Here is a 72,089-nt window from a genome sequence, read left to right on the forward strand (position 1 = left end):
TGAAATATAGCGTACTAAAACCCGATATAGTATTATCTCGTGTATTTAGATGGTGGCGTGTCAGTGAAAATTGCCTCCCAGAAACCCATTAATAGGCACACTGTACGCTGTAGATGGAAGGGCTTTAAATAAACACCCTCCCACAGAATGACCTTTGCAGCTACGCTTCCCACAGAATCTCCCCCTTAATACTCTTAACACGTATGTACGTACATACTTACATGATGCAGAATATAAAACACTTTAAATAAACTAACCGTATAGGTAGTTTAACTAGCAAAATAGCAATAAACCTTTTTGGAGTTTATCAATCAAGTGTTTGCTAAACAAATATAATTTATTTACTACATTGTAATTTTAATAAGGTCACCATTAGCAGACCAAAAAATTAAATTAAAGACATACTTTTTTCGTTAGTTTTGCTATGATTCGCCTTAAATGCTTCATTAAGGTTACCAATATAATCTAATATCTATCATATTCACTGCGAGTAAACTAACTAAGTAGATTAGTCTTCGATCGGTGTAAAAGTTTATATGATGACATAAAAGATAATTTATATGACGACATAAATAAATAAATAAAAATAGTCGTAGGTATGACAAATGTCAGAAGTATGTAAAATAACTGTGAAAGGACTTTGTACCACTATTTCGTGAGGGCTCTGTCTAAACTTGAGTAGGAGTAGTTCCGCGCGTCATCAACTCACATCGCGTGGGAACAGGGGGTCTACTTTAGCTCGAAGAACGAAGTTTCGCTATAAGCAATTTAATGTAGCAATATAGAGTCGTGGTTAGCGCAGCAGCAGTAACCGCCCCAAAGCGTGGGTAGTACACAACGGCTGGTATACCCGAGTTGTAATTGAAGACAAACACCAATCTATTTTAAGTTGAGCTACCGAAATATTTCTATGCTCTCTCGGCTTTGTGACTGACTTCTTCGAACCATTCATTCATTTGTGTCTTCTCTGTCTACAGCAGACGTTTACTGGTTAATTGATTGAAACAATACCTTTACGATATTGACATTCCTAATAGGACTTGAAATTTTGAATGCAAACCATTTTTTCTAAATACCTATACATACCTACCTACGTGTTATTTTATGAAGTATCTTGAGGAGTTGTCAATTGTTTTATTTAAGTGTCTTTTATTTTTACAATTTTTGTCTTTACAATATTAATAACAAAGACAAATACGAACAAATAAACAAAGTTAGTCTAAAGAGTCAATTAAGAGTTATTTTAATAAATTTACACCGTATGATTACTGAATGAACTAATTATGAGTGAAGTATAGTTAGGTTATATTGAGTTATTAAAGATACCTTATATATGGATATGTAAAAAAATTGTAGTTTTATTGGATAAAAACACGTTGCCCTGGTAGGGTTCAAATATCAAATATAAATTCATTCATTAAAGAAATTCAAACACCGTTCATAAACCTAATTTCAGAAGTTTTTAATTAATATTCACTGATTTCTTTAGCAGTACCACCTACTTTCCTATTTTGTAAGTTTTCTCACTTCAGCACTTTATATTAATGTAATAACTTATTTTGATGACAGTTTTATGTTAGGTACCCATGCACTGACGGTTTATGTTAGGTAATAAAAATATATTCTATGAACTAACCAGGTGAACTATAAGAATCCTTTTCATAGATGCATGAAATACCTGACAGGAACATAGGATAGAACCTTGATAGAACATACCTTTCAAATATTTCAGTTGCTGGAAGGAAAAATCATGAGAACTCATTTTGCAAATCAGACGTACATACCCACAGCACACCTAGTACATGCGAGTAGAAATACATACATTATGTTTCCATACATTATGCATGGAAGGTCTCACTCCCGCTTTACGAATGCAATGTGAAATCTTAAGCTGCAGACCGGCCAAACGAACGCCAACGAACGGGTTTCGTTGACCTTCGTTGCTGCAATCTGCCCTGTATTATGTATGATAAATATCCATCGTTGGGCGTTCGTTGGCCCGGTCTGTACGCAGCTTTAGGATAATTATTTTCAGTTTGTTTATGTAAAGCGTCTGACGCATTTCCGACTGTCGTCTAACCTTTCACTACGGTGATGAACCCTAGACCAGCTCTATAAAGTGTTGCAAAAAGGGTATACTAAGCCGAAACCTACATGTGCAGCATGTTATATCTAAGCCCGAAAATTAAATCCGAATTTCAAAATTCGCATAGAAACTTTATTGATCGCTTGACTTTTAACTAAAATGTTTGTCACTGACACGATGTGTGCTACTTATAACACCAATTAGTTTGGTAGGCGGTCCAAAACTCTGAAACGTAAGAACGTAACGTTCTCTTGTTGGCAGAAACATTCTGCATCTATTCGAGACATTTATTCTTATGCTAGTTCCTGAACTGAGAATTCCACTAAGGGCCTCAGTTATTTTTATATTTAAGTGCCTCACTTTAATATTGCATAAGAACTTAGGAAGGTACTTACCTACTTAATAATATATAAATTAAAAAAACATTTACTCACAAGCATATATCACGCCATGCTATTGAAATCTATAAAATTTAGCAGACTTTGGGCAAGTCGGTTACATGTGAAATGAAACAGATACTAAACTTGCCGTTAGACTACACAAATCAATGTTTAGTCTTTTCATTTCAAGAATTTGTATGTGTCTTTGTTGGTTTTCAAATAAACGAATTTTTATTTATTATTTATTTTATTTTCTTCTTAGCAGTATAATATCGACCCAGCATGTTGCAAGGCACACCCTATCTCGGCCTAGAGTTTTTAGATCACGTCTACGTTGAGATCCCGACACACATAGTTGCACGTATGTATGTATGTATGTACGCCGCACACATTCACTCACACATATCTAAGATGCACTCTGAATTCCCCTTTTTAAATAGAACTTTATTCTGAGCCACGTTTTACAACCTTCACAGTTCACGCCTGTTTTATCCAAGTAGATACAGTGTAGCAGTAGCATTTCAACCCATAAATCCGTACAGTCATATATAGCAACACTCACTCATAATAGTGTTCCTTTATCTTTAAATAATTTGATTTTGATTTGTGTGCAAAAAATTACACTTATGATTATTGTAGGGTCTAGCTGTTCCCGTGAGCTTCGCTTCGCCTTAAAAAAAACCCGTGGGAATTCCGGGATAAAAAGTAGCCTATGTTCTTTCCCATATGTATACCGAATTTCATTCAAATCTGTCCAGTAGTTTTGGCGTGAAAGAGTAACAGACAGACAGACACACAAACACAGTTACTTTCGCATTTATAATATTAGTTAGGATTCCATTCATATTAGGTATTCCATCGAATACAAGATACAGAATAATATCGAAACGTTTTCGAAATCAATTGAAGGTAACGATATTGTTATTCAAGTCCACGATCTGATTAATGGCGGTCGATTACGATAAATACTTGAACGTTTTTCACAACAATACGACGGACCGCGGTGTAACAACCTAAATTGAATGGAAAATCAACTTGTGTTATTTATATTCGTCTACAGTCTATAATGGGGCGTCTTAATTTGGATACCTTATAATTTATTTTCAATTTATTGATTTTGTTTTGTTTGAAGAAAACTATTTGGGTTATTTGAGTTCAATACTTTAAAATTCAAGAGGATGCTTTGAAATATTTATTTTTATATTTGTTTACAGTACCTACTTACTCAACTCATAGTTTTTGAATATGTATTATGCACTTAGGGTACACATCCTCTTATTCATAGAAAAATCATAGGACGTTTTATTTATTGAACTGTTTTTTGCCTCTCTGTCAAAGAACAATTTGCTCTGAGTTAGAGTTCAATCAAGAGAAAACAGTTCAATAGCTAAAATGTCCTATAACTTTTCTATGAATAAGGGGGCTAGAATTTATGCCGATTACATGAACTATGACTTATGACCGCTGAATGAACATCACGGTAGATCAATGATCACAGAAGTTAGGTCGCAACGTGTTTTATTTTTACTTTTGTTTCACTAAAATGAAGAACTGCTGATATCCCAAGGTGTGGAAACCGAAGAGCGAAGCGTCAGTTATCATAATTACTCACCCTTAATGCTCTCATCTTGTGAATTTCTTTGGCGCCAATAATTACCAAAATGATACAGATGTGCCGAGGAAAATATAATTAAAGAAACTTTTCGTGCGGGAAATGAGACCAACGGCGATTGTATTTGTGGAAGAATCGGGCGCCAGGATATTAATTAATTTCCCGCCTTCAACGGTATTATTTTGTTGTATGTTGCAATTAAATTTTTTTACACATACAAAGGAAGTAGGTTATATAATTGGAAACTTAAAATCATCGCTCTAATTGTCCTAGTGAGCGAAAATTTATTATTATTATTATTATTTAATTCTTTATTGCACAAATATAAAATAAATGCACAAATGGTGGGCTTAATGCTAAGAGCATTTTCTACCAGCCAACCTACAGGAGGTACAGGAAAACTGGTACAAAGATTTACTGTAAGATATACTGGTCATGGAAAACATTGCGATAAGTTTTTTCTTCCATTTAGTTATAGTTTGTTAACCAAATATAAAAAAAAACATCACTGCCGTGTTTAAAGACGACAGTTATCATAATTTTATATTTTAAAAGGCAATTTAGTGCCACATGTGGGAAGTATTTTGTCTGTAAAGTTCTGTTTTCCCTGCTAAATCAAAAATTGCAATCGAACAAAAGCAAAACAATGCTAATAGGTTTAAATTTACATTAAGAAAACGTTTTTCTATTCTCACTTTCATAAATTTACTCTTCATTATACAGTTTGTTTATAATGTACCGCTTCCATGCTTTTAGCATAAACACAAGCAATGCAAATAACATTTAAATTTAAAATGATGGAATTGAATCTCGGCTGCCATTAGCAGTAAAATGAACTGTAACCCACAGGAAGAAAGGTTAATTTTACTACTCTTTTACGACAAATAAATTGAATTGAAAATAAAATTACAACAGTGTTTTAACAGTTCTTTAACAATAACATGTCAAAAGTATGCCGTGGGGAAATTATTTATTTAATCCTGGTCTAATAATAACACTTAGGTCTGAATTTTCAATATTCAGATAAATGTTATCTGTCGAATAAAATTGTTGCTGTCACTGTCTAATACAAACATTCAGTCGCGACAGTATCAAAATTATTCCCCAGATAAATTTTTATCTGGCTATTGAAAAATAAGCCCTTATATAATAAAAGTATCTAAGCAATGTTTGGATGTTTTGTACATGTTTTGAACAATTTTACCCAAAATTTGATTCACTTGTCATTCTGCCTGCCACTATCATTGTGATATTAATTGAGTATCGTTAAATAGTATAGGGTTTGAATGAATTTGATTGTCTTGGTTTTATCAGCATGATTTACCAGCCAATAATCGGTCCCTTTGGGACTATATTGACACTGTTGTTTAAGAAACATATGAATGAATCTTTAGAGCTATTTCTCTATCTTTGTTTATACAATACGGACTGACCAGAAACCTTGAACCACAAGAGTTTTCTAATTTTCCGCTCGGACTCTTAAAAAGTAATAACGGACCGACGACGGCTGGCTGACAGATGATCAAAGAAAAACTTACAAGCTCTTTAATCTTGGACAGAAGCGGTCATTCCCAAAATATAAAAAGATGGACCTCGTCATAATTATAATAAACAAGAATATAATAAGTAATTTCACAATTTAGAACAGTACAACGCAACACATTTCATCGTACTTTTGATCTTGCGAAATCCTAAATTGTACTTTAAATTAGTTTTATCTTGAAGTCGCATTTTCTCTTCAATTTAGAGATTTAGATTAAAAAATAATATCTTTGTAGTTTAAAGTATACTTTCACACATAGATTGCCGCTGTCTACAATATAGTGTACTTATTAATTATAAAGAAAATACGAACAGTATCATGTCAACACAGAAACGAAAAGCACAAAAGCAGCAGACATACTGACATTGTGTATAACTTTAAACTTTATGTCAACCAGTGGACCCGACGCCGACGTGCGCAGGTAAATGTTAACTCTTTATGATAACAAGGGTTAGTTTTAGTAAGTAAGCGGTAAATCGTGATTGGCGGGTGTAGCCGACCGTAGTGACCCGGCGTCTCTTCCTGTGAAACTGAAGAGACCTGACTTCAACCCTTTACCCACCTGTGAAGGGTTAAGTACAGGACTGAATCAATTTGACAGGTCCATTTCTGGTTTATATTTCATAGTAAGCTTATAGTAAGTATATTTTTTTAAAGGTGCTGTTTTTTATCGTTTATTAAATAACAATGTTATGTGTAAATAAAAATTTACTATCCAAGTTGTTGCAAAGCGGTATAGTAAAACTAAGCTTGTAATTCTAAAACACAAGTTGTGTTCTATGACTTAAAAAAAACGTTTTTAAATATTATAACTAGGTACTTACTTGTTTCCAAACCAACAATGTTTCTATGCACAAGGTTTTGTTTACGAATTTTTAAGTCATATAATTACTAGGTTTATCTACCATTCTCAGCACGCTGTATATTTGAAAAAAGAAGCGATTCCGCTATGAACCATAAAAACTTAAACTAATGACTTGTTTATTAGTTTCGCAATCACTTCTAATTGCTTGCAAGAAATTTCCAGCCCCCACCTAACTAAATGTTTGAGCAAATTAATTAATAGTTTCAGAGCCATTATGATTAACCAATCAACACAGAACAGCGTTACTTAATTATTTCAATATACTCAAGGTCTGGGTGAAAGCTAAATAATTGTATAGGTTACTGAAACCGGTAACTTACCAATTCGGGGAACCTTCACAAATAGCCACGAGAAAGGTTTTCTGAACATTGATTAATTTATACTCCCAAAAAATATTTGTGGGACATTTACAATTTCATTGAAATAGCTTAGTGGAGGAAAATTTATCACAATTAGGAAAGTTTAGTTGTGAGGTTATAGTATTTAACTTTAAAACCGTACTTACCTACTATTATTGCGTTTCTTTCACAACCGGTAATAGTAGTAGTTATACTAAACAAGTTCATGATATATTTGCTGCTTAATTACCTAACTGAAACTATATTGTTATAATTGGAGCTTTAAGTAATTACCTAATAACAGTGCTTCAATTTATTAAAACTGAACCATAAAGTAATACTTAGTGGTTATAAAAAATAAAGTGAGGAACAAATGTTTGAAACGCTTTTTGCTATTATAATATATAAAGCTGGATTACCACTGATCTATTCATTGACATGATTGTTCTCCCAGAAGGAGCCATTTTTTGATATAACAATGTTTAAGGGAAATGTACAGGGTGCTCGGGTGAGTAGAGAAAAAATCCGACTTTTTAAAAAAAGTTGTAAAAAAAAAAAATTTTTTTTGCTCCTCTTTTTTGGTGACCATACATTTTTTTATATTTCGAGGGTGTATTTAGAATGTTTGACAGATTATAAAAAAAATATAAAAAAATAAAAAAACAAAATGGCGGCCGAGTTGCAGTGAAGCAAAGTTTAGGGCGTGTCAGACCCGACTTGAGGTGAATTGATCTCCCGGAAGGGGGGGAGGTGGGGGGATGGTGTTTTTTGTAAACGGTGGGGCACATGATGAAATTTAAAGGAAAATTCCAAAAAATGATTTTTTTTTAATTGCGGGGGGAGGGGAGATTTTTTTATATAAACGTGGTTTTTCGGGGATTTTCAAAGCATTTTTTTATTGTGTTTGAGGCATTTGACAGGTTTGACTTGTATAGAGCGGTTGTGTAGTTTGACGAGTAGAGTTGCCATGTGAAAGAATTTTCCCCATTTTTAGGGTAAATTTGGAGATTTTCCCCAAAAACATGAAAAGTAGAAATGGCCACTTTTGATTTTAAAATTTGATGCAGTTTTGTTGGCAGGACCCGTACTAATGACATTTGACCATTTTTATTACTTTCGACTGGCAACCCTGGGCGATAGGCGAGATTATATTTTTTCGGATTTTTTTACGTCGACCCAACTTGAGGTGAATTGATCTCCCAGAAGGGAGGCAGGTGGGGTGATGATTTTTTTTGTACACGGTCTGAAGTATGGTGCAGTTTATGGGAAAATTCCAAAAAGTTGAAAAAACAAAATGGCGGACTGCTTTGGCGGCCATTTTGTAAAAGTGACTTTTTTTCACGATTTTTGATTAGTTTTTTCACATGCTTAGAGTGGTTGGGGAGATTTGTCTTGTATGGCGCATTTGTGTAGTTTGTTGAGTAGACTATACCTACTAAATAAAATTTCCCCATTTTTAGGGAAAATTTTGAGATTTTCCCCAAAAACATAAAAAATAGAAATAAGCGTTTAGGATTTTAAAAAATTATGCAGTTTAGTCAGAAAGGCTCATACTAATGACATTTGACTATTTTTATTACTTTCGGCTGGCAACCCTGAGAAATACGGGAGATTATATTATTGAAAAAGTTCGACGTCGATTCAAGTTGAGGTGAATTGATCTCCCAGAAGGGGGGGAGGTGGGGTGATGTTTTTCTTTTAACATGGTTGGATATATGGTGAAATTCATGGGAAAATTCCGAAAACTGCAAAAATCAAAATGGCGGATGAAGTGGCAGCCATTTTGTAAAAGAGAAATTTTACATGTTTTTAAGGCTATTTCACCTGTATTGAGTGGTCTGACAATTTTGACTTGTAGAGCGCGTTTGTGTAAGTGGATGCATTTAGTTTGCTTATGAAATAAAAACTCCCCATTTTTAGGGAAAAAACCAAAATTTCCCTAAAAACATGAGAAATTTTACATATAATATATGCAATTTTATCGTTTTCTGATGGTCTGAGGAGATTCGAATGTATGGCGCGTTTGTGTAGTTAAATGCATAGATTTTTAATTAATAATAAAAACTCCCAACTTATAGGGAAAAAAAACAAAATTTCCCTAAAAACATGGGAAAATTTATATAAATATGCAATTTTATCACTTTGAGATGGTCCGAGGGGTTTCGAATGTATAGCGTGTTTGTGTAGTTAAATGCATACAATTTTAATTTCAAATAAAAACTCCCCACTTATGGGGAAAAAAATCAAAATTTCCCTAAAAACGTATAAAAAATTACCAACATTAGCAATTTTCCCCCTTGAAGTGGTCAGACAGATTTATGGTATATGGCGCATTTGTGTAGATAAATACAAACAATAATTATTAAAAATAAAAACTCCCCACTTGTAGGGAAAAAATCAAAATTTTCCTAAAAACGTAGAAAAAATTACAAACATTAGCAATTTCACCGCTTTGAAGTGGTCAGACAGATTTGTGGTATATGGCGCATTTGTGTAGATTAGTACAAACAATAATTATTTAAAATAAAAACTCCCCACTTCTAGGGAAAAAATCATAATTTCCCTAAAAACGTACAAAAAATTACCAACATTAGCAATTTCACCCCGTTGAAGTGGTCAGACAGATTTATGGTATATGGCGCATTTGTGTAGATAAATACAAACAATAATTATTTAAAATAAAAACTCCCCACTTCTAGGGAAAAATCAAAATTTCCCTAAAAACGTAGAAAAAATTACCAAGATTAGCAATTTCACCCCTTTGAAGTGGTCTGACAGATTTGTGGTACATGGCACATTTGTGTAGATAAATACAAAGAATTATTTTTTTTAATAAAAACTCCCCACTTTTACAGGAGAAAATATTTTCCCTAAAAATATACAAAATGTAAATCAACTTTACCACAGTTTAAGTGCCGAGCGCAGCGAGGCCATAGTCCTTCTACAAGCTATATCAAAATAAAACCAGCCGAGCGCAGCGAGGCATCCGACAAGTAACCATGCCATAAAGGAAAGAAATCCGAGCGAAGCGAGGCATTACCTATCATAATTATTAATATCAATAAAGAAAAACTACGGGAAAGTCCCGTTTAAGAAGTGGAAAGCCGAGCGAAGCGAGGCAAAACAACCTAAACCATCAATCCAAAACCTAGAGAGCCGAGCGGAGCGAGGCAAAACTACTGAAACCAACATCCGAAAACCCGAAGAGCCGAGCGAAGCGAGGCAAAACAACCGAAACTATCATTCCGAGACTGGAGAGGAGCCGAGCGAAGCGAAGCTATACTACTTTAATCACCAACTGCCTGTTTAACTGGAGAGCCGAGCGCAGCGAGGCAAAACATTTCAAAACATCATACCACAACCACTGAAGAGCCGAGCGAAGCGAGGCAATACAGCTTAAGTATAACCTAACCGATAAAGAGGAGCCGAGCGAAGCGAGGCAAATCAATGCGAACCACCATACTGCAAACCCTGGAGAGCCGAGCGAAGCGAGTCAACACTACTCAAACCCTCGTCAACACAACTATATAACCTGAGAGCCGATTGTGGCTAAGAAATAACTTCAATGAATAAAAATGAAAGACAAAAGTGTAAGTTTGGCCGCGTTTATAGTTCCATACGTGTGCAACGAAAAACGTGAAAAGCATAGTTCTATAATGTTAAAAAACGCACTTTATCCTACTTACTTTGTCTTAAAAACAGCAGACCCACATAAGAAAATAATGAATAAAAAAGCCTGTAAATTTCGTTTCTATGAAAAAGTTTCTTTTCAGGACAGAGTAAACTAATAATCGACACGCTAGAAAAACGCGCGAATGGAGGTGACTCAGATTTATGAGGTGTTAAAGAACCCAATATTTGTACACAAAACGATGTCGGCTCGCTACTAGGTAAAGTTTACGAAACCGAAAAATGACCATATACAGGGTGTTGCAAAATTGGTATACTAAGCCGAAACCTACATGTGCAGCATCTAAGCCCGAATCTGAAATCAGAATTTGGAAATTCGCGAAAAAAATATTTATTTTCCCATAGTAAAAAGTCACGTGACCAACAAAGTTTCTTTGGATAATAAAAAAAAAAAATAGCGAATTTTAAAATTCTGATTTAAGTTTCAGGCTTAGATATACCATGCTGCACATGTAGGTTTCGGCTTAGTATACCCTTTTTGCAACACCCTGTAGATCAGTTTCTCTACCGTATTTGTGTGAGACAATCCGTAATTCATAATGAAAATAGTTTTCACGGCAAATATTAACATTCCTGTGGAGTTTTTTTTTATGTAAAGCTAAATTCAAGAAATATCCGGGCAATGAATAAGTTCCACTCACAAAATGCCGACCCCATACGACCCCAATTTTTACAAAGATTTAATTTAAAATTGGAACCAAATATTACCGTTTTTAGTTGGTAATATCCTGACGCTCTGTTAAATGTACGTGAATGTTGCAGAAGACGGCACTAAGCTAGATTTTTCCGTTTAGCTTTTCTCAGTAGAACCTTTTCATTGCCCGGGAGTGTACAACGGATATTTCTTGAATTTGTAAGTTGTGAGTCTATTATGGCAAAGTCAATACCCATCTGTTACCAAATTTCATACTGAAATTGGATTTCAAGGGACAAATGGACCCCATAAAATATTCGATACGTTATAGTCAAGTGAATAACCGTATCTGACCAAAATTCATACTGAAAACCGTATCCCACCTAAAACAAAATCATCAGTACCCCTGTTATAAAGAAATTCATAGTGAACACAGTTTTTAAGGCATAACAAAACGCAAGAAGTATTTTCTACGCTGAAACCGAAATTTATATTGAAAACTGTTTCCCCCCCTGAAACAAAATCATCAGTACCCCTTTTTATAACGAAATTCATACTGAAAACAGCTTTTAATCCAAAACAAAACACAACAAAGACTTGCTACGTTTTGTTCAAGTCAATACCCTGCTGAAACCGAAATTCATACTGAAAACTAATCCCACCTGAAATAAAAATCATCAGTATTTAATAAAGACATTCATAGTGAAAACAGTTTTTAAGGCGTAACAAAATGCAAGAAAGATTTGCTACGATATGTTCAAGTCATTACCCTGCTGAAACCGAACCAAAGGCATCAAAGACCCGCGCGGCTGCTTGCAGCCCGCGCCACAACGCGACCTCTAGTTTATAGTATATAGTCGGTATATCGCTAGATTCGCTAGTAGAGATTAATAATTAGAAAAAAACAACTGGCTACGATCTGCGGGCTACGAGGAAAGGCGTCTTCACTCGCTACGCGCTACGATGCCTTCGCCGCGCCGTAGCTATAGCCGTAGCCGCTCGTAGCACGCCGCATCGGACCGTAGTAATTGTAACGTGAAAAAAAAAGTTGATGATCAAACGAAGACAACCGTTTTTTTACGATATAATAATAGTAGATGCGGTATTTTTCTCTTAGAATCGAAAGAACTCGTGCCAATCAAATTATCCATTAGTACATTTCACTGGATTCAAATCGGGATCTCGTTTGTAAGAAATAGCTTCATTCGTATAACTAACTAGGTACTACCACTGAGGTAATGTGAAAATTTTCTATTTTTATTTTAAGGGTTTTTATAGACGTTAAAATTATATCACATATTATTTTCCAACTTATAAGTATCAAGTTCAAGTTCATAAGTATTCACAACGTTCACTTATGTGCTGTAATCCCCGTGGAATATGTTATGTTTTCCAATAAAATTTTGCTCCGTATGCTATCGATTAAGCGTCTCGCATGAACTTTAAATTACTCTCAAAGTTAGGAGAAGCAGCATCTGATAAATTTCTAGATTGTCACATAAAGTTATTACATAAATTAATGGCAGACTTTTTGTTTTAGTTGTTATATCGAAATAAATAGTTACGTAACATTTAAATCGTGGTGGAGTAACAGATACTATAAGGTCACGGATCTCTTTTGGGAGGTCCGTGGGTTTAATTCCTGCAGTAAAGTATTCTATATTTCAAAATGTATGTAAAACTAATTAACTACAAATTAACGCTGCATGTGGCTGCATTCACATGCACACTGTCACCATGATTCTAAGCTGCCAACAATTCAAATTCGAAAAAAAGAAAACACAAAACATTCCATATTCAAAAAATTAAAAAGAATAAATAAGGCCAGTCATGCACGTCGCGTCGTGAGCAGGTCGGAACCGGCCGCCTCCACTCGCCGCCGTGCAGTCGGAAGTGTTGCTGTGAGCTTCGCTTGATATTAATTTCCTGACAATGTCCCGTCGTGTCAGAACGTCACCGCATTACGGCTCGATTTTGTTCGCGCACTTTGACTTTCTATGCGGCTTTAAAATGCCACGTTTGTTGATGGGTGTTTTCTGCTGACAATGCAATGAGGAATGGACTTGCTTACCTACATCCCTCTCTGTGGTTGTTAATTTAATAAGCCATATTTTTACAGGCGTCAAATGCATACACGTTGTCCACTTTGTCCTCTTCACTGGTATTTAAAATGTCGTGGTTCCGCCTAAAGAATAGCAAAACAAAACACTGGTACAAAGGACGTGTAGCTATTTATATCTGCAAGGGAATAAATACAAGGATTGAGTGTTTATTAAATTCATTAAATTAAATTCATATATTCAAGTAACAAGACTCAGATATTGTTTATGTTTTGTTGGCTGAGTGTTGATGATGCTTCGATGCTGCTTGGCCAACCCCCTTCCGCATCAATGAAGACCTTTCAAGATCAACAATCTTGAACAGTTTGAAAATACTCTCAACGTCACGCGTAATAAAAATGCTTAGTGATTGACTCATAATTTTATTACTATTATTTTTAAGAAAGTAGCTAGTAATGCAAATTCAGTAAGTAAACTAATAGAATATTCATACCTACTTTGTAATGAAACTAGTCTGCACGAGGTTCCACAATGGAAACCAAATGCTAGTACATACCTGGATACTGAATCCACAATTACAAATTCTCGCAGAAAAGAAAATGTATTTCGTGGGAAATCGGAGCTGGAGTTTTAATAAGATCTTTACCTGCCAATGAAACGCTTGCGGCAATGGAATAAATCAATTCGACCTTTTTGCTTTCCGCAAATTAAAAAAAAAACAAAGACAGTTTCGCGACGCCGGCGGCGGAGTCGGTACATTTATTGCGGATTCTCGTCAAAAAGCTCTTTCCCTCAGCCTTTTAACGCGGCCAATAATACGCGCCCAAGCCGCCATGTTCCCTTCCATTTGCTGTTTTCATTATTTTCCCGCCTCCGGCTAAGCGCAAACAATAAAACTGCGATTACAACGTTAATGCCAGAGATATTTCCAGCAGCTTGGAGTCAGTCAAAGGTGAAATACTTGAAGCATTCTTCATCCGGCGGCAGGTGTCTTTCGGCATCGTCCGTGTTGCTGAGAGTCACTACGGTTTGAATAGGCGTCGGAACTAGTCAATAATATGTCGAAATGTGGATCCTTATCGGAATATTTTGGATCTTTTTAGGATGCAGCTAGATATTCTGACAGATACCTAGATGGCGGCGGAAGAAAGTTTTGTAAAGTTTTTCTCAGCATTTTTAGATGGTATACCATTATATTTCTGTTTTTTTTTATGATGAAGTTTAATTCTGTTGTGAATTCAATACATTCAACATGAAATTGTAAATTGAATGAAATATAAATATGTTTCGTAACTCATTGGGTGTACCTACCCAAAATAAATCGTCGACCTCAATTACTTTGAGCCAGAAAGGCCAAAGTGGCTCTCACTTTCTTCTGAATTTTGTGGCTACAAGTGACGTTATTAACATGAAAACGACCTACCTACAAAATGTATTTAAAGTTATTATTCTGAGAGTTCCCTTGCCTTATTGTAGCTGTATCAAGTGGCAAATAAATGTGGTACCTACATATTCATAAAATTGCAATAACATATAGATCACATTTTTTAGTTTTCATTTTGAAATGCATATTTTAGGTGTGATGTAGGGAAATAATGATGGCTTTACCTTTTGGTTTACCACGGTTATTTGTACCAGGGCAAGTAAATGTTTAAATTAATGAAGGTATCCAGAGACCGATGTGTTGGGTTTACACGAACTCATTTGTTTAGTGAATGGTGGAAGAATATAAGGAAATCATTTGTCTACGTTCCGCATTGTTGTAATAATAATGTCCTCCTAGCCGAATTTCGACTACGGCGGCCAATCTCAATTGAGATCAGACATCTACGCAGGAGTAGATTATAGTGCCCAAGTGTGTGCGCAGTACACAGGAGCACTCTCTGTTCCATCACTCTCATAGCCCAATGGGACGGATTGACCGACACGACTGGAGAGAGCTAGGCGCAGGACCGACTGCTTTACATGCCCATCCGACAGCATGGATCGTTTCACTGTTTCGGACATCAGGTGATCAGCCTTCTATGTCCTAACCAAACTTAGAACCACAATTTAGAAACACAAATTGATGGTCCCACCCGGGAATCGAACCTGGGACCCCTGGGTCATAGCTTCTACCACTAGACCACAGAGGCAGCAGGCAGGCAGGCAGCATAAAGGATGTAAACGTGATGCTCTCTTGGTCAAACTTTACAACTTCTTTTTGCATCTCGTTTTTTTTTGTAGCGAAAAAAAAGTTTATTCCAGGCGGTTATTTTTTGGGGGAAACTTGTTTAGTTTGACCATTATCTTGTGGATTATATTATTATATTTCAGGGTAATTTTATTTGCACCCTGTATGTATAGGTGAAATAAAATCAGACCGAGGTGATTATGTGCAATGGCCGCGGCTCACACTCGGCTAATGCGCAACAATTAATTCCGTTGAGCTTCAAACACATATTACAGAAGTTAAGGTGACTTTAATTAAATTAAAACAGCGAGGTTTTATATATTAGGTATTTATGTTATTCTTCTTCTTGGTGACGAAAACGAAAACCTGGTCTCTCAATAAAATTAGTTGACTTAATGATTATTTTTAGTTTGTTGATGTGTAAGTAATGAAAATAATATATACCTATATTTTATTATTGCTATTTTTTTCTTTTGCACACGAATAAATCGCCAAAGATGTAAAGTATAACATTAACAACACCTATGACGAATTAAATATAACCACTCTATAAACATCTTTTACGTCATTTAACTTTGAATTGTCATCAACACAAAGCGGTAACGTAATGAAATATGTCCAAGGAGCAGCTTTAACCATTAACGAAGTGAAACAGTGGAAATTGTTGGCTTTAATGGGTTGTACCTCCGCTATGTCAACTTTGACATCAAAGCCCCTGGAGTTAATTAGTTTTATAACCAGCTGCGTACCTTCGTTCTACTGGAGCACTCTCAATATGCCTGTAATTTAACTAACGAATTCAATTTTGCGTTAAAAAGCGGGAGATTGGTATCGTTTTTTTTTGTAGTTTAGTACTACGACTTTTACAAAAAATTTCAACGTTTCTATAGTTTACTACGTAGCTCGAATGAAAAGTATTTTTTTATCTAATTTTGATCTACGAACTTTGGAAATTCTTAAAAAAAAATCAACATACAACTTTGTTTTACACGTACGAGTCGCACGACTCACGTGACATTTTAGCATGAGTACAAGATTCGTAGAGCAAAAGTTGTTGACTTTCGGCTTACTATACCACTTCTGCAAAACCCTTTATAGTTTTCCGCCCGAGCATGGAGTATCCGGTGACGCTAGTCGATATAGTGCATTCCCATAAGAGTCCAAAAGAATGCTATTAAAGCCACAGGAGGCGAGGCGGTGCGGGGTGGGTGCCGGGTGGCTCTAATGAGCTGTGACCTTATGATGCTTAATGATGTCGAATTAATACAAAAGTGTTTTGCAAATAAATCGTTGTTGCGGAAACGATTAATTTCTTTATCATCAACAGGCTTCGTAAGTAAAAGCAAACAAAAATAACGGTCGAAATGACGGACAGGGTAGAGAATCTCAAACAGCAAGCTCTTGCGTCGAGGGCCCTCCAGACCTTCAGCCAACAAAATGGGACCGAAAACTCCGAACAGTGATAAATGAAACATCAAGCCCGCTGGCTGTACAAAGCAATCACTTTAAAAGTCTGTTTGAGTGTTTAACATTAGGCCTTTCAGTGAGCTTTTTAATATGGGAGCATAAAATATAAGCTCGATTTCAAAATCGGCGGGAAATAATTTCACCATTCATTAAAATTTAAACAATATTCATCTATGGGCATAATAATTGTTATTATTTTCCTCTAAAAAAATACTTTTATTTTCTTCATAAATTATGAAAATGGGACTGATGAAAAAGTTCCAGTTACTAGCATCTTAAGGTGGGTGGAACTTTTTCATTTCTCATAAGTGTACTGGTTTTAATTTAATATTCCGTAAACTTGCACCTTCATACTAATATATACGAGTAGCTTACGTTGAATAATATATATCTGGGCTCTTAATTTATTTACTGATATGTGTTGTTTTTTTCTTTTCAGTGCTGTTCTTCAGAGACAATAATCTTCTCGTAATACTAAAATTCAAAGTTGGTTTTTATGTAATTTTACCGTGAAAGTTTTAAAGCAAATAAAATTGATGTCAAAATGTCGTGATATTTAGAGTTCGTGATTTTAGCTCTGTGTTGTAAGTGTTTAAATAAAAAGTGAAATGTGTGTAAATAAAAGTGTGTAAGTGTGTAAATGTAAGTTCGTGGCCATGCTGCTCGACAGTGCGTGCGCGTGCGCGTGGCGCGCGTGGATTCTTCCTATGGTGCTTCTTATTGGCCAGGGTAAGTGAAGGAATACTCTCGCTCGACGAAATACGAAGTTTTGGAGAGCTGCCATGCAATCGGTATGTTTGATGCAACGAGATTAAGGGCGTCTTGCACAACAAAGTTAAATAAAATTAAATATTTTGTCTCTTGCTCTGACGTCATAGCAAGAGGTCATAGATTTAATTTTATTTAAATTTGTTGTGCAAGACGCCCTAAGTCGTGGTAGAGCGCAGTAACTCTCCTAAACTTCTTAGTCAATCATTAGTAGATCCTCTAGTAAATGTTATACTTTTATAAAATAATACATGGTATAGGATGATAATAATATAATAATAGGTATATGTAAATAGTCGAATTTATTATGGTAATTTTTCGACGGAAGGAAATATTGTAAAACTTAAGAAAAAAACTATGAAATCGCAAAAAAAAATATTTTTCATCGTATGAAATCTAATTTCTTAATCAATCCTACTTCTAAAACTCCATTACCTAATATATTTTTTGATACAATACTTACATAGTAATATAAGGTAAGATGTAGGCCGACGATTCAAAGGGTAAATTTTAGCTGAGTCGGTTTCTTCGAAATCACGAGGTCCCTCGTAAACTGAGTTTACTATCTGCAAGTACTGTGTACAGAACCGAGTCCACCCACACATGTGGAGCGTTACTTACTATAAACTTGCCGTATAAGTAGTTTTCTGTTTCTAATTTAATGCTTCAATGTTTACGTTCAACAGATGTTTACTGCTTTCACCTTCACGTCTGCCAAATATCGTAGGGATACCGTAATGACCGTTTACCGTAAATAAGGCCCTGAATAACGCATATTACCAGGGCGTCTAGTATGAGTTTCATAGTTTGTCAAAAACTAAAAAAGTTTACGCTTTGTCGCATACAAAGTGGCGCCTCTAGTGGAAACTTTCAAGAAGCTTTAGACAGATGTATGCAGATGACAGAGGAAAAGTAAACTTTTTTTCGTTTACGTCAATTGCAAAACCTGTACTAGAGGCCCAGGCAGCGTAGATAGAGTTTTATATAGTTTCGGAAATAGTATGAAACAGACAGATCGACGCAGGTAACCAGATTTAGCCTGCTTTCTTTCTAGGTATATAAATAGGGCCTTATAGCCTATTCAAATCGCAGAGTTACCCGCTACCGCTAGCGGTAACGGTATACGTCAATCCCGCTATCGTAAGTAAGATAACTCTGTGCTTTGAGTTACGTAGGCCTATAAACGGTATTTGTCAGACGTGCTAAAGGTTAAACATTAAAGATATCTTAATGTAAACATTGAATATACGTGTATTTTGAAGCATTAAATTAGAATAAGTTGAGATATATGGTAAAAGAAAAAAAAGAGAGAGAGCTTTTGAACAATTTCTAAGTGGCACATATTATTATTATCTACAACGTTCAAGGACATCATTGCCAACTTTACGTAGTAGTTATATGACCACTCCGGGGAAGCCCCGTACAATTTACCAACCCTCTTAATTTTATTGCTTTCATAACAATCCGACAAATTAATTACATTCAATCCCAGGAGAGAATTTAACGTGCCATTCCAGGAAACCTCAACGAAATATTGCAAACGGGAACGTAATGTCGGCTTGGTGCTGCCATCTAATAAAAAAATAATGGATTTTTAAATTATTTTTATTACATACAAATTAACCTTTCCGATTACGATCAATTTTATCAATGTAATTTATGTTTGAATGTATTTTACATGTTTGAATGTATTTTACATTCAAACATAAATTGACTCTTCTGCTTGCGACATATTTTGTTTTGTTTGGGTTTGTGATGATAATACAATCCCATCAAAAACATAAATGTAAAATAAGAGCCAAGTTCAATATTATGATAAATGCCTTGGTTGTTGACTTCAACGACAAAAGAAGTGAGATCTAAATGGGTGCCAAGTTCTATGGTCAGTCCTGAAATTTATTTATAAGTAACAGTATAACATATCATATATTATCTTCTTATAACATAAAACAATGTATTGTAAGCCCAATGTCTGGTTTGGCTAGTTTTTATACACCTACCAACGAATTATTATGTTCGATCGCTAGTTTCTACCAACAATACAAATTTTCGGAATTATAAAATAAGAATTCTTGTACAAGTGCATATATGAAAACAAGCCAAGACAGACCTTAGGCTACAATACATTGTTTTATGTTATAAGAAGATAATATGTGATATGTTATACAGTTACTTATAAATAAATTTCAGAACTGACCATTGAACTTGGCACCCATTTAGATCTCACTTCTTTTGTCGTTGAAGTCAACAACCAAGGCATTTATCATAATATTGAACTTGGCTCTTATTTTACATTTATGTTTTTGATGGGATATCATTACTTTTTGTAGGCGGGTTGGACATTGACCAGCATATGTAATATATTCTAAAAGGGAATAAAAAAATCTACAACTTCTTTCCTCTTCATTTTTTTCGTTTATGAATTGGTTAAGACAATATGATGCAATGTTTATAATTTTTTTGACATGAATACTTTTTCTTGTAAATTTCAACTTTTTCCAAGGGTAATAGCTCGAAAACGGTTAGGAATTAGAAAAAAACACATGATATAAAAGTTTTAGATAATTTTAAGAACTTTATTTCATTAGTTGAAAATATTTCTCTCCGATGCACCGTTTTCGAGATATAAGCTAAAAACCAAAAATTCGTACCTTTATCCCCCCCTCCTCCCCCCGCTCATCACCTAGGAGTCAGGACTTTTGGTATGTTAACAACCTAAGCCCCCTGAACAAGTTTCTGAAGGAATCGCTGAGTTACCTGCTCACGCACTCTACACCTCATTCCTTGACTGGACTAATAATATACCTACCTAGTATTATGTTTTTTTTTTTTTTTTTTTTTTTAATAAATTATTATCACTCCACAGACTTTATGTCCGTGCCTTTTGAAGAGTGGTAATTTTTATGAGATAGTTTTTAATTCTTTTATCTACTTTCTACTCGGTAAGGAAGTTTCATTTATATATATTCTATCTTTTATATATATATTGTTCTTTTTTTTCTTTTTCTTTTTTCTCTTTTTTTTTTTTCACTGCTGGGGGAAAATCCACATGGACACCTGGGAAGAGGACCCAGGTAGTGTCGGGCGTTAACCGACTAAAAACCCCCAGCCGTGTATCTCATTATACAAGAAAACTTTTTTTTTTTTTTTTTTTCCTTTTTTTTTTTTTTAATTAATGGTTTTCAGAGTCACTCTTACATTAGTAATGGCAACAGACTTAACAAGGACAGGGCCAATGCCAGCTGTCTTCGGAGAACTTGGCACCTGGACACCTGGCAATGGCTCGGCCCCTCAGTCGTTATAGGTCATGTTTTGCCTGATGTTAGTGTGTGACTCTGTTCTTAAAGATAACTTATTTTAATTGTTAGTTATGATATAATAATCAATAGGTTAGTTATACAAATTATTTTCCCAATTTGGCCTATATTTTGCGCTCTTAAGCAAAATTATATTTTATGTTTTATTCCGCCCCGTTTTGCCTTCTTAACATTTCCCCAGAAAGTGCAATGACCTCTTCGTCTCGATTCTTAACTGCCATTTTTAGAATTGTACTCGAGGATGCGTTTCTTTGGCGCTGTTATTGCCGTTTTAGCGAGGTTGCCGATAGCGTCCTCGGTGTCATCCGCATAGTAGGTGCAGGCGGTGGTGTGCCTCGACAGCGCCACTACTGCGTGAGGTATGCTATCGTGCAACTTTATTTTATCTTTTGTTCTTATGATAATTACGGATTCGTACGTCAATCCCTGTGCTTCGTGTATGGTTAGGACGCGTGAGCCCATTCCTTCACCATACCCTTGGCTGGTCAAGGTCTCTTTTTCTTCCTGTGTATGCACCAGGAACAGAGTGTTGGTTTGGGATTTGGGAATTACTGCGTCAGTTAACCTTTTCAGCTGCAGGGATGGGATGCGCGCTGTTGCCGCGTATATGCCTGAGTATACTTCCTTTAGGGCGTATGCAACATCCATGGGGTTTCTGTATGAGCACGTAGTATTATGTTATAAGCCAATGCTCCATTGTTTTTATTTTTATTATTGAATTTATATACGAAATGTTATATGGTGGTCAAGAAACACAACCATACCGCGATGTAGAAAGTTTTACAGCTGCGCCATCCAGCGTCATCTAGTTAGAATCATAGTAAAACAAGTTTAAGAGGTTTGTACTATAGGATAGGCAAGTCAGTCAATGATAAAAATGAGGTTTTTTGGACATTAATATCTAAATAACCGTTTGAGGTACGCTTATGAAATTTAGAACACATATGTATCTCGCATGTCTCAATATATGAGCCAAATTTCATACGTTTATATTAAATAGTTTTTGATTTATGAAGGGGTCAAAAGTAGCTCGAAATGGTTCGTGTAATATTACACACGGTGCGGCTCGCCAGTTCTGTTTCTCGAACTTGGCTTGACACGCTACCGCGTGTCTAGATGTTTATGTGGTGCTTTGTTGGGCTTGTGCACACTACTTACCAGTTTCGACCAGAACTGATAAATATGGGCCGTACTCTCTCTAAATTAACTAAATATTTTTTGTTTACTTACTGGTTAAAAATGTATGTAGAATATCCCGAGCCTCAATTCAGTGTGCCATCCACAACAACACAACCTGGTGAATCCGAACCAAAGATAATCAGGTCTTATTGAGCTAAGTCCATAAATAGACTCGAAACCAGACTACAAAATTACAGATAAGAGCCCGCATTGTACGAGTATTCTACGACATCACCGTGATATACGAATTCGGACCTAATGTCTGTTTCCTACGGTCTATAGGCGTGTGAGCAGGTAGTACGCTTCTCTTTTCCATTATGGCTACGGCGATCGTATCGTTAAGGATGTTTATACTTTGACGAACACGGTTATAACAACAAATGCTCATGTCGGGGCGATACGGAGCCGGCCTCTTAAACGATTTCCGATGTTGATGTGCCTCACCGCGCGGCGTGTACCACAATTTTATTAAAATACGTACCGACCTCCATCTTGGAAGATGCCTGTATTCCTCGGGTATTCGGGTGTTCTGGTTTTCAAGTAGATTGGCTATAATTTTTTGACGTTAACCCTTATTACCCGGACCGGATAAGCGGATTAGATAAGTTTATTATCTATTTATAAAACATACGTTTACAGTTTAACCACGCCAATTATAGGTAGTATACATACCTAGAATGAACTATACCTTATAGTTTCAGCTAGGAATTGAATTCTGATATTTATTTTAAGATACTAGCCCAATTTAAAAAAAAAACGGTGTAGGCTTTTTGGCTGCAAGGGATGCTGTTAACACGAGCTGAAAATATATCTACTAGTCTCCGTTTTGGATATTTCCGCACATCTCCGCCGTGTAGTGTGGGCCATATTAGTTGTCCTGTTCCACAAAAGTAAGAATAAATGGTAGCTAATGTTATAAGTGTCACTGACACTAGCAGTGTATCGGACAAGCCCAGGCCCATTATTATTCACAGCATCCTGATTCGTTTTTGTTTTATTTCTTCACCCAAAGCTCAAATATTAGCGCCTGATATCGACCAATCGTTAAAAATATTGGATAAAGTCAGGCTGCGGTAACTAGCTAACTACTATTTCTAAACTAACGATATCTGTATGAATATTTGTCAGGTGAGCCTTCTATTTGTGATTTAGATTTTGAATGAATTTACTGCATCCAAGTAATAATTTAATTTCCTTTCAAATTGGATTTAATTTTTTTAATTTAAATAGAATTCATGGTAGTTATTAGACATAGCTTATGTCTAATAACTACCATGAATTCTATGGCACATGACTAAAGTGACAAGTACGGATTCTTCTAAATATCGAAGCAAGGACGCATCCGTTTACAATTTCACCAGTTATTCACTGACGCAGTGAATTTTAGATAAAAATACTTATTGAAATGAAGGCCTACAGGGTGCTGAATCAGGAAGACTTACAATAGAAACGTATCGGAAGTAGCATTGATCATTTCCGTAACATTAGGCGATGAAAGCCTCCCCGCCTATAAGCCAGTCCTTTGTTCTGATTGTGATAGTTTATTTATTAGCTGATTTCATTTGTCCTATACTTTTATGGGCATTTGGTCTTGAAGTATAGAATTTTCCCTGATATTACTTATATATTACTGATATAACTTAGATATTACGTACATTGAAAAACAAAAATCAGTCTTAACAAAATCTTTATTAAGTTTATTTTATTGCCATTTCTGTGTCCATTCAATTTGATCTGTAGTCGGTGTTTGTCATTCTAGTGGCCTTCGTCAATGGTCATCACACTGACAGAGGCATCGGGTACGTAGGCATGGTCGATAAATCTGTCCTTAATGATTCTCTTGTAGACGAAAGCCGAATGTTTTGGGGTCCTCGGTCGGTTGGGATCTTCGAAGTCTACTGCATACAGACCAAACCGGGAACTGAAAAATACAAAAAGATATACCATATTACCGCAAAAACCAACTTTAAGAGGACTTGTTTACATTTGCACACTACGATAACAGATATCGTAGTAAAGCCGTTTTTTTAGTATTCATGAAAGGCAATGTCTGTAAATGTTTTATTTTATCTCAACTCGCACAGAAAAAGATGCATTTTTTCGCATTAATCTATATTAAAACGAGTAACTTCTTACGTGTAACCCTGCATCCACTCAAAATTGTCCATGAGACTCCATGCCATGTATCCTTTTAGTTTAATACCATCGTCGATAGCATCGAGACAGTTCTCTAGAGCGGCCTTGTAGTACAGGCCTCGGGCTGTGTCGTCCACTCCAGGAGCACTGGACATACCATTTTCCGTAATGTAGAAGTCCCAGTCTCCGTATAATTCTTTCAGTAGCAACATAACGTTGCTTAGTTTAACCACTGGCTGTAAATAATAATCATTCTTAATGAATTATGTAAATAATAACTTTTTGTAAGTTATAACTGATGCCGATGCGGTAAATGTATATTATCAGCAATTGCACTAGCCTTATTGTAACGTCAATACATTTATAATCACAACCAAAATTAAAATTATAATTTGTGCAGTGCAATGCTTCTGCTTTTTTATTTTTTTAAATTTTGTGATCTCATGTGAACATTACTGGAAATAAGAGATATCAAAAAATACTTACTCCAGAAGTGGATTCAGCCCTTTTGGATTCGAAAATGAGATCAACTCCAACATCATCATTCAAAGACGGGACGGCTGGGTTGAAAGGGTATGTTGTAGCAGATACCCGTGCATTGAAGTAGTGGTTGATTCCGAAGAAGTCAGACGTTCCACGAATGTACTCCCGTTCTTCGTCCGTGAACTCGGGCAAGCGGGATCGCGGGAACCCTTGCTGAGCGCTTTTCTCCGCTATTCTTTCAGCTAGCTCTTTTGGGAAGCCACCTTCTAAGCCAAATATGGGCTCAGAAAATATGCCCCACTGTAAAAGTAAAGTTTATAAGTTACATAATATATTGGGTTATCATAATTATATCACATTAGGTTTGGACATAAGAATAGAATTGATAAATACCGATCCTTGCCGGAACCAGATAGCCGCTAATTTGTCATCCTCTGAATCGGTTTCAGCTTCAAACCAGTTGACACTGATAGTGATACCAACTTTACCGCCCTGGCTTGCTCTGAACTCATTGTTGTAAAGGTGGTACGCCTTAGCATGGGCAGTAACAAGATGTTTAGCACAAAGATATTCACCAATACCAGTAGCATTCACTACTGGCGCAAAACCTGTACCACCGTAACCTTCATTACAGATCTCTCGTGGTTCATTAAATGTGATGAAAAACTTCACTCGGTCACCGAAATTGGTGTACACTACGCGTGCGTAATCTTCAAACCATTGTCCAAAGAGAGGGCTCGCGAATCCTCCCAAGTCTTGCAGCGGCTGCGGCAGGTCCCAGTGGTATAAAGTCACCAATGGTTGGATGTTGTACTTAAGCATCTCGTTAATTAATCTGTTGTAGTAGTCCACACCGGCTGGGTTAATCTGGTTTGAAAATCCGGTGGGAAGGATTCGAGACCAAGACAGCGAGAATCTGTATGCGTCCAACCCTAGCTCTCTCATCATCTCTACATCTCTCTCAACTTTGTGGTAGGAGTCGGCGGCGATGTCTCCACTGCTCTGGTCCTTGATGGGAGACGGCACTTGATGGGTTAAACGGTCCCAGATGTTTTCACCCTTTCCTGGAACATACCATAAACAGTTATTAGGTCTGGTGTAATAGATAGTAATTATATATTTTAATTGCACACAACAACACGTCAACAATTACATGTGAGATTCTCAAGTTACATTACCATCTTCATTATAAGCCCCTTCAATTTGGTAAGAGGCGGTCGCAGTTCCGAATAGGAAATCCTTCGGGAACGACCTCCCAGACTGCTTCACGACGGCTGCATGGCCGCATAATAGGACAGCGCTGAAATAAATAAAACAAATTTTAAGGCAAATGGTATTGAGCAATGCCAAATCAATAAAGTTTTAAATTTAGTGAAACCAAAATCAAATTATAGTAAAAATACGTAATCGCTTAGTAGTTTTAATTTAATTTTGCAACGGGATAAAATATTTTGACACTCTTTTATAAAACGATTTTTAAATAAATATTAAATTAAATTATATATTTTATGCAGCAACAAGTGGCAGATCAAGAACCATACATACCACAGAATTACGATGAACCTTTTCATTGTTGCCAACAAACTAAACGCGAAACACTTGTTTGGCTTTTATATACGCGATGGGAAATATAAGAATAAACTCCCGAGTGCTTATCAATACCTATAGATTCATGGGAGTTAAAAGATTATTCTTATTATAAACATCTTAGTGATAATTCTTATCAATACCTATAGATTCATGGGAGTTAAAAGATTATTCTTATTATAAACATCTTAGTGATAATTCTGATAATAAAGACGTGAGAAGTGACATGTAGGTTCGTCAACTGGCAATTCTTGTAAGGTATTCAAAATAATTTGGGACAAGATTATTATTATTCCTTATTATTATTCAGGTGATGTTAAACGGTAGGTATTGTTTTGCTTTCCAGATTTAATGACACTCCTATTGTTATATTTGGTCCATATATTCGAGAGCCAAAGACACTATAAAATAGGAAGACTACCGCACCAGTAAATAGGTATAGGTACGTTCAGTTTGTTAGAGCTCGATCCTGAACTGTTAACCGGCAAATGCTGACTTAAAGACGACAGACTTTGATCATCGCGTCTAGTCCCTAATGCCTTACGGACCGTAACGTGGACCCTCGTGGTTGGAAAATGCTCCACAAACTAAAAGCCACACAGCAAGCTATGCAAATAGAGCCACAAGGTCTACTTTAGCTGGACTAAATACGAAATTTCGGTGAGCTATCGTCCAAAGTAGCATCTTAAGCAGTTCAGTGATGATCTGAGTATTTTGTAAAAATATAGGTGTGAAAACTTTATTGGCTTGTGTGTAAACCTTATGTTAATTTATTATATGTAATAGTATAAGCTGTTTGTTTTCCAAATAAAGAAAAAAAAGTCTAAGTCAAATATTTTTATTCTTCGTATAAATATATTTTTTTCTGAAAAACGTAAATTTTTCTGTCTTAGGAGAAGAACGGAGGCAAGAAACTTCTGAGGCATCTTTTAAAAAATACGTGACAGAGTCGTGGTTACCGAGGCAGTGGCACGAAATATTTGTTTTCGTTAAGATAGAGTGACCCTTCTGCAGCAGTCTCTCTCAAGGATTGAAATTGTAATGAGGTGATTCAGAATAGACCGCGGGTTATCTGTAGAGCTCATAGAGTGGGTAAGCAGACGTGGCAGTGGGACGCCCACCACTTTTTTTAGCTTCTTTAACTTTATATAAACAAAAAACCGGGCGTTTCTGAATTTGTTCTTTAACAAGTGACAAAAATATATATAATTATATAGATTCTAGACTTAGATATACCTACTTAGAAATATTGGTATTAAATTATAATAATATATTTTATTGCTGGTTGGTATGTGGTTATCTACACGAGTTTTTTTTATTATTGTTTGGTCTTGTACTCTGTTTAAGTAGGTACTGTTTTATTCGTTTGTCAGCTAGGTTACAAGCAGATACCCAAGTCGCTTTTATCTCTGAATGGAGTATTTAGGTATCCTCCATTGATAAATATGGATATAATATAAAAGAAATGATATAATAGTTAGATTACCTAATGTTAGATTATCTGGAACATGTCAGCAAATCATCAAAGAGATAATTCAAAAGATAAGGTTATTTGTACTTGATGTGCACTGTTGACGCAATGGACAACATTTCATTTTCTTTACCCTATATTTTTATTAGTTATTCGGAAAGGTTATAAAAAATTAGAGGACCCGTATTTTTTTATTTTGTATATACATTAATTTTTGCATGTTATTTTTAACTTTAAAGTTAATTATTTTAAAACCGGAAGTGACATCACATATTAGGCTCAATTTTTATTTTTGTCTATTGCCTTAGTCTCGAAAAAAAACATAAATGACACTGACAAGTGACATTTAAACTTTGTTTACATGCCAACCAACAAATGGGTCATTTTCAAATGACATTGATTCAATATTGCTGATGATACAAAGTAGGTACTTATCATGTAAAAAAATAAGCAGAAGCATTTTTTCAGCTGTGTAGGCGGTGGCATGCTCTGGGACGTATTAAATAGAGGTCATCTCTTAATAAGTACTAACCATTTTATATGATAAATTAAAAAAATAGTCAGAAAGTGTCAGAACATTGATTTTATGAAAATGACCCAAATAAACAACAACGACTCGATAAAACGTCAACGTCAATCAAAAATGAAAGTGACAGTTACTTTGTTTTTAAATCTATAGGCTTTGATCATCAAAATGCATCGCACCTGATGCATGACGTCATCAGCACTTTTTTACTATTTTATGATTTTCTCGAAAACGATACATCCAAAAAATACAAAAACATTTTTTTTGTGGCCTTGAGAGCTAAATCTCGAAATGGTTTTCGATTTATAGCAGCTTTAGTTTTTTGAAATGTTGTCCATTGCAGCCCCTGTAACATTCATTTTCAACAGCACGTTATTGACTTACAATCTCTCACAAGGAGTGCTAAAACACTTTGGGCTTTACCACTAGAACTTAGACAGTATTACATTGCAAATGTTTAGCTCTGTCAAACACCTTTTTAAATCGTCGTTATATTTCGTTTTGAACACATATTAAACAATTTTTAAAGTTATTTGTGGTAAAAACAGTAAGTCTTCGATCTCCTTCATCAAACCACTACCAGTCACATGTTTGTGGTTATCGGTTTAGCCTGCTGGAGGGTGTCCCACGCTACGCTTGTCTTTTTTTGGCATCCACTCAAGAACTCGATAATCCCACTGGTCCTGATTTTTCTTCGCCATATATGGCCCACTGTCACTTCAGCTTGCAGATTCTAAGAGCTATATTGATTACTAGAGTAACTGCGTTACCAAATTTTTGTCAATGCGTCCCAGCCCTCCAACAGTTCCAGCATGCTGGACCAAGCCAGCCAAGGAAAGCCCTTTTTCCAGCAGTGGACGATAACAAATACTTGACAGCTTTTTACTTGAGTAGAAATTATTTGATTTGGACCAATACACAGTTACAGGAACCGAACACTATACATATAATTAGGCTGAACAGCAAATGCAATTGACGTAAAGACATCAGTTTGATCAGTATCCTACACAGCAAAAAACTGATTTCTTCAACTAAAAGCCACAAAGTTAGCAAAGAACACTATGAAACGTGAGAGAAAAGCAATGTTCGTTTCTGGTGACTTTAGGGTGACTTAGCTAAGATTTAACTGGGTGAAGTGACAGTCTAATATTGACGTCTAATTACAAAAAGTAGATCTAGAAAATACCTGTATTGTTCTTGTCGTGTCGTGTACCTAACCTTTGAAAAGTGGTTGGAATATGGGTGACATAATCTTCTGGAAGTGATTAATGTCCACCAAGTACCTACCACTGTCTCTCAACGACTACTTTTCTACCATGGCAGGACACTATTTGCAATGTATGTGATTGTGATGTAATGTAATGTATCACAAAGATAACTAATAATAATTTCAAGTGTTAGAGGTGAAACATATTATGTTCTTTTAAATATTATAATTATTGAGAACCTGATATCAATTTCAGGACCTTTTTTATAATGATGGTGTAAAAAATTTCAAATGAGTCATAATTTAGTATACTAATATTACTAAGATTTTCAATCAGGGATTATTTATATTAGCTTAAATAGCCAAAATTATACTAGTAAATATTTGTTTTAATACACATTCATAAACATACTTAATAATTGCATTTTTAAAAGTAAATAAGTATGCATAATGTACCAGGAAATAAGAATGCATGTATTCGAATAAATAATTACTTTATTTCCTTATTCCATAAAATGCTATTTTATGATTATTACTAGCCTAGTGACCTTCATCAATAGTCATGACATTGTCTGCTGGAACGTAGTCGTGGTCGATGGTTCTGTCCTTAATAATTTTCTTGTACACAAAAGCTGATTGCCTCGGGGTCCTCTTCCGGTCTGGGTCTTCAAAGTCCACCTCGTATAGGCCGAAACGCTCACTGAAATATAAGATAAGAGATCCGTTTAGGAATTTATAATTGTAAGTACATCTTTTCAGGGGGTAAAATTAGAATTTCCTATACTCGTAAATCGCAATTATCACAATAGGCCAGCATAGCACAGTATTAACTGGACATATTTCCCAAAGAGCGCCACAAAAGTGTCCTACGACTTTCCTCATCCAGCCACCAGTCTTCAAGGTTGGCTCCTTCTATCAGGTAAACACCTGTTCATGTTAACAACTTTAGTTTTACACTAAAATAATGATATATGTCTTACATGTATCCTTCCATCCACTCAAAGTTGTCCATAAGACTCCAGGCCATGTATCCTTTGATGTTGACTCCAGCGTCCATAGCGTCGAGAACGCTCTCCAATGCTGTTCTGTAGTACAGAGTGCGTCCGTCGTCGTCCAGGCCACCTTCAGTGGACCAGCCATTCTCAGTGATGTAGAATTCCCAATCACCAAATCTATTCTTCAAGTAAGTGAAAGTCTTGTAAATGCTGTCTGGTGATAGCTGGAAAATATTAGATTTTATAAATTTTTGTGATTCTATAATGTTTTAAAGATAAAACAAACTCTTACTTATCATACACAAAGTTACCAAAGTAATTAGCTTATAATATTTATGTTTTACTATTATAAAATTTCAAAATACCTTGAGCCACACAGATGCGGACGGTGCCCACTCCGCCGGCGTGGAGGAACCGACATTTATATCATCCAACATAGACGGAACGGGGTGCTGTCCAAGATTCTCAGTCGCAGAAATGTCTGAACCAGTGTAGTGGTTTACTCCAAAGAAGTCTGACGCTCCTCGAACATACTCTCTCTCTTCGTCTGTGAACTCAGGCATGCGGGACCGTGGGAACCCTTGCTGAGCACTTTTCTCCCCAACCCTTTGAACCAATTCTTTCGGGAAGCCTCCTTCTGAGCTGAAAATAGGCTCAGCATACAGACCCCACTGTAAACAGAGAAACAATTTGTTTTATCAAAACTTCACGATAAATCAATCAAGATTTAAGATTAGCGTCTATATATTTATCGGAAAAAGCCAGATTACAAACCTCAGCTTGACGTTTTAGCTCGGCCGCGGCTTCATCTTCTGCCGAATCAGTTTTAGCACCAAACCAGTTGATACTGATTGTGATACCGACTTGCCCGCCCTGGCTCGCCTTGAACTCATTGTTGTACAGGTAGTAAGCGTTAGCGTGAGCCGTCACCAGATTCTTAGCGCAAATATATTCTGCGATACCAGTAGCATTGATTGCCGGTGCCTTGGTAGTGGAGCCGTATCCTTCAAAGCAGATCTCTCTTGGTTCGTTGAAAGTGATGAAGCGCTTGACCCTATCACCGAAGTGGTGGTAAACCACGCGAGCGTAATCCTCGAACCATTGGCCGATGAGGGGGTTTGCGAATCCACCCAAGTCTTGCAGCGGCTGTGGCAGGTCCCAGTGGTACAAAGTCACCAATGGCTCGATGTTGTACTTGAGCATCTCATTAATTAACCTGTTGTAGTAGTCCACACCGGCTGGGTTAATCTGGTCTGAAAATCCGGTTGGGAGGATTCGAGACCAAGACAGGGAGAACCTGTATGCGTCCAATCCTAGCTCCCTCATCATTTCCACGTCTCTTTCAACCTTGTGATAGGAGTCCGCGGCGATATCTCCATTGCTATGATCTCTGATGGGAGACGGATCTTGATGGGTTAAACGGTCCCATATATTTTCGCCTTTTCCTGGAAAAAATTAAAACATTAAATTGAGTTTCTGGTACAAAATTCATAATTTCGCTTTTCAAACGAGAAACGTTGAAACTGTTCTAATTACCATCTTCATTATAAGCCCCTTCAATTTGGTAAGAGGCGGTCGCCGTCCCGAATAGGAAATCCTTTGGGAACGACCTTCCCGACTGCTTCACGACGGCTGCATGGCCGCACAATAGCACTGCGCTGGAATGATAATATAGGTATTTAGGTATAATTGCTTTCAATTTGTAAGTCAAAGATGGACTAGATCGCGCTTTATCCGTAAAAACTTAGGAAACCATTAGAAACTATAGATCATTGTACACAGTCAACTAAGAAGAAACACAATTTTAATATAGTGTAAGTTTCTTCGTCTCCCTTATTCTCATTATGAAACAATTCTGTCCTATGAAGTATCGTTAAATAGCAAAGTAGTAACCTCTGTATTTAGATGAAAAAGGAAGAGCGTTACATACCCGAGTGTAGCAACGAACAGCTTCATTGTTCTTAACTAACTAAATTGAACGCAGTTGTTTCTACCTTATATATTACACCTACAAAGTGTTTATCATTGCCAAGAGCAGTCCCATACGCTCAGCGTGATAACGGGTGTCCTAATAAAATTGGTGTTTTAATTTTTTAAATAACTTAGCTTTGAAATGAAAAAAATATGGTTATTGTTTTGTATTTAAGCTATAGGTGTCGTGATCGAGAGTTTCCTTAGTTATATTCCACGAAAAATATTGAAATGTTATGAATCAGATTGATAGGTAGGTAGTTTTTTTCATAATTTATGAAACTTTCTGTCTGGTTAACTAGATCAGATAAATTTTATGAATGATCCCTACCCGACGTGACCTGGTACCAAACTAGATGTTTAAATTTTAAACTAATAAACAAATATTAATTAGAATGAATCCATCAAAGATAAATAAAGTACAAAAACAGTGAACTCTTTTTGAAACATCCTATAGTATACTTGATTTTCATTGATTATCCCGATATTGTGACAAGTATGACGCAGATTTTGTTATTGTATAGAGATCAAGGCCGTTTATGTTCCCTACTATATACCTACATAAATCCACACATACATAACCCTTAGTTATCCTCACGGAAGTAATAAGTACTTGGTTGTACGAAGTACTTATTACTTCCATGGTTATCCTTTTCATTATATAAAAATATTATAGCCTAGACACAATCCTAAGCAGGAGTAATATATGTTCCTAAAGTGAGGCTGTTATTATTCTAAACTGGTATAATTAATTAATTATTGTTGTTGTTATGTTTAATGAATGTAAAAACAACATTAAATTGATAATTTACTCTCATCTGCTGTGGCAATAAATGCACGGTACAGAAGTACTTCAAGAATATGTAGTAAGGTACTTATCAACTTTTGGCAGGTTACTGATAAGGAAGGAATATTATGTAATTTATCAAAACTTAGATACTCGTATTAATAGAATTTACCACACGGACAAATCATATATCATATGATTTGGCATACTCTTGAGATAATCTTCCATCTATCATTTATCATGTTGTTGTTATTGTTTTAAGTGTCTCAATGGAAAGATTAAATATCTTACTCGTTGATCCATTTTTTAAAGTAGATAAACTAAACTTAGTTTTTCAGATAAGAAATAAACAATTTTTTTTTTCATTAAAATACACAGTAATCATCTACTTGACCATATTCGTTTAAATATTATTCAACTAAAAGTCGCAATAAAAAATAACGTACCTATTAAGAGATATATAATATAACGATCGACCAAGTAGTTGAATTTCCTTCCTCAATTCATTAAAATTAATATAATCGTCAATTTTCAATTTCGCGGAAGTTGGATTGAATCGCGGTTGCACGCTTACAATTGGGAGGCATCCAATATCCACTTAACGGTCTTAACGGGAGACTTTACTTGGTTTCCATAACATTTTGCCCAACTAAGTACCTACATAGAACCCACGTAGATATAAATATATCTACGTGGGTTTATTTTAAACGGATCAACGCCAACACAATCCTAACTAATATTATAAATCCGAAAGTAACTGTGTCTGTCTGTCTGTCTGTCTGTCTGTCTGTTACTCTTTCACGCCAAAACTACTGAACGGATTTGAATGAAATTTGGTATACATATGGTCTAGACCTCGAGAAAGAACATAGGCTACTTTTTATCCCGGAATTCCCACAGGAAAACTTTTTAAGGCGAAGCTCGCGGGAACAGCTAGTGGAAATATGTAGCTTAAAAACACAATCAAAGTTACTTAATTTTTACTTTGCTCTTTGAAACTTTGCACAAACTTACTTGCCTACATAATTAAAAGTAACCAAAATTCTGTAGTATTTTTAAAAGATTTAAGTTTTCTCTTAATATGACCTTTTTATTAGGGTTCCGTAGCCAAAATGGCAAAAACGGAACCCTTATAGTTTCGTCATGTCCGTCTGTCCGTCTGTCCGTCTGTCCGTCTGTCACAGCCGATTTACTCGGAAACTATAAGTACTACAGTGATGAAATTTGATGGGAATATGTGTTGTATGAACCGCTACAAAAATATGACACTAAATAGTAAAAAAAAGAATTGGGGGTGGGGCCCCCCATACATGTAACTGAGGGATGAAATTTTTTTTTTCGATGTACATACCCGTGTGGGGTATCAATGGAAAGGTCTTTTAAAATGATATAAAGTTTTCTAAAAAACATTTTTCTTAAAGTGAACGGTTTTTGAGATATCAGCTCTCAAAGTCGTAAAAAGTATGTCCCCCCCCCCTCTATTTTTATAACTACGGGGTATAAAATTCTAAAAAAAATAGAGGTGATGCATGCTAATTAACTCTTTCAACGATTTTTGGTTTGATCAAAGTATCTCTTATAGTTTTTGAGATAGGTTGATTTAACTGTAATGACATAATAAGTTTATTATATTTGCTGCTACGGAACCCTTTGTGCGCGAGCCCGACTCGCACTTGGCCGGTTTATTCTACTAGGCCTACGCCTAACTAGTTGGGATGGTAAAATTAAACTGATAGTTATTTGCGACACGTTGCGCGCTTGTTATCTATTGATTGGATGTTGCTAAAACGTTGTAAGCGTTGGGTGTTTTCTAAATATTATATTTATTACAGTCATAATTGATATGAATTTATATTAAGTGTTTTTCCATAAAAAAATAAATCAATAATGAAAGTGCTTAATATTTCTTGTGCCTTCCTATACTAGTTTTTGAAGATAGTACACTACCGGGCAATGAAAAAGTTCCACTCACAAAATTCCGACAACAAATGACCCTAATTTTTTCAAAGATTCAATTTTAAATTTGAACAAAATATTACCGATTTTAGTTGGTAATATCCTAATGCTCTGATAAATGTACTTTAATGTTGCAGAAGACGGCATTAAGCTAGCCTTTTCCGTTTAGAAGTAATATAGTGCTTTTCTTAGTGGAACCGTTTCATTGCCCGTGAGTGTATCTTCTTTGGTTAATGAAAACAAATTTTGATTATGACTTATTTTTATCCGGGATTTCTTACAGGAAATCATTAACACGACAATTGCTGTAATTATTTTGTCTAGAAGTGCATCTGAGTCAACTATTCAGTATATAATAAAGCTGCCATAAGTCTCTTTCTATACACTGAAGTATTTTTCATTGCAGTCATAAGGAAGCCGAGGCGTGTTTTGAAACTATACAAGGCCAGAACGCACCCATAGTGTACTAGCACTGTATAGTTTCAAGTGAAAAAAAATATTATTTGACTTGAAAATATACACGATTTGTGCGTACTAATCGCGTATACTTTCAAGTTGGGAATTACTGAATCGTTCTTGAAAATATACATTGCTATTACGCACATTGCTTTATTCGCGTACTTGTCGCATATAATTTGTACCTACATGCTGATTCTGATTTGCTTAACTATTTCGGTAAATGTACATGACTACAATTTACTTTATCTGCCTGTCATACTTATAGAATGTTAATAAATAAAGATGAACAAGCTCTAATTTGATTGATAAATTGATATTTATAGCAATCATACTTGCAAGTTACTTACTTATATCTTATTATTTATATGAATTAATAGTAATACACTCACGAGCAATGAAAAAGTTCCAGTGACAATAGCTCGTCGGTAATATTAAAATACATTTAACAGCGCATCAAAATATTATTATAACCAACTAAAAACGTACATTTTGATCAAATTCTAAATTAAATGTTTAAAAAAATTGGGGTAATTTGGTGTTGACTTTTTGCTACTTGGACTTATTTATTGCTCGTGATTGTAGTAGGTATTACCCTATTACAAACCTATTTTTATCAAGTTTTGAATTCACCGTAATTGTCTTTTATGAATTGTTCTACACCCTCTTCTCTTTTAATATTTACAACAGTTCTACAGTTTAATTTAAATCAATTTACTTCTTAACTGTACGATGTAAACAAAAAACGCGTTAAGAAAACAATGCCAAGTGCGGAATAATGATGCAATGTTTAGAAAGCAATAGACTAATTACTATTTCGCATGAAAGAAAGAGAGAGCAACAATTCAAAAGGGCTACCTGGTAACTAATCATGTATAGTTTCAAGTGCTCGCATTGCCGCTTGGCACTTGAAAATATACACGATTAGTACGCAGTGGTAACTGCTACAGTATATTTTCAAGCCATAATTTTGGCCCAACTTACTTGAAAATATACGCGATTAGTGCGTAATGGCCTTGTATACTTTGAAAATATACGCGAGCAGTCCCAACCTCTGCGTTCTGGCCTTGTATAGTTTCAAAACACGCGAAGCCGAGCTATGAAATATAAGCCTTATATTGCGATGGCAAGCTCCCGCGCTTCTGCAATTTTTCAGTTTAATAGCTTTTGTTTGTTTTAAACGTTTATTTAAATAATTACCTGTTATTTGTGAAGGCGGAAATAATTTCCTGTTTTATGATGATATTATTATATCATTATGTATTTGGAGTATTCAGTTACTGATATTTTTCATAACTACATTCAGGAGCAATGAAAATGTTGCACTTACAAAATGTTGATACCAAATAGCCAAATTTTTTTAAAACATTTAATAATAATTTAAACATTTAATAACTGCAAAATTATGCTTAAACTTGAACATTTAATTAAAAAAAATAAAAAAAACACGCACTCACGCCTTGTACTAATGTACTCCCTTACGGGGTAGGCAGAGGTGCATTGCTGCACCCACTTTTCGCCAGAGTGTTATGTTAGTTCCAATGTAATAGGGGGCGGGCCTATTGCCATTTTACGGGCACATCCAAGACCCGAGAACAAATATCTGTGTTTAAACAAATATCTGCCCCAGCCGGGAATCGAACCCGGGACCATCGTCCAACATTTAATAATAAAATAATTATTATTTACGTTTATAGTTGGTAATATTCGGATGCCCTTGAAAAATTCAATATTGCAAACAGCGTCATTCAGCTAGCCTTTTTCGTTTCGGTGAAATTCGGTGCTTTTCTCATTGGACCTTGTTCATTTCTCGCGTGTGTATTCAGGAACAATTACAATATTTTTTTACCTTGCTACAAGCGACCGAGAGCAGACAAGGTGCAACGGAAGAGCCAATAAGAACCGAACAGAGATCGCTTCCGATCTGCCGAGCGCTTCCTACGAGTAGCACCGTGTTGTCATAGTTCCTGGAAACTTATTTGTTTATGAAACTGTGGTGTTCTGAGGTAGTCCCTCAGAACAGAAGAGTGTAGGTTTCTCTAAGCCGATCGAACAGTGAAAATCGACGTAAGTTTCGCGCGCGTATCTAGTGCAGCGCAAGTACCTATACTTAATTATTTATAAAATCCTTTGTCCTGAATGACTGACCAAGAATCAACGGACAGCCCAAAAACTACTCGTACTGCTCTTTGTAATAATAGTGTACATTTAGATGACTGGGTCTTCATCTAATACTGTATGGTATAAGGAGATCTCCAGATATAATAACATTCTAATACTGCATACTTATAGTATAGCATTCTACTACTTATAGTATAGTAAGTAATCTATAGATCACAGTGAACAACTTACCCGTACTCGAGTTTTTGTTAGTTTTTACTCAATCACTGTTGAAATGCAGCACTGTAAAGGTACCTAAGTACCTGCGGAGATAAATCACGCTGAAACTCGCTGCAAAACGCTCGGCCACCTCGCCTGTGTTCCAGTAATCTACATAAACAGGTTTACGAGTGGAGTTTTCAAAATAGTATTTTATGTGCCCACATAGCAATTTTTGCAGTGAAATGCTACATGACGTATTTTATGAATAATGCGTTGCAGTAAAGTATATTTAATGTAACGTTTTTCCTGGTTTATCGGATTACATAGAAAAATTATCGTTAGTTACCATCGTTACCTATTACCCAGTGTGATGTATGCGGTGTATCCCGTCATTGAATGTATGGTACGTCAATCGAGGATGCTCCTTTCGTGCATCCCTAAAATTTCAGATGTAACATAGTTGGCTGTGTGATTTCAACCTTACTTCCTTACTCACTTGGTTTCTCCTACATTTGAATTCGTTGTGATCAGTTAAAATCTTTAATTTTACATTCATATCACGTTCGATTTTACACTATTTCTCGAAAGTTCTTAAATATTCTGCTAGGAGCGACAAATCGACATTCTAAACAGACAATGCGGACTTTATGCGGACAGTCGTAGTCGTATCGTTAAAATAAATGTATACTGTGTCGCGAGCATAGGATTCGATACTATTTTCGAATCTACACGAAGGGTCACTTTTACCAAACGCTAAACGTATTTAAATCAAATTTTAAATACATTTTGTACTAACTGACAGACGTATCACAGGCTACTAAATACGTTTAGCGTATGGTGAAATTCCACCTAACATATGGAAAAAACAAATGTCACTTTTGGAACTAACTTTGCCTTACATTTTGAGAGTTACAGTTGACGATACGCAACGTGACGGAGGATCGAAACTTGTGCTCACGACTCTGAAGTGTTTCGTTTTTGTTTATGTCACCAGAATCGCATAATTTGTTTGGTGTTTGGGTCATATGAGTACCATACCCATACTTGATAAACAATGTGTAAGAAATTAATAAGTATATATTCATAATATGAAATGCCAATTAGGTGTCCCACAATCTGCTCCAGCCTCCAGCGGCAGATAAGGCTGTAGCAGGCATCGACATTGTGAGTCCAATTAACAAAGAGCCAGTAAATCTTGATAGTCGAGTATCTTGTTGGAAATCTATCCAGGCTAGCTAACAAAGCCACCTATGCAATATATTGTGCATGTGCCATAAGCCTCAATAATCAGTAATGTATACTATACTGTACTGTGAGTTACTGATATTTTTCAAAATTACCTAACAGGTACAATTGCAAAAATATATATATATATATATTTGCAATTGTATATATATATATATATATATATACTCACAAGCAATGAAAAAGTTTCAATGACGTATACGGCAGGTGGAACTTTTTGTTGCTCGTCAGTGTAATAATTGATTCATTTTTTAATTCACCTACTCTAGTATAATTTAATCAAATATCTGCCTAATTCAAACCAACCAGAATAAAAGTTTTGTAAGTATGGATGTTTGTGACTCGTTCACCGAAAACAATCTTATGCACTTCATTTAGTACGTAGGTGCCTGACTTCCTTCCTCAACACAAGCACAGGTTCCTTTTCCTCCCGTCTCATCAATTCCTCTCATCGCTCATCACACTCGTCTGTCCCCAGGGCACGGGCACTCGACAGAGATGGAGGTGCGTCTCACGGCGCCCAGCTGGGTGGCGCGCGGGGGCTCGGCCACCCTGCGCTGCTTGCACCAGGTGCCTCCCCAGCTGCTCTATAAGGTAACAACTACACTCACGAGCAATGAAAAACTTCCACTCTGAAAAGCACCAAATTATACTCCTAAACGGAAAAGGCTAGCTTAATGACGCCTTCTGCAATATTAAAGTACATTTGACAGAGCATCAGGACAATACCAACTAAAAACGGTAATATTTTGTTAAAAATTTAATTAAATGTTTTAAAAAATTGGGGTTGTTTGGTGTCGTTTCGGCATTTTGTCAGTGGAACTTTTCCTTTTAGTGCCCGTGAGTGTATTAAACCGTAGCATATACTATCTATACATGAGCATTCGATCTAGTACAGTAAGGGGCAGATAAACCTGACCCCCCTCAGAAGCATTGTTAGTATGAGAGGGGGGTCAGGTTTCTCTGCACGTGACCGTACATAAACTTATTTTTAGGTAGGTAGGTTACTATGTAAATGTAAAAAAATCTTTTTTTTTTCACCAATCACTGGAAGAAAACTATCCTCTGAAATGAAATACAGAGTTTTCTAGTTCAGAGGACAATGCTCATGAAACTTTGTACATTTGTAATTGGTTTTTATAAATTAATGTTTAAATGTTAAAAAAACAGGTGGAGTTCATGCGGACGGGCGCCAAGCTGCTGCAGTACGTGCGGGAGAGGAAGCCTCCGTTCACCAGCTACAGCTTCGCTGGGGGGACTATTAATGTGAGTGTTGTTCAAAATAGAGACCGTGGTATGGTTTCTTTACTAGACTAGATAAACTAGTTTAAATCAACTGCAGCTGCTGTCGAGGCACACCTCCGCCTGCACCTACTATGCGGATGACACCGAGGACGCTATCGGCAACCTCGCTAGAACGGCAATAACAGCACCGAAGAAACGGATCCTCGAGTACAACCTAAAGATGGCAATAAAAAATCGGGACAAAGAGGTCGTTGCCCAGCAATCAAGGCTTTTGGCAACGCAAAATGGAGCGGAATAGGAGAATTTTGATTTTAATTTTATATTGACGGCCAAACCGTATTGCATGTATTTTATAGTTTTGTTATGTATAGTATATAGCATGTATTGTATAGTTTTGATATGTAGGTATTGTATAGTATATCATGAATTAATATTATCTGTATAAGAACTAACCAATAAAATTAAGATAGTTTTAAGAACACTGTCACACATTAACACCAGGCAAAACAACAGCGATGACAAAAGGAGTGTGTGGCCACTGACAGGCGTCTGTTAAGTTCTCTGAAGACAGCTGACACTGGCCCTACCCTTCAAATGTTTGTTGCCATTATAATTGTAAGTGTGACTGTGTGAAACAAAGAAAAAAAAAAAAACAAGAAATGCACAACTGGGGGTTTTTAGTCGGTTAAAGGCCGACACTACCTGGGTCCCCTTCCCAGGTGTCTGTGTAGATTTTCCTCCAGGAGTGCAAAAAAAAAATTTAAAAAAAAAAATATTAATAATATATAGGTATATATATATAAAAGATAAAATATATATATTATAAGCTTCCACATTGAGTAGTGAATAGTTAAAAGATGAAGACAAAAAACAACCAAACTCTCACAATATATTGATCTCTCAAAAAGGCACGGACATAAAGTCTGTGGAGTGATAATAAAATCTAAAAAAAAAAAAAAAAAAAAAAAAAAACTGCAGCTTTGCTGGAGGAACTATTAATGTAAGTGTTGTTAAAAATAGAGCCCACGGTGTGGCTTCTTTATTTAGGCGGATAAACTTGTTTAATGTAAGTTATAAAAATTACATTACCATGTTATGGCATATGTACCTATTGTTATTATAGCGCGTAATAAGGAAGTACCTACTACAGTTAAAAGATGGGAAATTATATATATATAATAATATACAATATATAATAATGAAATATACATTTTGGAGTGAACGACTAAGAAACTCATATTAACTGAAACTATACAATATACATTGTACAATGACGTAATTACTAAATTGCATCCAAGCCTTGAAGTCTACAACAAACAAGGCATGTTTGTGGATAGATTCCGACAACGCTAACATAGAACAGTTAAAAGATGGGTAGTCACAATTAAGTACTAATATAATTTTATTTTTTGTCAGTATCGGAAATTAAATAGAATGAGGCCTACTGACTGCTCACGCGTCTTTTGACATATATTATATGTATCGTATACATAATATTATAGCTGAACACAAAAGAGTAGAGATTAATGTTTTTGGAACTAAACAGATTTAAACCTGGCAATAAAAAAAAACTTGTGATTTGTGGTCTGTTTCTATGGTTTGAATGTCAAACTCGCCCTGTTCCTGTATAAACAAATCGAATTTTGCTTAATTTTGGAGTTTTGTGGATTGTTGAGTTTGTTCACGAAGTGAAAATGAATAAAACCATTCGCAGCGAAGCTAGACAGATGATTTACAGCGTTTACCTACGATGTTTGGCGGAGAATGAGGCTGGAGAAGTATTAGTTAATATATACGATGTTTATGAAAGAGCAGCGTTTTATACTGGTGAGTAGGTACTTAATTTCTAACCATTAACATACATTGCTTATATTTCTTGTAAAAAAGTACTATTTTGATGTAATAGAATGCCTTTCAATGTGTATTTGTTATTCTTATAGAGGTTAGAAAATACTAGTGTCAAACGTTATGATGATGTCCTCCTCATCGTGATCCGATGACGGCGACCTCAGGGGCTAGTAGGACTTCTGCGGCGGTGGGCGCGAATGTGACTCGCGAAACCCAGCTTCGTGGCAAAGGTCCGGTTACAAGGATTGCAGAATAGTTCGCCACGGCCGTTGTAGGTGTAGTTGTAAGTGGGCTTCGGACGAGTCTTGCGCTGCAGGCGGTTGGAGTCAAGAGTTTCTAGTCGGGCTTTTTCGAACTCATTTACTCTGGAGTGGACTGTGGAGCGCCATTCGTTGCGATTGTGTGCCTATTGTAAAAATATGTGTAAGAATATGGAGTCGGTATAAATTCCCCAGACATAATAATTTGCAAGTCACTGCTTTTCTGACCAATTAAATAATTTTTTGCAGGAAAATCGGTAAACACAGTTTTAGAAGAATTGCCGGGGCACATTTGAACTTTTTCTTGAGCAAGAAAAAAAATGTAATAAAAATATCGATGTGTGATACTATCACTTTTCTCCTATAGTAATTACATAATGGGATAACCAACACGTGTTTCAGTGCAAAAAAACATTATGAAATACACAATAAAATAAAAGTTACAGTTGATTTGATTTAATGAAATTCATTCAAGACTGCCCCCCTCTCCCCTACTAATTTCTTCTCTTAACATAAACCTCCCCAAAAAGTGGCATTTTATAATGTTTTACTAATTCACTATGGATGTTATATCTGAAAATAAATGTTTAGTAATAATAAAAAATAATAATAATAATAATTAGTAAATATTTGAGACATTTCTCGTTTTGATTTTTTCTGCTAAAGTATCGTGATACTTTTGTCCGTTTTCTATACTATAATAGTGTGGCCACTTTCTTAGATTGCCACGCCCTCAATTATTCTCTACTCTCTACTATGTTCAGCTATATATGTGTTTTGTATACGTAAAATGTCAAAAGATAGGTGTATTTTGTTTGCATCTAAATCATACCTACTTCATGCATTAGTCAGTCACGTTAAAAAACGTCTCAGTTTTCAACTCTATAAGTAAACCTAATTGTTTCTTCGCAAGATGCAAGCATTCGTCTTGAAGTCGTCGATTGAAAAAAGTTAGCGTTTGGTGTGTGTTTACGTGGACAACTGGCTTAATTATGGCGCTAATATAGTATTTTTGGTGTTAACACTTGTTTCTCTCGCAACATTAGCGTAGTAGGACTATACCTAGGTGTAGTTTATTAGATCAGATGCAAACTGTGTCCAAACTACTACGAGGTGTCAGGCAACGGAACCCAGCGTTCATGATTTATAGTTCCTTGCTGTAGTTGTTAATAATAATAAATAATAGTTACACACTGCTTGTAACGGATACTGTAACGGGCTACAATTATTATTGTGTTAACCGTCGTGATGCAATGCAATGCAAGTACATAGAGGCAAGAAACTCTATCTTCGGGAGGATGAGAAAGTTATATTATGTTTGCAAATTTCTGATTTTATTTATAGATTCACTGATATAATTCACAGTTGTAAACATGTAATATTTTTTTTAAACTTAATTTAAATAGTCGCAGGATTTTTAAGGTTTTATACATTCACTGTTTTATTTGCTGTCTCACAATTTCTTGTTGTATAGCAAGTTTATAGACAACTATTAATATTTAGGGCGCAATACCAACTGGATATTTTTTTTAACTAGCTATATTAGTGTCTCGCTGCTGGGCAAAGGCCTTATATACTCGTACATATACTGGATACTTACTGCCACAAAACCAGCGTTCTAATGTTGAAGTTTTCTCGTCCAGTAATTGCGAGCAGCCACTACGTGCTATCAGTTTCCTAACTAATAAAACCCATAAACTGCAACTGTTCCCGAACCGAAATCCAACTCGGTGTGAAACTTCAGTTATTACCGTTCATTCACAGGTCTTTCTTGCCCAACTGCTGCACGTGGAATTACTCCTATTAAGTATGCCAATGTGTTAATGTGCACATATATGTGCTTTTTCAACATTTACCGTGCCTTAATGTAAATCCTAAGATTTACCAAGTGAATAGTGGTAAAAGTGCGAATCGCAAAATCTTTCGGACTTTTACCATTAAGAGTTGGTAAATCTTAGGTTTTACGCGTAAATCTTAGGATTTACCGTTGTTCGGGCTTTTACAGTAACATATATACGATACGGTGTATATTATTCAGATGTAAATTATATCCGGAATAAAAATTAAGTTAGGCATTCATATTTCAGAACTTGTCAATTAAGTATCTGAGATATTATTATGATCCAAATTTAGAAAAAGATGATACATCCATAACATCCAAGACTTAATTAATAGTAACTGCCTAATAGGTTATGTCTATTTCAAATTTAACAGCGTTGTAAGAGTTAATTTAATAATATCTCACGTTATAAAGTTACCAACTAACCGAACTTGGAGTAGAATTTGATATTCTCAATTAGTTAGCTCTTCCATGACTTCACGGAGTACGCCCGCCGCCACGGCACGCATCATGGTTATATGACGCTTGACGCTATTCTATTCTATTCTATTCTCATAGGGGGTGAAGTTCCTGTACGTGGCTCTCTCGAGTGGAACCTTTGTACATATCCCCTTGATTTCAGCTCAGCCAGCCTAGCTCCCGAGTAAACTGGAGTAGCAGGCCTGGGTGTTGTAATAGCTGAGGTAGGCGCTCTGTTGGTCCAAGAATAGATAATCTTGTTTCTGTAGTAGGTGGACAAGCTAACAAAATATGTTCAACCGTCTCACGCTAATATATGATAACAACTTCACATTATTATACTGAGCCGCGAGCACAGGATTCGAAACTATTTTCGAATCTACACAAACATATGGAAAAAATAAATGCCACTTTTGAAACTAACAAATGACAATGGGCGTTTGTGGGACCTATGTCCAATAAAGATGAGTCATACATCGTTGGATAGCTCTTTTCAAATGAGCAAAAAAATATTATGACGACAAATCCGTATGAGTTGTCCATTTTGAAATATATTTGTCGGAAGGAAGTATTTTTTTTCTATGGCATTGCACTCTCTCTCCTGATGACAGTTAGGGCGTAATACACGTAAACACGTATTATTAAAATGGGAGAAATTATTTTCAACTGGTTTTATTTACTGAGATACCTAGTTAACAAATATAATATTATAATTAATGATGATAATTTGGTTATAAAAATTAAAAATGAATGTGAAAAAATTACAAAAACATTAAAATTACTGAAATAAAATATAAAAACTTACAAGGTACGATTATTCAAATTGGACAGTAAATCAGTACTAGCGCTTCCGTTATTCATATTCTGCAAAAAAGTACCTTTTCAACGACGTATCACTCATTTCCATTGGTGATGGTCCCAGCTTCCATATATTTGTGCCCATCATCATTTGCCTTACATTTTGACAGTGACATTTGACGATACGCAACGTAAACGGAGGTTTCGAATCCTGTGCTCGCGGCTCTGGTAATGGTAACTAACTAATACTGAGTTGCAGAAAGGAATTTTAAGCTAATGTTGGCATTAAAACTATGTCTGTCTGAATTGTTTCATAGCAAGTTAGCAATACGTTTAATGTCGACATAAGATTAATTTCTGTAATTCAGCGTTAGTTATATAAGATACCTACATAAATACTTATAATTTGAAGTCATAAAAATTTGTCTTTCAGGCGGAGCACGAAAATCTGCCAGTTTATATAGGGTGGCTTGTAGGTTAGTCAAGATTCAAACAGTACAGTATAATAAAACGCATGAATCGTTTTCAGAAATGCATCTCTGTACATGTAACAGTATGCCCCGTTACCTACTTCCAGCGATTTTTTAAGTATATTTTTTGCAATTCTCAAAATGTCCCGTTTGTTACCCACAAAATTTGCACATAACTTACAGGGTACATAACTCACCCTGTATACGTCAGGCACACACTGCAGTCAGCAACTGGCCAGTCCAGCTCTAGTGTTTTCCACCATTTCGCAAAGAAAAAGAAGGAGATTGATGAGTGTGATGACAAATATTGTGTGATACGCAGAATATTGTTTAAATAGAGTTTATCTTATTTTGTAAACAAAAGTTTTCAAGACTCTATGAAACGATAGAACCAGTCCAGTTAACCCATGACCCTTTTAAGTCTACTTAAACAAGAGTAAAGCCCATTTCATAGGTCTATGCTATAAATCTGGGCGAGTGACCTTCAGAGGGAGATATATTTGTGTGTTCGGCTAAAGTAGCCGAAAGTGTTAATGGACTAAACTTTTCTTTTTCTTATAAAAGGTTGCCCCGTGGAATTTTCGCTATTAAAATGACTATTTTTGCTATAATATAGATAATTACTTTAATAAAACATTTCGAACCGACCGTAAGGTCTACATAAATAACGGTTGTAAATTCAGAAAAAAAGTTTAATCTAATCATAATCGTGCCAGCAAATTTGTGTAAAATTAAAAGCTCCGGAGCACATAATTTTTATCACATAAAAAAGATAAAGAAATCCCATAAGTACTGAATAATATAGATACAATTTTTGTACGAATTACCTCGGTTTTACCTCTTGACCATAGCCGAAAGCTCACGAGAAATAAACGAAAAATCTTCAGGAAACTCTGCTTAAAACTTTATGCGATAACGTCCCTAATCGTATAACTGTCACAAAGCCATCGAGATAGCGGCGGGTCCTTCAAGTAGATATTAGTCCTTTATAAGAGACCAAGTTCGTGAAGGGCCGAAATTAACACGGCTAATAGTAATTTTAGGCAAATCCAAGCTAAAATGGTGTTCCACGATTACTGCCCGAGATTGCACGCTCTTGGCCTTTTTTATTCTATGTGTAACCTTGTATATATTTATCTATAAAATTTTGCCTTTATTTTGCGTATCATCATCATCATCAGCCTATAGCAGTCCACTGCTGGACGTAGGCCTCTCCCAAAGCACGCCACTGGATGCGATCTTTGCTTTCCGCATCCAATCATATCCAGCCACCTTTCGCAAGGCGTTGCGTATATATTAACCAGTAAATTGGCTGGAAATTAGTTATTAGTAGGTACCATTATCAGATACTATTAAAATGAAGCTTTTCTCTCGGGGTTTACTTTGCCGTAGGGGAATTCTGCGACAAAAAATTGCATATTTGTCATTCGAAGGGTATGCACGATAACTTTTCCATGCATATAATATGGTACCAATAATACGTCTATATTAATATTCAAATCAGTCAAATTATTCCTAAAATAATTTGAAGAAAGAATAAAACAAAACAATTTAGGACTGAAAGTGATATGGAAGCCTGGAAATTCTTGCACGGCTAATATAACACGATTCGTCCATTAGAGATTTTTATAACCCAGCTAAGTAATTATTTATTAAAATGCTTCGTGAGCCATAAAAATGCCAAAGTGATTAAACTTAAATCTTAAATATGGCAAATAATGCGAAGAGAAAAAATAAGTTTTTTACGAACGGTTATGTAACGAAGGTTTTTTTTTTAATTCAATCATAACCTTTTTGTTTTATTATGACAATGTTATGTTGTCTCTAAAGTAATGGAAATCAGTGCCATAGATTGTGTGTATTTATTTAGGGAAAGCATCTTGTAACAGATCGCTCAAAAAAGGCGCAGGACATATACAGGGTTATTGGTAAGTAGACCTGATCCTTTCAGGAGGTGATAGAGGAAGGCATTTCCAGTCGATTATACCCTATAATGCATTATCCGAAACCTAACCATTTCTTAGATATTTAATATTTAAAGATTTTATGAATTTTTGCCAAAATTTCATGTTTAAAACCGAAAATAAAAAAAACTAGCCATATTTCAATACTTTTTTTGTTTGTTTAGCATTAGTAACATCTTAATAAACTAATTAAAATAATCAAATGTGCATTATTAGACTTAAATTAGACACAATACCTCAAAATAGATAAACATTTTAAAAAATATTCAAAACCTAAAAACAAATAAGTTAAATTAAAAAAGAATTTCATAAAACAACTTTTTGTGCACTTCAGCTTAAAAACATTGTCAACTTATAAGCTTTCAAATGAGATATTTCAATATCAAATCGATTCAGGTATCACCAAGATATGGCCAAAACAATCAGAGAAGGCGGAGAAAACTCAACAAGGGTTTCCATACTAAAGTGAACAGTAGGCCCACTCCTGGCACGCAAGACGTAAATTCATATTGTGTCAAGATCGAACACAAGTTTATGGCAATTTCAAGTTAGATTTGGCACTCCCGACATGAATTGGCTCACGATCGTGTTCTAATTCGAATTGGTTCTAACTTGTGTTGGATTGTGAGTCAATTTTGACAGTTACTCTGTGAAAGAATGAATGAAAACGAAAAAAAAAACAAATTGTCATTAAAATTCTTGTTGTCATGGCCGGTCGGTGGATTTTCATAATAAGTAACAACGTAAAAGTTTAAAAACCAATATTATGGTAAGTTGTTCAGTTACCAAACGTGTTAGAATCATCTGTATATCCACTATGATCATTATAATGAACCTAGTTTTTCCCCACAGAGTTCCGCAACTCGGCCGTCGTACCGCCAGACGAAATTACTTGTAGAATATCTAGAAAGTTACCCAGGAATGGCCAGGGATCTTCTTAAGACCGACCTAGGGAAGTTAAAATTATGAGAAAATAACATCAATGGCCTCGACCTTAAATGCGGTCGAAGGGTCTTGAAAAGATGGACTTAACGTAAAGTAAGTTAAAATCTTAAGTTTACTTTTCATTTTGTTATGACTACCAAATTAAAATCCCCGTAAGCTAAAATCCCCCAAGATGACCCACTAATCATACTTCATTACTTTTTTTAAATATTAAGTATTGGAAAGAAAAACATTTTATTTTAAATGTTAGTTAATGTTTAATGTGTAATTATTTTTTTCAGACTGAGGACTGCCGTGGTAAATGGCAGGATCATAACATACTTAAAGTCGAGGTGCAGCATCCTAAGCCCATCCTAAACTATCAAGCCGCTCAGCTCATCCTCACAGCACCTCACAGCATAGATCCAGCCGCCGCTACCAAGTTGATGTAGAAGTAGACAGAGTGATGGCCATAGAGGAAAAGCAGGGATAGGCCGAACTGCTGACAGCATGGGCTAATGCCCTAAAGCCTAAAGGGGACCTTGCAGCAGCTGCCCGTGATGGAGTCAATATCCTCATAGAAATTGCGCAACAGCTATCAAGAAATACAAAGTTAAGGGCATCTAGACCCATAACCATTGTCACTAGTTATGGGTCCAGAATGATGTTGTTGTGCAGTAGTGGATAATGTGATGATTTAAGTAGAAATTTATATTTCCGGTGACTAAAATATTATTTTATATTAGGTAATACCTATGTTGATTTAAATATATGAACATTTTTGTTTTAAGAAATGTTGAATAATATGAGAAAAAGTGTTCCTATGTTAATATGTCCCGTATATATTATAAGTTTGTAAGTATTTCAACAGTGGTGGTGAAATTATTATTCTACAAAAGTATGTCTGTATTATTATAAAGATAAAGAATTCTGAAACTTACGTATGTTTTTATTTTTAAATCTTTTTCATTATGTACTGAAATATTTACAAGATACTATAGTATTTAGGCATGTAGAGGTGCTCGTAGAGGTGGTTCATCTCCATAGTAAATGGTGGATCCTCCCACCAATCCGGGTGTTGTGGCTTAACGGGCTGCTCTATTATATTCTCTGCGGGGGTGTAAGTACCTGCACCTGGCTATCTCGAATGGAACCATTGTACATTTCCCTAACGTCTAAACTGCCTTACTATGCATGGACCATTTCCCACCATGCTGGTCCACTGCGGGTTGGTGGGTTCACATTATAATCTAGATATGAAAACTCTAGATATGCAGGTTGCCACAATGTTTTCCTTCATCGTAAACGGGATGGTATACATTTAACTTAGAAACCACGTAAATTGTAGCGCCAAACAAGCTATTCCCACCATACTGGTCCACTGCGGGATGATGGATTCACATATTATCTAGATGTGCGAAATCTAGATATGTAGGTTGCCTCACGATGTTATCCTTCATCGTAAGTGCAATGGTAACATTGTTACTTAAACTTCATGTACACTGTAGCGCCAAACAAGACATAATTCAGCTACTTTATTCACAAATCTCCACTCACAAATTGTTAGTTAATGTATTTGTTCTTGCCTAGATATCTTGTCTCACGAAGTTTTTCTTTATCGTAAGAGGGATAATATAGGTACATTTGAAATATTTACAAGATACTATAGTATTTAGGCATGTAGAGGTGCTCGTAGAGGTGGTTCATCTCCATAGTAAATGGTGGATCCTCCCACCAATCCGGGTGTTGTGGCTTAACGGGCTGCTCTATTATATTCTCTGCGGGGGTGTAAGTACCTGCACCTGGCTATCTCGAATGGAACCATTGTACATTTCCCTAACGTCTAAACTGCCTTACTATGCATGGACCATTTCCCACCATGCTGGTCCACTGCGGGTTGGTGGGTTCACATTATAATCTAGATATGAAAACTCTAGATATGCAGGTTGCCACAATGTTTTCCTTCATCGTAAACGGGATGGTATACATTTAACTTAGAAACCATGTAAATTGTAGCGCCAAACAAGCTATTCCCACCATACTGGTCCACTGCGGGATGATGGATTCACATATTATCTAGATGTGCGAAATCTAGATATGTAGGTTGCCTCACGATGTTATCCTTCATCGTAAGTGCAATGGTAACATTGTTACTTAAACTTCATGTACACTGTAGCGCCAAACAAGACATAATTCAGCTACTTTATTCACAAATCTCCACTCACAAATTGTTAGTTAATGTATTTGTTCTTGCCTAGATATCTTGTCTCACGAAGTTTTTCTTTATCGTAAGAGGGATAATATAGGTACATTTCACTTAAATCCTATGTAAATTGTTGTGCCAAACGAGCCATTACATATGGGTTTCACATATTATCTAGATGTGCGAAATCTAGACATGCAGGTTGCCTCACGATGTTTTCCTTGATCGTAAGAGCGATGGTACACATTGTACTTAAATTTCCTGTACATTGTAGCGCCAAACGAGCTATAATTTAACTACTTTATTCACAAATCTCCACTCAAAAGTTGTTTATTTGTTCTTGCCTAAATGACTTGCCTAAACACAAGAATGAACACAATAACATCTGTCAAAAAGGTTGTCAAGAGTGCCAATTCCCAATTTGGACTCGATTTTGATGGTTTTCGACGGAAAACCGCTCAATAGTTAAGACAAGATGGCGCCACCGTCGATTTCGGGAGTGCCAAATGGCGAGAAGGCAAGATGAAACCAATACATTGCGTGCCAAGAGTAGGGCTACAGGACTGAAAACCATCTCACTTTTTACCTTTAAATTGCGCTAATTTTGTTAGTTTTTCTGATGAATTTTGTCCGCCTTCTCTGATTGTTTTGCGGAAGACAGCGGTCTTTTCAAACTGTTCTTCTGTTATAGTTCTTGTACTAGCTCTTTGTTCGATTGAATACTAGTTTTCGTTGAAACTAGAAGATCACAAAATTATTTATGTACCTATCTAACCCTGCTTTTGTATGATGTAAATCGACCTTTATGCTATTGTCTCCTCTATTATTTCACCTGATACATTGTTATCTGTCAAATATCCTACTTTATAGTTAAGTACTGTGCTGCGAATAAAGAAGATATAAATCTACTTAATTAAATTTTCCTTCATGTCTCCAACTTAGTTTCACAAAGTTATTTACCTCCACAAGCGGTGACGATGACAAACAAAAGTAGCTCTTAATCCCTTATCTTACGGATTCTCTGGCTTATTAATAAGGAAGAATCTTGGCAGAACTAATTTATAATTAAACTATCCTTTCGTGGCGACGTTAATTGCTTCTTTTTGTTACTTAAGTAAAATTTTACTAGCAACCTGTAGTTAAAACGTGAGAGCCATTTTGAACGTTTTTAGTACGGGCTGAGAGCGACTTGGTAATTCAAATTACTCGTTCAAACATTGTTAGATGCTTTGTAATTTGTCTTATTCAATTCAGGAGTTCCCTTGACTTCTAAATGAATGAAAGGAAAAGGAAATTTTATTTGCTAAAACAATGTGCAATGTACAAATCATTATTTTTAGTAACTTTTACTTAGTGGCATTTCAAAATCCGGTAAACGTTAAATTATTTAAAAATATTTATTAGGTTTTTAAGGACCTAAGCTATTGAACTTTCTGACAAACGGCACCTAAACAAAGTTATAAGTGAAAGTACTGAGTCAGTGCCGTTCAATATGGCCGCTTCTTTTATACTCACGGTAACATAAAAAAGACCAGTTCCTGACATTACACAAATTAATGTTATGTATTTCTCCAGATGAGTCTGACGACGGAGAGTTCAATAACCCTGGACAACATGGACCCGGCAGCCAGCGGCACGTACTGGTGCGAGGTGTCCCTCGAGACCCCCATCTACACGGCGGCGTCGCCTCCGCACCAGCTCACGGTGGTCTGTGAGTATAATTGTCATCAGCCAATCAGTGCGCAGTAAGTCACGAGTTTCGATACATCAGCCAATCATCGTACAGTATATGTCACAAGTTTTGTTGATCTAAAGTATTATAGTAAGCCGAAAGGGTGAACTTCAAGCTAAAGGCTTTAATCTAGATTCAGACTACACTTAACTTTATAACAATTTACCTTTACTCATCACGACCCATCACGTCCCCTCTGCTGGGGCACAGGTCTCCTGCCAATGAAGGAAGAATTTTAGGAATATTCCACCACGCTGGTCTAGTGCGGGTTGGTGGACAAGCAAGCTCGTGCCGAGAGAGTGGTCGGGTAAGTGGGCAACCCGACTGTCAGATGTTTTCAACCTGCCTGAAGATCCTCTCACTAGTCTTAACAACGAGTATCATCGTCAGCAGCAAATCAGCGTGCAGTAAGCAAAATTCGGATGCAGGTTGAACTAAAGTGCTATGTTAAGCTGAAAGGGTGGACTTAAAGCTAAAAGCTTTAATCTAGATTCAGACTACACTAAGCTTAAAACAATTTACCTTTACTCACTATGCATAAATATACATTCGAGTATTTCCAACCCACCTCAAAACTGGTCGGCTTTAACTAAATTCTGATAGAAAGCTCTTAGCCGAGAGCAAGAGCTGCCTGCATATGTTGGTTTTCCAGTTATTGTTCTGTAGAATCGAGAACTCCTCTTGAAATCATTGTGTGCTTTGTTTATTCAAACTCAAACTAGATTTCAATAACCTACTTCAAACTAATTATTTGCATATTAACGAATAGATTTAGACGAATTTGATTCCATTTAAGTAGTGGTAACGATAGTTATCTCGAGATCAGATTTTTTTATTTTTAATCAAAAAGTTTTAGATCCTTAATTAAGAGTTGTCTTTTGTATTATCAATAAGTATTTAAATGTGAACTCTTAAGATTAAGACAATTTTATCTGAATATCTACTATTGAAAAAAAAGCGACAAAAAATCCGACAATTTCATTTCACGACAAAACAGCCTACAATCCCTACTTCCCATTTCCACTTTAAGTCGAGTGGTACTAAGTTGTAGTGCTGCACAATTCCTCGCTAACGCCCTTTGATCTGCCACTCGTCCTAACCAAACGAGCAACAGACAGGTACTTGGGAAGGCCACTTGTGCCACTATTGTGGAAACCTTATTTGCGGCGGATTTTTGCAAGAGCTTTCCCATCTAAGGTTGATGAACGCAAACGTTGATAAAATTACCCAGTATCTTTAATTAGGTTTTTAATTCTTGTATTTCATTGTATTCCTTAATAGGTTTTTTAAGACTTAGGGTTTTTTCTTTGTGAAATAATTTGATTTTAGGAAATTATGAACAGTTTTGACTAGTAGAATTATTATATCACCACTAAAATTCAGTAAACCAACTACTGCATCCCACCTAGGAAAGGGGTTTGCCTTTTAACCCGTGTGATTTCACGCACGGGGAAACGTCAGGAAACGGCCTGTGTGTATCTTCACCGTTGCTCTACAATGCCTTCAGGTCAAGGGTTGTGTAGTGTAGTGGTAAACAGGAGGGAAAATTGCTTTCATACGTCGTGTGAAGTTGTAAGGTGCGACCCATTGATATTGTTGCCAATGGGTGCTTTTGTGCTGTATTTGAATCTATTCGCCTTATTCATTGCGAGTTGATGGCAAACTAAGTCGACAAATAAATACATTTCTAGAAATTGGGCAATCAATACTGTTTTTTTCTTTTTTTTATTCAACTATAGCCAATATTTTTAACCATAATAGATTGCTTAGTATGTCAGAGGTACATTCCTGCCAACGGAAGACACTTTTTTAAACGTTGCAAAATAACTAACTTGTTTGTTACCAGATCCTCAAAAGCATCCTCCAATCATAACATTCGGAGACCCGGATGTTGTGGTGGGGGGGCTACTCCGGGCGAACTGCACCAGCGCGCCCGCCGCGCCCGCGCCTAAACTCACCTGGTACATCGATGATGTCAAGGTAAGCTACGGTACCTATATGTTATACTTGCTATAGGTCAACTTATCTGATTCTCATCATCAGAATAGAATAGAATGCTCTTTATTTTGCACCATTAAAGAAAACATTACAATTTCACATTTTATATATAAATTAGTACAAAAAAGGCGGTCTTATTGCTTAAAGCAATCTCTACCAGACAACCTTTGGATGGAAGAGATAATTTTAAATAATTAATGGGAGTAGATGTGCAAGGTATACTACTTAAACAGTACATACTATAGACGATATAAATAAAAAAAACAACACAATATAAAAACTATACTTACCTTGAATAAACTTACATAATTATAATTATTACATAAACTCGTTTACATTAATAGCCATTTTACTGACATAATACACACCACAATTATTGTGATTCTTCATGTCACTGTTTCTACTGATGTTGCTTTGTATTTGTGATGTGTATTTTTTTAGTAAATAAACGATGTGTCTATGTCTATGCCTATGTCTAAATACATAAATAAATACTAACTACTTATATTTATAATCAACTGAACTGTATCCTGACCCTATCTTTGAATGGGGCAACAGAAGGTGCACGACGTATTTCCTCCGGAAGAGCGTTCCAGAGTACGGTCAGCTGCATAAGTCGTTACACAATGCTGTATTTCAATGAATGCACAGGAGGTTTCAGATTGACAAGGTACAAAAGTGTATAGCTACTTATGCAGCTTACTGTACCACTGCTTTCACCGTGAAGGAGTGGCTGTAAAAGTCAATTACAATACAATTACAATTTACAATTTTCCGTTCACTAATTTGCCCTTATTGCCCGACAAACTGACGATCAACACAACTCACCTCACAACTCTCCCTCCAGATCGAAGAGGAGCAAGTCCGCTACTTCTCGTACCGAGTCTCCAGCAGCACCCGCACGAAGGGCGGCGGGGGCTACAAGCAGCGCAAGCAGCAGCACCGCTACATCGCGCCGGAGCTCAACCACACGGCCAAGTACTGGGCGCTGGTGAGCGAGACCACGCGCGCGCCACCGCATTCGAAGAAGTGCACGCTGCATGAAGCCCAGACTGAGGAGATGGCTAAGGTTAGTCGTCATTTATGGAATAATATTAGATGAAAAGAGTTCCCGATGTTACTTTCAGGCTGAATAGATTATTGATAAATACTATAAATAGGTGTGGACCAAGTATGCTCCCTTGGGGGACACCATAAGGGTTTTTAATGGCTACAAGCAGCGCAAGCAGTAGCACCGCTACATCGCGCTGGAGCTCAATTACACGGCCAAGTACTGGACGCTGGTGAGCGAGACCACGCGCGCGCCGCCGCATTCGAAGAAGTGCACGCTGCATGAGGCCCAGACTGAGGAGAGGGCTAAGATTAGTCGTTGTTGCAATTTAAAATATTCAATATACTTATAGAAGGAAAATCTCGATGTTACTTTCAGGTTGAATAGTTCATTGATAAATACTATAAATAGGTGTGGACCAAGTATGCTCCCTTGAGGGACCCCATAAAGGATTTTAAATGACTAGTTATTTAAATAAGACCACGCGTACGTTGCAACCCCTCTCCAAGATGTGCACCCAAATTAGGTGCACTAACTGTCAAAGGGGTGTTATAAGTTTGTTTGTACGGGATAAATATTTATTATATGTGTCTGGAACTACTCTCTGCTACTCTAGCCTGTATTTTTATAGAAAATTTAATGAAAAGAAGGAAGATTGTTTTGAAAGCAGCTGAGGTTCAAAAGATAAAACGAATTTGTAAAATAAACTAACAGAGAGAACAAAAGGGACTAAACAAATACTGGTTTTATCTCGACTCACTCGGGGCCCGTTGCATGCCGCATAATAATATATTTTCTGTTAATTATGCAGAAGTCACTATAAATATTTTATTTTTAGAAGTAGCGTGAATTAACAACAGCTACTAGCGTTGGGGTTTTAAGGTGGACTAAAATAAAGCCTAAGAAGAGCTTAACACTACTTTAAAAATAGTGTTACATAAATTAAAATGACTATTAAAAGAAAACAAAAATAATACTTAGCAACTTAAAATTAATAAATATATTTTTTTGTGTAATAAGGCGAATAGGATTATTTAAATACTTTTAATAGGGTGTCATTTAAACGATCGCCAATTAAATTAGTTTTGAATTTGCTAAATAATAGGTTTGAAGGCAAAATAGTAGATTTGCCAGCAAATTTTTGCCCCCAAACAATTTTAAATCAATTCAACAATTTATCACTTAAAATCGCCGGGATTTATGATCAAGTGGCAAATTAACATTTATGTATATATTTTAATAGGTATGTCCTCATAACTCGATGGTATGTTTAATCTTTAAATGAAACAAAAAAAACAGTTTAAATAATCAATATTATTTATTAAAAACAACAAAAATAACCTTCTTCTAATTAAACCTTAAACTTATTCTCATAAAAAGCAATCATCTTCTAATTAAAACATAATCTTTCTCTTATCAAAATCATTGTATTACCAGCGCTGGTCTTGATTTGGAAGGGCGCCCTCTCTTCCTTTTTTGGCCGATAGGCACATTCTTTGCTTCTGATGGGGGGTTCGCGAGCTTTAAGCGTATGGCTAGCCCCATTATATGTTTGCACATATAATTTTTGTAAAATGCAGGGCAGTTGCATTTCCCTTGCATCCAGTCATTGTGCGGTAGATCCACTTGCCATTTGCTGAACCATTGCACTTTGTATTCAGCAAAATCCGTCCATGCATTTACAAAGTTTTGGGTTTTGTCTGCCTTTCCACCCGGTACTTCATATTGTTTGAAAGCATCGTCACTATACGTCACTATAACTTCTTTACGTAACTTTGCCCATTGGTAGGCTTCTGTCCAGTCTTTCAGAGTGATGGTTGGTACTGTCGCAAATACTTGGTTTTCAGATAACGACCATCCATTTACAAACTCAGAAGCAACTGTCAAGAAACGAGACAATGGCAAACGTTCACGGAGTGTGTATTCATATTTTATTACTCGGTTATGTGATTCTAAAGCGTTATTAGTCGCTGGCGAACCCATATGAGCCCCCAAATACCAGCTACGGTTTTGGGTAAGCCATTGCTCTTCAAAATATTGGATGAAAGCTGTCTCATTATCCCATTTTTTCAAGAATGCTTTTGAAGCTAACTCGAAGGTTTCTGAATCCGTCGCTGCTTGGAGAGAGTCCACATCTGTCAACAATTCTCTGTGAACAGTTTTTTGCGTATATTTCTCCACATGAAGCTGAATTTTCTTCTTAGCGTGAGCCCAACACATTCTTACAGTGACATCCTTACCAAATACCTCTGTGAATGCGTTTTGTATTGCTTTAGCTGCATCACATACTAGCACTTCTGGCTTGAAGTTTTGCGAGTACAAGTTAAAGATTTTCGTCGCGCGCCAATTTGGCTTCGCCCCTTTGAACATTTTTTCATTAAATTTGTAAACTCATATATTAAATTGTTAACAAATTATAATTTTTTTAATATCTGAACCTATTAAAATGTAACTACTGCAATGCTGACAAAATATGAATTAAAAAGAAATCGCAATATGCGACCTAGAGTCAATATATTTGCTGGCAAATCTACTATTCTGCGGGCGCAGTTATTATTTATTGAGCAAAAATAATATTCTGCAAATAAAGTTTTTATTTATGTAATGAACTCAAATTTTTTGGCAATCGATCTATTATTTTAGATTTTTGTATTGATATTATTTGCTAATTCATACCAGAGGACACTTTTTATTTATTTGAGGATAAAAATATTTAGTTACGGTGGATCTATTAATTTGCTGATACAAGTTGATGACAAAAATAAACTTTGCTGGCAAGAAATATAGTTCCCCTTTTAATATAATATCATACTATACAGGGTGTTGCAAAAAGGGTATACTAAGCCGAAACCTACATGTGTAGCATGGTATATCTAAGCCCAAAAATGAAATCAGAATTTCAAAATTCACGATTTTAAAAAAATATTTTCCATAGATACTTTGTTGGTCACGTGACTTTTTTACTATGGAGAATGGATTATTTTTTTCGCGAATTTTGAAATTCTGGTTTCATTTTCGGGGTTAGATATACCATGCTGCACATGTAGGTTTCGGCTTAGTATACCCTTTTTGCAACATCCTATATATGCTCATATATATATGTAACGATTGAAACCTTGCTCATTGCTTTGACTGATCCGACCGATATTTTCAACAGATATTAAATTTGTAAACACTTATAAACTCTACTAAATTGACGTCTCTGTTTGAGCCATAAATAACACTAAAAACTTGCACCCAAATATAAATTTGACGACGTTTAACTTTCATTAATAATTGACTGAAACCAAATAAGTCACAAGCCCCACTGATATAATAAAAATAAATTGCAATACATTAAATTTTTTTATTTTTCAATTCTTGAGTTTATAAGCAAGTAACAAATATCACAACTGTTTATTAAATTTATTATTTGCCAGCCGTTGCTTATTGCACTGTTTCTAACGTTTCGTTTCATTTTAACAGCCTATATAACGAGTTTTTTTATTGGTATAATTTTTTCAACAATCACTTGCACGCATACTCAGAAATTCAATTTCTAGTTCAATTTTCTACAGATGACGATTCTGTTAAAGTTTTTATGAAATACATATTTTCAATTGAAATCGTATAAGTATAATATATTTAAAATCACCTACATAGATCCCATTTCAATTTCTTTGAAACCAAGAAGTATGAAAGAACTTCATCCATTAGAAAAATCCTTTACTTTCCTTGTAGACTAATTGATCTCATGGCAAGTCTTAATAAATCAAATAGAATTTTACGTAATTATATTCGGGTAAAATCTTAATTAATTAAACTTAACCTGTTTGATGAAGAGCCATTGAATAAAATGAACGATCATCATTTACATTATGATATAAAATTTGAATTTTCTTGCCGAAGTTGAACCTATTTTTGGTTGCGAATTGAATTTTTACTTGTCTATATGGCTAAACAGTTGGACATATCTGTACTATCATCTATAGGTACCTGCGGTGCATCTTAGGCAGTCTGAGACTGATAATAATCTGAGTGGCTCCTGAAATCGTTTCACCATGCTTTCATAGACGTATATTAAATTATTTACAAAGCCTGTAATCAATTATAAACCAATAAACCATAGTTGCATATAATCACATTCTGCATCTATTAAAAACAAATTATTTTCAGCCCGTAAACAAACAAAAACACGATCCCGGGTTGTGGTTGAATTACCAATAGAACTGTGGTAAGCGAGTTCTTCGATATTAATTATCGATGTTTAATTTACTAAAGTTAATTAGTCTTTCAGTTTAATGGAAACTAATTATCGTTGAAATGCTAAAATGAATTAGGGTTGAAAGTGTATTTCTAAGTTGAGTATTCAGTGAGGTTAGTATCACTAATCTTTAAGAGTAGTCAAGTTAAAAGTTCTCATAAACTCACGAGCAATGAAAACCACCAACAAATTGCAAACATCAAAATAAATATTCCCAATTTTCTTAAATATTTATTAAATTTTTTAATGGAAAATGGAACTTTTTCATTTGGAGCGAGTGAATTACTATTTTATCTCAGTTTGAGTTTTGTTGCTGTAGATAGATCTCCTAAAATATATAGGATTTATGACTTCGTAAGGATGAGCTACGCAATGGCTCGTAGCGTCTGCTACGCCGTAACTCGTAGCAAATGCTACGCCGTAGTTTGTAGCACATGCTACGCCCCGTTGTATTCCTATAATTAATAATTATGAATTTATATCTATGAAATTAAACAATATTTCCTGAGTGTAATTTTAGTGTTATCTGCTCTCCATTTTAGTTCCATCTCGGAGCCAGTCAGTGAGCCCACAACCAGCAGGTGCCGCTAATAGATACGGCTCTAGCTGTGGCGTGTTCAACCCCTATTACTGTCTAGCCATTATCATATTTCACCCTCGTTGCAGGAATATGCCATATTTCCCATATTTTTATATCAATTATTTAATAGATAATATACCTATTATTAAGTAATAATTTAAATGGTTTATCGTGCAAGCCAATTAACACTTTATTGTATGATGGAACATAATTGTAATTGCGGATTGATATTGATATTCGGTATTCGGTATGTATTAACTTATATAATTAGACGTCAGTATCATATAAATTTTGATTTAATTATGTATATGGTATGCCATGATAGTACAGCATAGTAACGTCTGAAATCTCATGGTTGGTATACATTTGGCGCAGAAAACAAATATACACCGCTATCGCATGTATCAATTTTCAATAAACGCCACTGCGATGACAAATCATTTGCAGATGCATCGCATTACGAGCGATCGGCCACTAATGAATAGTAGGATTGATGAATCGAATAGTTTGTCTCGATTATTGTGGAATTGATCACATTGAGAGGCATTTGTAGCGTACAACAGAGAATGCGGCTATTCAATACATTGTTATAGATACTAATTGTTTTGCCACAATTCCGGTATTGGGATTGTGGTAAGACCAGTAAATAATTTTTCAATAAATTGATCAACAAATTTTAATACATAGCTGATTAAGTAGTAAGTTCTTCTTAGCATGTGCTAGACCTGCTGTAGCGTCACCGTGACGAAATAATTAGCCAATCATATTAGTCGCTGAGTTTCCAGGGTGCACTGAGCATATACACTCTTAGCAATGAAAAAGTTCCAGTAACATATGGAGCAGCATCGGCAGGTGAAACTTCTTTATTGCTCGCGAGTATATAAATTACAGTCGGTTTGACACTCCAGGAGCCTCCTGTCGTGCACTGATTACTGATGCTTTCGGGTGGATGCAAAAGCAGTAAGTCCTACGCTTGAACTCCGTTCGGACTGGTCATTTGTTCTTTTAGGTAAATTAGACTGATAGAACAGAGGGCGCTATTCTTACACGAGCAATCTCCATGCAACTTTGTTCAGGGGAAGCCCTATTGTGGTGACTCCAAAGATAGTAGTAGAAAACCTTGTCAACCTTGTAGGTCGAGATTTTTTTTCGACTAGTCTCTAACAGTAATTGATCAAATATCTTATGACCACTAGAAATATTAAGGTGTTTTAAATGCAGGTAAATAGTGATGATAAACTATGCAAATGAAATTCCATGTGCTAAATTTACAATAGCAGGATATTTTTTTTGGAAATCTCGATCGGTATCATTCACCGCAGAGTATGCCTACAATTTGATATTCTAAAACAATAAAACGAATATCTCAAAATGTCAATTTCCTCAACTGTATTCGGTAAAAACGTAATTGCAGTTCTCTGTACTAGCCGGAGTACAAACAGAATGACAAATCGACGGCGACCCGACTTAGCAAATGGACTGTTACTGAGCTCTCACTGTAGCTTGCCATCTTGTTTTATTTTAAGTGGGATTCCAACGCACGGCTATTTGCAGAAAGCCGGCTATGGCTTTAAAGCTCTTAGCTTTAGCTATTTCAAATGGATCTTCCATCATTCATGGCAACGTTACATGTTATGACAGACAGGTTTTTAGAATAAGTAAGAAAAAATGCAAAAGTTCGGCTTACAATATCTGCTATTGAACTTTTATAATGTACATAGTTTGTGACATAATCAAGATGACGATGGTATAGAGATAGAGTATAAATATATCTCATACAAAATCTTTAATAACTTACGGACAAGTTACAGTTAATGTACTAAGTGCTCCCGTGACTCCAATGATACGTTTCTTTTTCATTTTTTTTTTAGATCCACGTTTGAAAGGGTTGAGGTTTCATATACATAATTCGTACGGTGAGTTGAGGTTTCGTTTCACCTCTAATATTTGTGTTTGATTTTTACTTTACGAATACCAGCCATGGGATTTTGTAAAAATATTGAAGGGAATAGGGGTTAATATCATGTTCTAATTTAAAAATATTTTAGGTACTTTTGTATATTGCATAAATTTTAACATTAAAACCAGCACCAACTTACCAAAGTATCCACTGTAATTTATTTTAATAATGATATACTTACTTATAATAGGAAATTTCGAATAGAAGTTTAAAAGAAGAGACACAGTAAGACCCACGTTCTGTTGTAACAAACAACAAATGGCAGGTGTAATGATAAACAAACATTTCCTCTCCTACAATTGCAGTTTACTTGAGTCTACAGAAACACAGTTCCTTTTGAAGTAAAATGGTACACACTGTAAGAAAGAGCACGTATTTCTTGGAAAATATTCAGGAATTTACGAATGTTTTTTGTTTTTAATTTGCTTTATAGGTATGTTAAACTTACACTCTGGTAGACCATGATGTTACCAGATTATTTTGACTTTAACTCCATGGCATTAACTTTAAACCGTAACATTCCGCCTGTTTATCAGTCCGTTTCCCCCACAGCTCCGCAAGAAGCCGCGCCCAGTGTTACCAGCGCCGATCCAGCTGTGGGTCTCAGTGCTGGAGCTGCGGGTGCCAGCTCACGGGCGCCTGCAGCTGACCTGCACCGCCACCATCCCCGACCAGGTCGCACCACACGAGCCCTACGCCGATGTCAAGAAGCAGACTGTTACAGGTAAGGATTTTTAGCAACCGTGGAGATGTAAATAATGGTGTTAAAACTTTGTGCTTATCACGTATCATGCCACTCAAGTGGGTACAGCTGCTGAGTATCCTTATCGTAATTCCTTGTAGGACATAGTAACATGTTGATATCGAGCTAGATATACAGAACTAGGTTACTTACAATTAAACAGATCTTTAGTAATTATTCATAACAAACCCCTACACCTACAGCAGGCTAGTATTTACTACTAAGCGATTATTTAAAATACTACAATCACATATCAACCATATTACAAACACTTACGTGTACGTTACGTCCTGAAATAAAGAATTTATTATTATTACTTACCTGCCGTATGTCACAATAAAGATTCTGAAAAACAAACTCAACAAAACAACTGCAAGCTAGTCGCTCTTGAAACTTTAATAACTTGCAGTTCGCGAAGTGATAAAATGAACTCACAAATAAGATATAAAATATAAGGGCAAAGTTTAGTTGCAAGGCGAAAGGGGTAGAGGCACAATGAACCACCCGCCTCAACTCCCACAATTTCTGGGTTAAAGGTGTCAATTGTATAGAAGGTAAAGAACAGTGGTTGTAGAAATGTATTACCTAAATAGGTAATATTATGAGTTTGTGCTTTTACGGCTTAAAACACGACGACTGTATGAATAAAATGCATGCAAATGCATTCAAAGAATCATCATGATCACCTAGCGGCGATGTCGGCTTTGAATTGGACTGGAACGATCTTCGGCATCCATCGATCCGTCTATTTATATGCGAATGCATATTTTTACTTGGCTAAACATATAAACAATGTTAGTGTGTATTTAAAAATATAAATATTTCAGTACGTCCCAAATTTTGAATCAATATACTATATGAACTTAAGAACTAATGTAACACTAATAACAAGCAATGTTACTTCAACAATCGTAATATAAATTTAATTTGGTCGTGTAAAAAGACAAACCAAGGTAATCTATCTTTGGAGTCAAATATTTTAAAATGCAATATAGGCTATCATTCACAAAAGTGAAAGTCAGAGTTGTTGTCTGTACCTCCGCTATACCCCATGCCTTCACCATTACACCGAGGCCTTACGGGGGTCGCGAGCTCTGCATGAAATATACAGACACCCAATTTCCTTTTGCTGTAGGCGACTGTAGCTTGCCGGGATTACATGTTTAAGAAAAGATTTTTGTTAGATTTATATGAAAATAAAAGGTTTGCACTTATGGTTTTTATGTACAGAAGAAGAATGTACAATGTATTATAAATACTTAAGTGAACAATTCCTATACATATATAGGTAGGTATTTGTAATTTCGGTCATCATTCTTATGTGGCTGTAATACAATGGCCAGCAGTAAGCCAGCAGTATTTCCGGCAATGTCATACTACAGCAGCATATTGCATTATGTAGGATCATGTCCTGTTTACAAACGACATTCATACATTATTATATTCAAATTAACACGAAAATAATTGTTCACAGTGGCTGTGAAGGAGCTACCCAGGCCATATTCTGAGTCGACCCATGCTAACGAGTCTACAAATGTCCACTTTAGCTGTCACATCTGGTCAATTATTGGTATGTTACTGATGTTTTATGTCTTGAAAGATTAAATTATTATTATTATTGAATGGTTATGAAAACATGGAAGGTGCAAAACACGTGCTCTTGGAAACCAATAAAACTAAGATTTGATAAATGCGAGAATGTACTAGAGATGATGTGATTGGAAATACCAATAATATTAAGGTACTTCGTTTCAAAAACAGTTAATATAAATTGGACACAATAATCATTGTTCAAATTTTCATTATGATCAAACCTAAAAACTTAATCCTTAAAGTATTTAATAAAAGCATGTAAGTTCAAATTCCTTTCAAAAGTGGCTTAATTTTAATGTGTAAATTAAATATACACAAACCAAAAATCTATTTTTGGCTACCTACTTTGTTTTCAAATCGATATTTGTATGTAAATAACCAATATTATAGATTGTTACAAGTAAGGAAAGTTTAATATTATGAAGAATTCTGATGTTTTAGATAACACTGGCCTGCAAAACAGTTACACAAATTTTTATTACAAGAGTTACATACTTGCCCTATAGCGCTGCCAAAGGCTTGCCAGTGTCTATATACCTAGAGATATATATTATTTATTTTGATAGACTAGAACCTATGATACCTCCTGGTTATTTATTTTTAATGCAAAATTACCAAATTGTATTTCTGTTTAACCCCTTTCATTTAAATTCTTATACAGAAGGTTACTTAAAGTGTGACGAAAATATACACCAACTTCAGCTAAATTTTAACGATTGTCAATTAGATATTCTTGGGTAGAATTTGACATAAACTCATAAGTTCATATGAATTATAACATAAGATAATTTACCATGTGGCTATCTGCGCTGACTCAAAAACCAAGATCGAAATATAAAATGAAACGATCGTAGTCAAAAATATGCAACATAACTTCACTCTTTCACGTCTTTTTAAGACAATTTCTAAGACATTTCCACTTTAAAAAATATTTAAGTATGTTGTTTTTAAATCTTCACAGGGTTTCCTACTCAATATTTGATAAATAATTACCTATCTATACTATGAATCCTTAACTTGTACCTACTTAGAGCCTTCGTAAATTTATTTTTATACAGCCATAAATAATGTTATTTTCATAATTGGTGTACTAAGAACAAAAGGCTATTTTCGCAGCTGATAATAGAAAACTGCATGTACCTATAATAAAATTGTATATTGCAGTATTTAAGAATATGTATGAAGATAAGTTGTCTTATAAATATGTATGATGTAAATAATAAATATACCGATCATGTTATATTGTAACGAATGACAGATTCGGATGTTATGTTCTTGTTATCATAAAGTTAGTTTCTTTTATCCTTCGATTTTCAGGTACGCGTGTATTATGAATAACTTATGATGTATAATTTATGTTTCCTACCTCCTCCATTTTAAAAGTTTACTCATGGAATATGTATGTACTTATGTATTTAAAAATGTAATATTTAATCATTCAAGAGTGATACCTTCTGACATAGTAGTAGGTATAGATGTGTATAAACTAAACGTTATTTGTGCTTGAAAGCTTTCAGTGTCGTAATGCATAATTTATTCACGTATAAAAGGCCATTTGAACAATAAATAAGAACCTAATTGAATGATTTATAGACGTTATCATCATAACCGCAATATTTTAGTCTAAAAATATCGAAATTATTTACGAATTATTTAAATGGATAAAATAGCCGAAAATCCTTGAAAAAAAAGGAAAACCAAAACATATTTAGTGAAATTATGATCTCATGTTATTTTATTATAGAATATAAGTGTGTGTTAAAGTTGAAATTTAATATTTTAAGACATTATGAGTGATAGGATTCTAATAGCAGAGTATTTTCGATATAATTACGAGTATGTATTGATTAGTTGTAAATTGCTAGAGGAAATGGTTTTTCCACGTACAGTGCGTGTAGTAACAAAATTTGTCTTAATACAACTAATCATCGTCAACGCATTTCAGTGTTTGAAATTACCGTTAGAACATTATAACGCAAAAGAAAATACAAGCGTCAATAAAAGCACAAACAAAAGAATACGCCAAGCTTCAAACAATTTCACAGTCATCATTTTAGCATCCATCACTGTATCCATCCAGCACACAGTAAAATAAAAAGACAAATCTAATCTAGAACACGCATTCCAAGGCTGTATGTACAAAAACCATTTCTTTTTGGCGTCGAATGTCTTCCTGCAGCTCTTTACACTGACTATTGTAGTAGAGAAAAAATAATTTTATTTATTATATTACCAGGCTAATATGTGATAAGTTGAGTGTACTTATTCGGAGGATGTACGTTACCTGTAGTGTGATTAAAATACCATTTGAAGAAAATATAAGAACATTATTTTCCGATGAGGAAATATTACCTAGGTAAGTACATGAAAATGTATTTGGATTACAGAAAGCATAGTGCCGCATTTTAAAATGTTTTACGCTAGATCAAATTCTTATGAATTTACATGGTGCCATATTGTATGTAACTGTATGATTACTTTGTGTTTGTAAGGAAATAATTAAAATAGCAAACCGTGAAAATTTATTACAAAAGCATTTCACGAATAGTAATTATTGTCTCCATAATAAAGACCTATTAGTTATCGTTCATGTATCATACATACATACCTAATGTGCCACAGTCGGTATAATACTATTATTCTTAAATGTAGAGATGAATAGGGGACAAGATTAATTTCTAAATAACTCAAATGGTCATTAGCGCATTCGTTACCCTGTTTTAACACCACAGGTCGTTTATAAAAAATAAAGTTTATGTATTAATTTATTTATTTATAGAAATGCAAATTCATGAGAACACTGTATATTTATTATGATTATTTCATTACAATCGCTATTGAATGGAATACTTTGGGCATTCGAATTGTGACATTGAAAGAGTTATTGTTTTTATCAGTGGCACTAGGTTAGTATGTATTCTGAGTTGGCACCAGGTATATTAAATTATGATCAGTAATATTGAAGCCGATAATAAAAAATATATTAATATTATATATTTCAACATGAATTCAACTTACAAAGTCAGTAAAACAAATGTGATTTAAAATATATTGCTTAAAGAAAATAAATTTTATTTAATTGCACGTTGTTTTTCAATTAAATTCCCATATACCTACGCTACGGCTCTATAATTCTTTCCGCACGAAGAAGACTGAGGCAAGTATTATTACCGTTGTTGCGTGAATCGGGGCACGACGCAATCAGCTGAGGATAAGAAATAAGATTATCTTATTTAGAAGCACCTATTTTCAATCGTATGATGGTTAGTACTCTTCTACCTTGTCGAAATAACAAACCACTAGGGCCTTACCACAAAAACTTAGGGTGCGTTGCACCATTTAACTTTAACTATTACAAACGTCACATCGTCTGTCAAAGCATCGGTTAAGCGAAAAATTGGTTGCACCATTCAACTATGGTTAAAATGACGTCATAACTTTAACGATAACCATAACCACCCCATGTTGGCCGGTTACTGTTAAAGTTAAAGTCAGGTAGCTGTCAAACCCGTTGTATAACCTCAAAGTAACAGTATTACGTACAAATATTAATATTCAATAATTCTTATCATGTCGCTTCTACGTGAAATAGTGCTTGAAACAAGTTCCTCAGAAATTGAGATTGAGGTGGAGTAAGTACGGAACTTACGAAATATGAAGAGAAAGGTGTACTTTCAGAGAACTGATAGATTCGCAGGTTCCAGGTCTCAAAAATGTGGCTCGTGTGTTGGCTTTAAAACTAGAACCTTTCTTACTGCCTCCAACGACGAAGTAAGTGCATCTATTATTATGTTGTAGGTGTAATGATCATCTTCACCACCGTCCACTTCTAGCCATGGGCTCTTCCAAGGAGCGAAACAACACTGTGCCCTCGGCCTTCTTTATCCAGCCCCTACCGGCTACCTGCCGGTTGCCGGTCCAGCGCAGCAATCTGATATCAAAGTAACCTACGTAACTCTTTAATTGAATAACCTTGTTTTCAGAAATTTTGCAATCACTCAAATACAGAAATATATCAATGAAAATAAGGACAGAACTAAGAGTGCAGCCCATTATTGTGGCTACGGCATAGCTGCATAATATATTATGTAAACAAAATAGAGACCCTGTGCTGTACCACCAGCTAGGTTTTTTATGATGATTCATCATCTGATGAAGAGGAACCTGTCTATGCAGTTAACAGGAATGATGAGCATAATCGAAGGATGTCAATAAATAATTATTTTAATAGATTACATCGTTAGTTTTTATTTCAACTTGTTAAGAATTAATTAATAAGATAATTAATAATAAAGGCTTCTATTCTATTCTATTCTCTGGGGGTGTAAGTACCTGCACCTGGCTCTCTCGAATGGAACCTTTGTGCATATCCCCAAGGTCTAAACTGTCTTCCAAAGCTTGGACCATTTCTCCACCACGCTGGTACACTGCGGGTTGGTGGGTTCACATATCTAGATGTGCTAAATCTAGATATGCAGGTTTCCTCACGATGTTTTCCTCACCGTAAGAGCGATGGTATACATTGTAGGTACTTATGTTAAAAGAACTCATTGGTACATGTCAGCGCCGGGATCGAACCCGCATCTCTGGCGTGAGAAGCGGGCGCTTACCCGACTGAGCTACCACCGCTCTTAATAAAGGCTTATTAGAGTCTACTTTGTCGCGGGTTTTATTGATGATAATTTTTTGGTCAATATTTGGAGGAACAACAGACTTAGTTCCTATGACATGTTGACTTTGAGTGCTTTGACAGAGAATGACGGCTACAATGTACTCTGTGACGGCTTCAGTCCGGCAGCTAGATTTGGTATATTGCCTTACATAAAAACGTTTCCCACATTAACTTTGGGGATAATTATGTCTCAAACGAATAGCAACCCTAATAACATTAACAATGACCGACGATTTGATGGTGCAACACGTTACAGTAAAATATTAACTGTAACGACTCTGTCATTGCTAAGTTTAACCTTAACTATTACGATAACCGGGATGTTGATGCAACCCACCCTTAGACAGTATTTAACAAGTGTTTAGCGCTGTCAAACGCCTACAAAATCTGTCAAAATTAGTTTTAAACACTTGTTAAACGTTTAAAGTTTTTTTGTGGTAGCACAGCTAATGTTTAATTTAAATGAATGAATAGGCAGTTTGTAAGTTTGACACGGTACAAAAGCTACTTGTGAAGCTGACTGTTCCTAACCTCCTTGTTGGTCCTAAGTCCTGCAAAAGGAATTTTATAAATACATTTTCCTTTATTGATATCCTAGTTATGCTCAGTTCTTCTTACGCAGTTATGCTTCCAACATTTTTACGAGGCATATTTAGTAAGAAGCATATTAAATTTAGGCTTAGGTGTCTGGTTGTCTGTGGTTTGACTATTGTATGTTATTATGAGCGACAATAATTTGAGTGGTGGTACTGTAATAAGGAGATGTTCCAGTAAGTACTAATCAGCAATCCCTATTGAACTAATCACTATTGAATTACTTAATTGAATCGAGTGGAATTTGATGATGTACCTATGGTTGACGTATCTGTTAGGTTTGAACTTATAAGTTTCTTCGTCAGATATGTAAGTAGGTACTTATTAAAGTCATATTATTATACAGGGCTTTGCAAAAGTGGTAAGTATAGTAAGCCAAAAGGGGTGACGAAGGAGGTCATGCTTAACTTTGGGTCTACGGCTTTTTGAAAATCGCAAAAAAAAATGGTCGCCTTAGTAAAATTTCACATGACCAAAGTAGGTTCTATGGGGAAGAAATACGAGTATTAGCATTAGACTGCCTCTGTGGTCTAGTGGTAGAAGCTTCGCTTCATGACCCAGAGGTCCCGGGTTCGATTCCCGGGTGGGACCATCAATTTGTGTTTCTAAATTGTGGTTCTAAGTTTGGTTAGGACATAGAAGGCTGATCACCTGTTGTCCGAAACAGTGAAACGATCCATGCTGTCGGATGGGCATGTAAAGCAGTCGGTCCTGCGCCTAGCTCTCTCCAGTCGTGTCGGTCAATCCGTCCCATTGGGCTATGAGAGTGATGGAACAGAGAGTGCTCCTGTGTACTGCGCACACACTTGGGCACTATAATCTACTCCTGCGTAGATGGCTGATCTCAATTGAGATTGGCCGCCGTAGTCGAAATTCGGCTAGGAGGACATTATTATTAGCATAGAATAATAGTTAAATTTTGTGTACTTTTATTTCGAGATGTATCCTGGAAAACACGGTGTGTATCTACTTACGTGTTACGGCGTTAGATGTATATACGCCACTTACTTTCTCCTTATTTATATAGGTACCTACACTGAAAAAAATTAAGGGCTATAAATAAACAAGCCGCTGCTATTTACAACCGAGTAACTTGCTTCGGAGGGAGCCTGCAAAGTTTGTTGCTAAAATTATACAAGTCAACTTTGTTAACATATGTTGGTAATGTTAACCCAGTAAGTTGCTCAAAAATACGTATACAAGGTTGGTTTCTTCTAATCTATTATCTTAGTAAACTTAACAAACCTATTTTCTATAGTGAATCGAGTTACTCTGTTAAAAATACTCAAGCTTCTTAGTATTACAAATCAATTCAATCTGTAACTGCAACCACGAACTTGGTTGAAGAAATGAACACAACTGTCGCCACAACCAACGGGCTTTGTTGTGTTTAGCAAAGTAATTTAGTAGGCTCAAACATGTCGCTTCGTAAAACTAGACAAGAAGCTTGATAATGATAATCAATTTATTGGGTAGGGACAGCTTATCTACTTGGTTATTTCTACTCAATTCGTATTGGTATACGTAGCCAAGTTACTGGGTACTTTCAATCGTGTTCATTGGGTAACTACAACTAATACACTCTGTTCTTTCTAGTCAATTAAGTTTGGTATATTTAGCCAAGTTACTTTGTATTCTTAGACGGGTTTACTGGGTAAC

General features: G+C 35.6%; 2 protein-coding genes and 1 long non-coding RNA gene across 3 annotated transcripts; 2 read left to right on the plus strand and 1 right to left on the minus strand.

Annotated features, from left to right (window-relative positions):
• Positions 1 to 23,782: 23,782 nt before the first annotated feature.
• On the minus strand, positions 23,783 to 32,598 carry LOC105388378 (lactase/phlorizin hydrolase). The gene is made up of 12 exons (XM_038118940.2): positions 32,448 to 32,598; positions 32,054 to 32,175; positions 31,292 to 31,962; positions 30,883 to 31,188; positions 30,503 to 30,741; positions 30,066 to 30,222; positions 26,277 to 26,338; positions 25,910 to 26,031; positions 25,125 to 25,795; positions 24,735 to 25,031; positions 24,249 to 24,484; positions 23,783 to 24,033 (listed from the first exon to the last, which is right to left on the minus strand). The coding sequence occupies exons 1-12, from the start codon at positions 32,471 to 32,473 to the stop codon at positions 23,868 to 23,870; spliced, it is 3,075 nt and encodes a 1,024-aa protein (XP_037974868.2). The 5' UTR covers positions 32,474 to 32,598; the 3' UTR covers positions 23,783 to 23,867.
• Positions 32,599 to 39,425: 6,827 nt separating this feature from the next.
• Positions 39,426 to 68,482, plus strand: LOC105388391. Its single transcript, XM_011559290.3, has 7 exons — positions 39,426 to 39,848; positions 40,425 to 40,520; positions 52,841 to 52,976; positions 54,844 to 54,977; positions 55,843 to 56,064; positions 63,382 to 63,553; positions 65,046 to 68,482. Exons 1-7 carry the CDS (start codon positions 39,753 to 39,755, stop codon positions 65,174 to 65,176), a joined length of 987 nt encoding a protein of 328 aa, XP_011557592.3. The 5' UTR covers positions 39,426 to 39,752; the 3' UTR covers positions 65,177 to 68,482.
• Positions 48,650 to 49,871, plus strand: LOC105386150. Its single transcript, XR_007266816.1, has 3 exons — positions 48,650 to 48,907; positions 48,991 to 49,176; positions 49,365 to 49,871. It is a non-coding gene; the product is annotated as an uncharacterized LOC105386150 (long non-coding RNA).
• Positions 68,483 to 72,089: the final 3,607 nt, after the last annotated feature.

The sequence above is a fragment of the Plutella xylostella genome, chromosome 12, assembly GCF_932276165.1.
Source record: "Plutella xylostella chromosome 12, ilPluXylo3.1, whole genome shotgun sequence".
NCBI classification, from domain to species: Eukaryota; Metazoa; Arthropoda; class Insecta; order Lepidoptera; family Plutellidae; genus Plutella; species Plutella xylostella.

What these genes read in the sequence shown, in the direction of transcription:
- LOC105388391 (XM_011559290.3), top strand. Translation starts at nt 39,753, where the DNA reads ATGGAGGTGCGTCTCACGGCGCCCAGCTGGGTGGCGCGCGGGGGCTCG. An exon ending in AGACTGAGGAGATGGCTAAG is followed by an intron (nt 56,065 to 63,381) that starts GTTAGTCGTCAT and finishes TTTCCCCCACAG; the next exon opens with CTCCGCAAGAAGCCGCGCCC. An exon ending in CAAGAAGCAGACTGTTACAG is followed by an intron (nt 63,554 to 65,045) that starts GTAAGGATTTTT and finishes AATTGTTCACAG; the next exon opens with TGGCTGTGAAGGAGCTACCC.
- LOC105388378 (XM_038118940.2), bottom strand. Translation starts at nt 32,473, where the DNA reads ATGAAGCTGTTCGTTGCTACACTCGG. An exon ending in CCGCATCTGTGTGGCTCAAG is followed by an intron (nt 30,742 to 30,882) that starts GTATTTTGAAAT and finishes AATATTTTCCAG; the next exon opens with CTATCACCAGACAGCATTTA. An exon ending in GGGCTGAATCCACTTCTGGA is followed by an intron (nt 24,485 to 24,734) that starts GTAAGTATTTTT and finishes TATTATTTACAG; the next exon opens with CCAGTGGTTAAACTAAGCAA.